This window comes from Sphaeramia orbicularis, chromosome 22, assembly GCF_902148855.1.
Source record: "Sphaeramia orbicularis chromosome 22, fSphaOr1.1, whole genome shotgun sequence".
Taxonomy (NCBI): Eukaryota; Metazoa; Chordata; class Actinopteri; order Kurtiformes; family Apogonidae; genus Sphaeramia; species Sphaeramia orbicularis.
Window position 1 is genome coordinate 36,512,842 of NC_043978.1, and position 72,089 is coordinate 36,584,930.

Sequence of the window (72,089 nt, forward strand, 5' to 3'; positions counted from 1 at the left end):
TTTTAATGCAAAAGGTTATATATTGTAGCTTTTAAAGTATGTCAAAGATTTACCACCTAATATGCTAAAATACTTTTTATAGCACCCTTTTTAGGAAGGGGTATGTACAGGTTGAGTTGCTGTAAATGTCTCCACACTGATACTTGGCACTGGCAGAAAGTACTGTATCACATCATGCCTTTCATCAAAGATGCTTAATTGCCAAATTCCAAGTATGATTTGACTTTTAATCTGATGCATCAAGCTTCGCAAAGATTCTTTATGTCTGGATCTTTTAAGCACTCTGTAAATATGCACTTTTGTCAGCACTTTGTTGTTAGAATGTAATAATGTATAATGAGGATGTTACAGAACTGCTGTAGTCTTTTAAGGGCTCGGTAGGAAATTTATAGCAAGGGTGCAAAAAAATATGTGTGAAGACTTGTCAAAGAGTCTTGAGTCATGTTGCCAATATGCCTGAGTGCTAATGATGAAAATTTCAAAGCCTATTCGCGTCATGTGTGCCAGTGCTGTCTAGGTGCTCAGGGATGTGCATTGCACAACTGACACACAGCAGAACAAATGCAAATACAAGCCTCCACAGGTTTGCTCACCCAGTTTCAACATCATCTCATGCCGTACCTGCATCCTCACAGATGTGAAAACGCTTCCTCATACTGCACCAGTACTGACAAGTTTCAATCTGTGTACGTTGCCATCCTTGTATGTGCCAAACTGGACATTTAATATGGAATTGGACTGTTGTAAGATACAGATTATATGTAACTAGTGTGAAAATGGTGATACCAAAGAAATAAAATGTTATGAATCAGAAAGTGTAGTGAGTATTTGTGTGGCCTTGACTTTTACATGTCTGTGTGCGGTGATTCTAAGAATACAGACGGTGTAAAGAAATGAGCAGAGAGCATTTATGAGCGCCCAGTCCAGTAAAGTATTTCGGTCTCTTCCATGTTTAGTAGGGCCCACAGTAAATTGGACAGGATTTGTGGTCAAGTTAGCTTTGAATCTACTGCCACCCGCTGGTAAAGAAGCAGTAATACAGGCTGAATTTGTGCCATATGATTACACTTCACTGTGAACATTTTAATTGCTGCTTTGTGGTTAAAATATGGTCAGTGTTTGGCCATAATGTTACCTCACATTCTTCATGCTGCTATTTTTTGCTGTTTGCAACTTTTATTATTTTTTTCAAGCTCAAACATGTCTAAGGCCAGTAGCAGGAGCTGTTCTGGAGAGTAACTTTTTTTTGTTTGTTTTCTTTGTATTTCTGAGGGAAAAAACATCAGTGTCTTTGTGTCTGCATCAGATTGTAATTGAAACACCAAGCCTGTTTATAGTATAGGTGGTCTATACGGGGTTCATACAGATCGAATGTTTAACCCTTTCATGCTTAGTGGTCACTACAGTGGACAGCTGTTCTCCAGCTGTTCTCTTGTATATTCATGGTTTTGTTGTTTTAGTTCTGTATCAGCCAACACAGTGGACACTTATGCACCATCCCAAACACTGCAATTCATACCATTATTGTAACTTTTCTGTTCTTGATAAACATGATCAGCAGTGACATGTTTGAGTTTTAATCAATTGCTTAATATTGTTATTAAACTACAATCAACATTTGTTTTTTTTAAGCAAAAAGTTGTTTTGGTTTTTTTTGCATTTTATCTTTATGAAGTGAGTAGTGACTATTAGAGTATGTTAAAATGTGAGAAAACAGCAGATTAGCAGCATTAAAAATGTTTTTATTTCATAATCTTCACACAATATGAGTAAATACATGCTATCAAGCTGAGTGGACATTTTTGGAAAATAGGTTCACAAATATTTTTTCAATCGTGTTGTTTTTTTCATGTCTAAAGAGAAATAAAAACACTCAGGAAATAAATCTTGATTAAAGTTCTCATAATTCATGCATGAAAGGGTTAAAAACACTGCTGATGTCAACTGCAGTCTTTTTGTTTCCTAGATTATGTAACAGAAATCAAAGTCCTAGTAGTTTTGTTTTGGATTTTAGATGCAGAGTTGTATTCTGTCTGACGTTACCAAATATTTTCCTCTAGTAAGAATACAATAACACCATAGTGCACCTATGGAGAGGACTGTGAATTGAAAAGGTTGTGAAAAGATAGCTGAGACTCATCCCCCTGGGCAAAGGCGTTGAAGTGTGTGAACACCTTTTTCTCCTCCCATTCCACTTGTGTTTTGTGTGTGACAAAGCGTCCACAGGTGATAATGTGTGCATGGTTCCCAATGTGCTCCTAAGTGTGTGAGTATGACCGTGAGGTATATTTTTGAGACAGGAGGTGGGGTTTTATCATATGCAGGTCCACGTTAGTTGAGGAGTCGGTAACAGTTCGAGGTGTGAAGCCAAAGAAAGTGCCGTGCGTATGTCGGAGCATCCAGCAGAACCATGGCTGAGATTTGGATTCTGGTTTTGTGTTTGGGAGTTGTGGGTCTTGCAGTGCCTGGTTCAACTCAACAATCATCAAGGTAAATACAGTTTGTGTGAGTATGATTACAGGTAAATAATACACATCTAAAGCTCCCTTCACTAATTATTAATAACCTTTTGTGCTTCTAGTGCGTTGTTTGTGATCTCGGGTCCAGAGGTTCTGTATGTCGGGACCCCCACTCCGCTGGCTGTGACCGTCCTGGCCAACTTCACTGTGAGGGTGACAGCCGAAGCAACGCAAGGCAACATCAAAGTATCCCAGACGGAGGACTTTGCAGGAGGTGATGCTGCATTTACATACTGTAGGTTAGATTTAGGGTTTATTTGGATGAAGTTTGACATTTTAAGTGATTTAAGCTGTCCTTTGTTTTTAAGGTCTCACTGGGATACTCACACTACCATCTGTGAGTATGACTTCTGTTCTCTTTTTCTGTCTTTATTTACACAGTTTCTGTTCTTTATTCTCAAGTACAGGTGTCCAGACTAGACAAAATGTCACGATATAATACTTTCTTGATTCACTTAACAAAAATTGACCATTTCATAACAATTCCTACTCAGAATTACCTCATTCTGTGTCACGGTGATAGTGATTTCATGCAAGTTTCCTGGACTATACCTATTATAGGTCACACACTGAGCTCGTTTACATGATACAAATCTGGTAACTGGGACTAATCAGATAACTGTAACAACTGGTTCTGGTGTGTTTACATGCACTTCAGAAATACAGTAATCGGAAAAACCCAGGGTTAGACGTTTTAATTCAGTGGATTTCTTTCAAAGTACATATGTGCACAGTGATAGTAGATTCAAACTTCCTATTATTGTCTTCCGCTTATATTCTCTATGATTTATTTATTTTAACACATGCACAGCTGTAAAAGAACAAAATAAATCAAAACAAGTCCATCCATCCATCCATCCATTCTCTTCCGCTTATCCGGGGCCGGGTCGCGGGGGTAACAGTCTAAGCAGGGATGCCCAGACTTCCCTCTCCCCAGACACCTCCTCCAGCTCTTCCGGGGGGATCCCGAGGCGTTCCCAGGCCAGCCGAGAGACATAGTCTCTCCAACGTGTCCTGGGTCTTCCCCGAGGTCTCCTCCCGGTGGGACATGCCCGGAACACCTCCCCAGGGAGGCGTCCAGGAGGCATCCGAAACAGATGCCCGAGCCACCTCAGCTGGCCCCTCTCGACGCGGAGGAGCAGCGGCTCTACTCCGAGCTCCTCCCTGGTGACTGAGCTCCTCACCCTATCCCTAAGGGTGCGCCCAGCCACCCGACGGAGGAAACTCATTTCGACCGCTTGTATCCGGGATCTTGTCCTTTCGGTCATGACCCAAAGCTCATGACCATAGGTGAGGGTAGGAACGTAGATTGACCGGTAAATCGAGAGCTTCGCCTCTCGGCTCAGCTCCTTCTTTACCACAACCGACCGGTACAGCGACTGCATCACTGCAGACGCTGCACCAATCCGTCTGTCAATCTCACGCTCCATCCTTCCCTCACTCGTGAACAAGACCCCGAGATACTTAAACTCCTCCACTTGGGGCAAAGACTCCCCACCGACCCGGAGAGGGCAAACCACCTTTTTCCGGTCGAGAACCATGGCCTCAGATTTGGAGGTGCTGATCCTCATCCCGCTCGCTTCACACTCGGCTGCAAACCGCCCCAGTGCACGCTGAAGGTCCAGGTTCGATGAGGCCAACAGGACAACATCATCTGCAAAAAGCAGAGATGAAATCCTGTGGTCCCCAAACCGGACCCCCTCCGGCAAAACAAGTATTTGAGAGAAATCCACAAGTGTTAATCTGATTTCTCATTATCAGATAGCTGCTGTTATCTGATAAAGCATGTCACATTATGCTGTTTACATGATCACTTGAATGATCTGATGACTCCAGAAATCAGATAATGATAGGAATAGTAGTGTACATATAAACAGGCTCAATGTACAGTTGCAGGAAAAAAATATTAGACCACCCTTGTTTTCTTCAATTTCTTGTTCATTTTAATGCCTGGTACAACTAAAGGTATATTTGTTTGGACAAATATAATGATAACAACAAAAATAGCTCATTGGGGTTTAATTTCAGAGCTGCTATCTATCCATTTTCCATGGTTTTCTTGATAATAACCAGAAGCACAGCTGTAAAAGAACAAAATAAATCAAAACAAGTATGTGAGAGAAATCCACAAGTGTTAATCTGATTTCTCATTATCAGATAGCTGCTGTTATCTGATAAAGCATGTCACATTATGCTGTTTACATGATCACTTGAATGATCTGATGACTCCAGAAATCAGATAATGATAGGAATAGTAGTGTACATATAAACAGGCTCAATGTACAGTTGCAGGAAAAAAATATTAGACCACCCTTGTTTTCTTCAATTTCTTGTTCATTTTAATGCCTGGTACAACTAAAGGTATATTTGTTTGGACAAATATAATGATAACAACCAAAATAGCTCATTGGGGTTTAATTTCAGAGCTGCTATCTATCCATTTTCCATGGTTTTCTTGATAATAACCAGAAGCACAGCTGTAAAAGAACAAAATAAATCAAAACAAGTATGTGAGAGAAATCCACAAGTGTTAATCTGATTTATCATTATCAGATAGCTGCTGTTATCTGATAAAGCATGTCACATTATGTTGTTTACATGATCACTTGAATGGTCTGATGACTCCAGAAATCAGATGATAGGAATAGTAGTGTACATATAAACAGGCTCAATATACAGTTGCGGGAAAAAAATATTAGACCACCCTTGTTTTCTTTGATTTCTTGTTCATTTTCATGCCTGGTACAACTAAAGGTGCATTTGTTTGGACAAATATAATAGTAGTAACAAAAATAGCTCATTGGGGTTTAATTTCAGAGCTGATATCTATCCATTTTTCATGGTTTTCTAGATAATAACCAGAAGTTCTTACATCAATAGCTATAGCGTTGTACTGCCAAAAACAGTGCTTTTAGGCATTCCATGTTTTCTTTTCTGTCTGTTTTAGTCACATGATACACACAGGAGTTAGTACTATTTTGCATAACCATTGTTTTTGATGGTCTAATAATTTTTTCCACGACTGTACATTGTTGTATTGAACGGCCCTTTTCTCAAAGATCCCTTTGTGGCAGGGATGTCAAATTCAGTTTAATTCAGGGGCCACACACAATCTAATATGATATAAAGTGGGCCGGACCAGGAAAATAATATAAATAATAGTATAGGAACTTATAAATAATGTCAATTCTAAAGTTTTCTCTGATTTTGAGGGAAAAAAAGTCAAATTCTGGAAGGAAAATGTTTACATCTATGAACTGTACTTGAACATAACACAAACAAATATGAACAACCTGAATATTATTTTTTAAAAATGAGTGCAATTTTAATAATATTGGGCCTAGTTTGTCATGTATACATTACAACTTACAGATCACAGTGGATCTACAAATACACAAAACATTTAATAACAGGCGGAATACTGGTAAAATTAGACACACAACTCTGAAGACATTTCAGGATGTTCATATTTGTTCATGTTATTCACATATTTTATAAAAGGCTAGTCTGTAAATGTAAACATTTTTGTGTAATTTTACTTTTTTTAAAACTAAAACAAAAAGAAAAGTTTTCATTAATTATAGGTTACTAGTGGTATTGTACCTGTGGTGCCATTGTACGATCGCATGAGTGGCTAAAATCTCCCAGCATACCTCAGAACATTTGAATACGGACATAAAATGGTCCCTAGTAGATAGTCAGGTAATGTTTCTATTCATTTGGTGAGTTTGGTGACGATCGGGCCTGTGAAGGCTGAGGAAAACCCGTACAAACGCCCTCCTGTGCTGCAACATCAACCGGACATCAGTCGGATGGACGGACACAGAACGTGCATTATATAGTAGGATAATGGTAGGATTTTACTGGTCTGACCCACTTTAGACTGAATTGACCTAATAGGATTTTAACGTCCTTGATTGCAAATATCTTCTGTGTAAATTTTGCATTTCACAAATTCACCAAATTCACCCCATGGGCCAGATTGGACACTTTGGCGGGCTGGTTTTGGCCCCCGGGCCGCATGTTTGACACCTGTGCTTTTTGGTATTTTGAATGTTTGCACAACAGGGACAATAGCCTGTTTTAACCTGTGCCATATTGTGTCTACAGGGTGGGGAAGCTAAATTTACAATGAACATTTAGTTGTTTTTTCTCAGCAGGCACTACATCAGTTGTTTTGAAACCAAACATATATTGATGTCATAATCATACCTAACACTATTATCCATACCTTTTCAGAAACTTTTGCCCATATGAGTAATCAGGAAAGCAAACGTCAAAGAGTGTGTGATTTGCTGAATGCACTCGTCACACCAAAGGAGATTTCAAAAATAGTTGGAGTGTCCATAAAGACTGTTTATAATGGAAAGAAGAGAATGACTATGAGCAAAACTATTACGAGAAAGTCTGGAAGATACTATTAAAGAAGAATGGGAGAAGTTGTCACCTGAATATTTGAGGAACACTTGCGCAAGTTTCAGGAAGCGTGTGAAGGCAGTTATTGAGAAAGAAGGACACATAGAATAAAAAACATTTTCTATTATGTAAATTTTCTTGTGGCAAATAAATTCTCATGACTTTCAATAAACTAATTGGTCATACACTGTCTTTCAATCCCTGCCTCAAAATATTGTAAATTTTGCTTCCCCACCCTGTAAATATGATGTGATTGTTCCAGATTGATGGATCTGTAACCCAGGGTTCTCCTGTGGACTTAACGGTGAAGGGTTATAAGGAGGATGAACTCATTTTTACCAACACCACCAGCCTCACATTCGACCTCAGGAATATCTCCACCTTCGTCCAAACTGATAAATCACACTACCAGCCAGAGGACACCGTCAAAGTCAGAGTTGTGGTGGTCCAACTGGATAATCATCCATACAAAGGCGAAGTGGATATCGTGATACAGGTGTGTGTCCATCAGAAAGAACAAAACCAGAGGGGCTGAAAGGATTCTCAGCAGGCATTGTGTGGTCGTGGGAAATTTGACTGACATTCTTTTGTTTCACACAGGATCCCAGTGGAAGAACTGTTGACAGCGGGTCGTCCACTGGGAATCATGGGATTGTGTTGCGGGAATTCAGATTATCGCAGACAGCTTCACTGGGACAGTGGAAAGTCACAGCCACAGTGAACGTACAGTGAATGTCTTTACTTCTGTGAAACTTGTTTTTTTTAAAGTTACTATTTAAAAAGAAAAATAATGCACCTTCCCATTTGATCTGTCATTCTTCCTACAGGGAGTGGAGGATGAAAAAACATTCATTGTGGAGAATAATGGTAACATAATTGTTATTTTTATTGTAGTGTTACAGTACATCATTTCCAGTCTGCACCTTTTAAATGTGAGGATGGGATGCTTTTATTTGATTTGATAGTAAACTTAACATATTCTGCTGTTTTGGTTATTAGTTGAGTAGAAAAATGTAACTATCAACATCAAATTTGGCCACAGAAAATGAATTCTAAAATTCTAACAAAGGTTTTACTTAATAGTCAAAGTTATTACCAGGTTGACTGTTACTGAGAATATTTTTTAAAGCATGATCAGAATGCTTTCTCTCCCATCTTTACCCACTGCTGTTGCAGAAGTTCCTCCTTTTGAAGTTTTGATCAAGACACTTTCCAATCTTCTCACTGGTGATAACATTTCAGGATCAGTCAGAGCGCTGTGAGTTAAATAAACCTCTGTAAAATAATATCATATTGTACATCTGTATGTAACGCACCTATAGCAAATTGTTTTCTTTCCACTCCTTCAGTTACCTCAGTGGACAGCCCGTACATGGAACATTAGCTGTGTCTGTTACTTCATCTTCTACAGATGATTCAGGCGCCCCATTCATGCGAACACAAACTAAAGAGGTTTGGTCTCATCCTTCATATAGACGCTTCAAGCAACATGGATATATGGTTTAGCCTCACAGCATAATTACCTCATATTTTGTGATACCTGTGGAAGTTTACTCTCCTAACACTGCTGATTCATTTTATACAGATATCACAATTTGGCCAAAAATATGATTTAGGCAATTATGCTGTGAGCCTAATGATATTTAAAACGAACAGGTTACTAAATACCGTCTGCCTCTTTATTGTGTTTACTTTTCAGATCTATGGGTCTGCACAGTTTTTCTTCAGTAAATATGAGCTTCAGGTCCTGAACACCATGTCAGACAGCGGACATGTTGTTGTGCATGTCACTGTCGTTGTTACTGACAACTCCACAAGTAAGATATAACACAATGAAGTAGTGTTGATTTAAAAAAAAAAAAAAGAAATGTATGGTTTAGTTTTATCACTGCATATTTTGTTTCATTTTCAGTCACCCAAGGACTTACAGTGAGCAAAACAGTTGAGGTCCATCTCAGGAAGAACAGTCATGAGCTATCATTTCATGGTTTTCCACAAACATTAAAGCCGTCCTTACATTTCTCCACACAGGTAACTACTGTTTTTTTTATATTATTATTTTTCAGTGAAACTGACTTTTAGTCACTAACATGCTGGTCTACATTTTTTTTTTTTTTTTTTGGCATCAGACATTAAATGTGCTAAGAAGACTAAAAGTGCTGGTTAGCTGATGTTTTCAATTTTTATGATAAAGTGCTATTATACATATATATTGGTTTATTTTCATTTATACAATAGATTTCGACATCTTCCATTAGACAGAACCTGTAAAGTCAATGTACTGTAATGTGCAGACAGTGTTTTGAAGTAGATCTGGGGGCTCTGAGGCAAACATTCCTTTTGAGTAAAATTCATTCTCCTATTAATTCTCAGAATTTCCCAATTTGACTCAAGACTGTATCTAGAAACTACAGCCAACCAGAATTTTAACCCATAAAGACCCAAACACACACCATCAACCAAAACAATCTACTGATCTAAACAGTTTAATACCTGTTGATCCATTAATCCTATTAATACATGTCAATAATTGGTGTAAAATGCAGTTTGTCATCTTTTCATGGTCATCAGATATGACCCATTTGGTCATTCAGAGGCTCCGTAGTGAACATGGAAACACCATCATCTTCTACAACATTGATTCACCAGTAAAACCCATGGAGTTGGATCAGTGGCACTGGATGGATACACTTGTTTTTATGTTCAGTTTATGATATCTTTGCTGAAACAGTCACTTTTTCTTCAGTTTTCTCTGTTTCTGATAGAACAACCTATGAATTTACTCTTGAGTTTTAATGAACATCTATATGATCAGTGGATTAAATACAGGAAAATACATAATTTACACTGAAAAAATATAAAATACTAATGATAATATTATAATAAATGGTGATAAATCATTTAAGAAAGGTTAAATATAGAGAAAAATTCATTTGGAAACTGACACAATAGTAGTTCTGGGTCTTAATGGGTTAAATTAATTTTTCTTTAATAGTGATTCAAACTTGGTAAAGTTTCACTACATTTTAGTTATTGACTAACATAACCTACATATCTTTCTTCTGTTTTAGTTGAAGATCTCTAGATCTGACACAAAAGCTCTGACCGCCACAGATTTAACACACTCTGCAGTGATTGAAATTACTCAGAGAACGTCCACGATCAGTGTTGAGCCCACATCCCTGACACTTCCAGTGCCTGAGGACGGGAACGTCCACATTAGGTTTCAATTACAGGCTCAAGTAGAGACCGTTTTTATCCATGTGAGTATTTTGATTTAATGGAATGTTGGTCCTGAGGGAAAAGCAGTTTCACTGTGTGTAAGATGAGTAGTTTCAGTACAGTAGGATTACACTCATTTACCAGTAAAAGAAATGTATTTTTCCAGTGAGTCACGTGTCCTGTCAGTTCTTTTAAAGTGATATATAAGTAAACATCCACAAGCATTTTCGGTGTAAGTTTCAATTTACAATTTCAACTAAAACTTTATTTATTTTTTTACTTTTATTCAGGCCAGATATCAATCTAATGAGGTGACTCTGCAGGTCCACAAAAACCAGTCCTCACCTAGTGGCTCATATATCCAGGTCTCCCCGATCAGTCCTGCCCTTGCACAGGTAACCCTCAGAATGTATTAAGCTGCATTAGGATTCACATGAAAATACACACCTACAGTAATGATGCTTCACTGAATCAGCTCATGTGTAATTTAACAACATGTTGAACTTCCAGATTGGATCACCTCTTCAGATTAATGTGGAGAGCACTTTCACAGTAACCCAGCTTCACTTTCTGGTATGATGGTCAAAAATATTGTATTTCTGTGTTTTTTTTTTTCTTTCAACTAAAATGTGTCTCTTGCAGAAACATTTAGTAGAGTTTGCATAATTCTGTACAGTATTTCCTCAGCTATATGTATATATCATATCATATCATATCACCCTGAGACCCAGTAATGCATTTTTGTTCTCTATAGTTGACAAGAGTTTCACATCTTTACTTAAAAAATGTTCATGGCAAAGGACATTCCATTAAATAAATACATAAATAAATACATACATACATACACACACATATATATACGCAAACATACATACACTAATACAAACATACACACACATACATACACATACCTACATACATACACACATATATATGCAAACATACATACACGTACATACACATACGTACATACACACACATATACATGCAAACATACATACACTAATACAAACATACACACAAACATACATACACATACCTACATACATACTCACATACACACACACATACATACATACATTCACACATACACACACATATATATATGCAAACATACATACATACACACACACACACACACACATATATATATGCAAACATACATACACTAATACAAACATACACACACATACATAAACACATACCTACATACATATACACATATATACATGCAAACATACATACACATGCAAACATACATACATACATACATACATACATACACTTATACATGCAAACAGACATACATACACACATACACATACATACATACACATATACACACACATATATATGCAAACATACATACACTAATACAAACATACACACACGCGCACACACATACATACACACATATACATGCAAACATACATACACACACAAACATACATACATACATATATACACATACATACATACACACGCACACACATACATGCTAACATACATACACATACATACATACATACACACATACATACATACACACATACATACATACACGCATACATGCATACATACATACATACATACACACATACATACAAATGTATCTGAAACCAACTTTTACTTACTAGGTCTCAGCAGGATGCCACAAAATATAATATTGCTATACTTTTTAGCTAAATGCAAGAACTTTCCCCTCATGTTAAAGTTTGAATGGTTGTATATTACTTTTCCTCTCTTTATCTCTTTATTTCTTATTCCCAGGTCATCTCTAGAGGTCAAGTGGTGGCTGCTGGGACAAAGACCTCCTCCTCTTTTTCTCTGACCCCAACACTGTCCTGGTCCCCTGAGGCCTGTGTCACCGTCTACCACATCCTTTCAGACGGGGAGGTCATCAGTGACACGGCAAACATACCCGTGAACCAACACACTAATGTACAGTGAATTACTCTATTTACGCTCTGCTCTGTATCATACACAGCTGTACGTTGTTTTCCCTGTGACCATCTGTGTGTTTGCTTTCTTCAGATATCTCTAAATTGGAGCAGTAACAAAGCCCAGCCTGGCGAACAGGTGACCCTTAGTGTAACTGTCCCAGAAATGCAGTCCCAGGTAGGAATCGTGATAATGAGGACACATGATGCCGCTGCAGATTTTTACCAGGAATTAACTGTGGAGCAGGTATGTGAACATTTCCCAAATGTTCTACACCTTTTCCTTTAAGCTTCAAAACACTTGCATAACATCTGGAATTATAAGCAATATGAGTAAAGACTAGAAGCTACTTTGTAAATCATTGTGTTCAGACAAAAGAACCAAGATATAATTTCTGAAACCTTAACTTGCGCAAAGCTCATCACAGACAAATGAACACGGCTGTTTAGATACTGTCAGATTTACTTGACTTCTCCTTTGTCCTCCGTACAGCATCATTACAAAGCACCAGTTTTCCCAAACCCGTAACGTGTCAAACAGCTTTATTTGATGGGCTTTTCCCTGTTAGATACTGTACAGGAATGTGATCAGTAAACCTGCTGGTCTGGTTGTAACTTATCTGTCTGCTTTGTTCTGAGGTGACTTTGCTGTTTCTAAGAGCCGGTAACTCTAGTGGTTGGGTGCAGGGTTTATGCAGGACCTGAGGCTTATTAATGGAGTAATGATGTAGGAAACAAAAGATAAACCGCAGAGGGATGGCTTAAGATGACCTTTTCTCTTTTCGACACCAGCAGCGGTGTGAGCATGAGAAAAGACAGTTTAGAAACTGAAATAACCTCTGGCACATATAGAGTTGAGAGAGACTTTTACACCTTACATCACCTGTTAAGACCTGACCTAAATATCAAGATTTATCATTATAATCATTCATTAGATTAGATTAGATTAGATTAGATTAGATTAGATTAGATTAGATAGAACTTTATCGATCCTTTGGGGAGAGTCCTGAGGTAATTGGGGTTCCAACAGCAGCACACACATCAAATATACACACAAGAAATACCACATAAAAAATAGCAAAACAATAATGCTAAAAAAACAATAGTGAAAAATGGGAGTTGCATATAGGAAAGTACTCGTAGAAATGACAAATAGCAAATAATAAAGTAGTTGTGGTAATAATAATAAATATTAATGAATAGCTTATTAATGTTATAATATTCTAATATTATCTATCTATCTATCTATCTATCTATCTATCTATCTATCTATCTATCTATCTATCTATCTATCTATCTATCTATCTATCTATCTATCTATCTATCTATCTATCTATCTATCTATCTATCTATCTATCTCTTCCTTCCTTCCTTCCTTCCTTCACTGGATAAAAGTTAGAATAAAGTGATAACTGTAATAGTAGTCATAACAATGATTAATTAGTAATAAAGTATGTAAATAATAATAATAATAATAATAATAATAATAATAATAATAATAATAATAATAACACTTATTATTAGTATTATTATTATTAATAGTGGACTTTTCATCAGTAAACTATAAAGCACTCTTTGCAGATTATTATCAACTGATTTAATGCTTTTAACATAACTTTGTGTGTCTCTCACCACAGGAATGTAACATTAGGATACTGACAAATACCAGATTGTATGACATAAAGCATCTTGATGGATCTCAACAAGGTAGAGGATGAAACATTCAGTCAGTTATGATCTTTTATGACAGATGAATGAGGATAATGTTTTGATTTTGCAATATAGTCCCTCTTGTGGCCATTTAGCCTATTCGACTTGTCCTGCATTTTCAATATTACTTGATTAAATAATCGTTTCTCACACAGAAATACAGTCTGTGCTTCATTAGATCATTTTTCTTCCTCTGTCAGTGAGAAATGCCTTAAGTATAGAGCGATACTGGAGCCTCTGGATGGACACCGCTGAGCCCCTGCTGTGGTTAGATGCCACCGTTAGGTCAGTGTACAGAGGTGTATGTACAACAAATACGATGAGTAAAATGAGTATTGTCAAAATGTTTTAGGATAATACAGCACTTGTGGATATTTAGCACCAAACCTTTTTGATGAATTCACTGTTTTTCTTTTTTTTTTTTGTTTTTCTTTTTTTCTCACTTTAATCAGTGGTAATGAATGGACGAGTGAAGAAATAACCGTGCCAGATGGTGTTCCATCTTTGAGAGCTGCTGCACTGGTAATGTCAGACAATCTGGGCTTGGGCTTCACTCCAATACCAAAACAAGTGAGTAAATACTGACTGTTTGCTACTATATGCCACTCATACCAGTGCTGCCTTTAGAAAACTAGCTGTTGTCCGGTGACTAAAGAGGTACCAGTCCTGTACAGTGATGATGATATCAGAAGAACTGGTATAGTGGTTGTAGTTTCCCATACCTGAAATGTTCGTCTCCTGTCATATAGTAGTGACTAAAACAGCTGTAATTGCTGAAAGAGAGTTACATGATTTTGTTTACTACTGTAAGTCTTATGGAACCTTGTGCAGAGTGTATTAGAAGGAAACCCCTATTAACTGTGTGTATCCTTCTTACGAAGCCTAATAACTTTATAACAGAGAAATGTATTACCTATAATAACAATAGTAACAATTCAACTACACAAGTACACTAGAGAACACAGCATTAAAGCTGATGGCATATCTGTACATGTGTAATATTAGGATGTGGTAAGTGGTGATGAATTGATCTTGATGAGATTAATGCCGGAGAACACTCAAAGTTTACTGTACAAACACACAAGAATAGAAAATAAAACATCCTACCTCCTGATTCCAATGTGACTTTATAGCCAATCACAAAAAACTACATATTCAATCAGGATCCAGAGAGACACACTGAGGGAAATGTGTGTGAAACACAGAAGCAGATTCAACAGATACAGTTAAAGCAGTTCCAAAGATTCTGTTGGAAATATGTCAATGATAACCATATGGATGCAAAGATTTACACGGTTCACAGTCAAATTAACTATATTATATAAATGAAATTCATATAAATAAAATGCATGAATTAGATTAACTCATAAAGACCTAGTGTTACTTTTGTGGCAGTCCCCAAGTGATTTTTTTCTCTCTATTTAACCTTTCTTAAGTGATTTATCACCATTTATTATAATATTATCCTCTGTATTTTGCATTTTTTGGTGTAAATCAGGTATTTTTCCCTATATTTAATTTACTGATCATGTAGATGTTCATGAAAACTCGGTAAATTCAAACGTTATTCTTTTACAACTGAAACTGAAGAAAAAGTTACTTTTTTCAGCATGGATATCAATGACTGAATATAAAAACAAGGATCTACAACTTCTGTCCATTATCAAACTCCATGGGTTTTACTGGTGAATCAATGTTGTAGAAGATGACGGTGTTTCCACGGTAACTATGGAGCCTCTGAATGTCCAAATGGGTCATATTTGATGACCATGAAAAGATGACTAACTGGGTTTTACAACAATTATTTACATGTACTAGCAGCATTGTACCTGTGGTACCGTTGTATGTGAAAAGTGCCTATACATTATTGTAAATGGACACAGCAAGGGCAGCAGCAATTTTGTAAAAAATTGTCATGATGTTATTTGTTCATTGTCTGGGAGTGGATATTTAAGGAATATTTTCAAGACACAATTATGCGTTTAGGCAGTTTGCTTATTTCAGCACCATCAGTTTATAGTATATGCAGTGAAATACTGCCTATTTGCATTCTTCAACAAAACTGAACGGCAGCATAACCACTTCCGAAAATGGAGTATGGCGGCAGGAATGAAGTATTCAAAGTAGAGAGAGGCTAAAATCGCCCAGCATACCTCACAACATTTGAATACGGACATAAAATTGTGCCTAGTAGATGGTCAGGTAATGTTTCTACTCATTTGGCAAGTTTGGCGGCAATCAGGCCTGTGAAGGCCGAGGAAAATCCATACAAACGCCCTCCTGTGCTGCAACATCGATCGATCGAACACAGAACGTGCATTATATAGTAGGATTAGTGGATCAACAGATATTAAACGGTTTAAATCAGTAGATGATTTTGGTCGCCGACAGCTGTTTGGGTCTTTATGGGTTAATTGACTTGACCTTTGAACCTTATAAATTCATATCCCCCAGTATATAATGACACAGTAGTTAGCATGTCTATCATCCATCTGGAGGGTAAAGAAAAACATGCGACATTTCTATTTTTTGCACAGCTTGTATTGTGTGTAGTTTATTAATTAACTTTATTGTTATAGTTGGAACAAGATAATTGCACATTTCATATTTTTATTTGCAAAAACTGGGCCTCAGGGAGCAGTTTTGTTGAGTTTATTTGTATTGTTCATGCAAAAATGTAACTTATTTTTAATTTGCACAACAAATTATTCACATTAAAGCAAAATAAACGGTTAAAATATGAAGTTATATATGAACTACTGTTACAGTTTTATTGGGGTTGAAGGGAGTCCTAGAATTTTCTCTCCCTCCAAAGGGAAGCTCTACAGAAGAAGTCTGAGAACCACTGAACTAAGTTAACATCAATAAAACATACTGCTTTTAGATGTTGCAGCCAAGGGGATATGCCCTCCACTCATCTTGTAAAATTCTGTTTCAAATAGGCTGCAGTTTGTTCCTTTAACTTTGACTTATTTTAGGAGCCAGTCAAACTCTGTCAAAGCTTTTGTTGTATGGGATGAAATTAAAATATTTATGTATTTGATGTCCTTCTCTCAGGCCAATGCATCTTGAGATTTTTGCGACACATATATTTCTTTATAGTAAAACAGTTTGTAAAGGCTGTAACCCTGCTGTTTTTCTTTATATGCTCTTATTCACAGCTGACTGTGTCCAAAGACTTTTCCTTGTCTTTGAATGTACCTTCATACGTCATCAGACAAGAGGAGACTGTGCTGGAGGTGAACATCATTAACCATCTAGAGCAGGATTTAGAGGTAAGGGAATCACAAACCCGCTATCAGGCAAAAATGGAACTGTTAGAGTGGGAAAAAATATTGACACTTTTAGATCCAAAAACTCCTTAAGTTATGTTTTATTTCTTGTCATAGTAAAAAATAGTGTTGCATCCTTTTTCTTTTTTTTTATCTCTATGGTTTTGTCTCCACAGGTCATTCTACTAATCGCACAAAGTGACGCCTTTGAGTTTGTTTTGGAAAACCGAGGAGATTTCTCTGTAGTAAATGCCCAAAAACTCACTTTAGGTAGCCATGCAGCTGGTTCGGCTCTGTTTCCTATAAAACCTGTAGCACTGGGTGAAATTGAAATATCTGTGGATGCTGTGTCTGCAGAGGCCTCAGAAAGTCTTGTTTGGAGAGTGTTGGTAAAGGTATGTCACTTTGCAAACATTAGAAATTCTACATGAAATTAGTGTTGGTGGTTGGTGGCAGGTTGCAGGTTCAAATTCCATTTTATTCTGACGGGGCATTAAAAAATGGGCATTTATACATGGCTGTGGTGAAAAGTAAGAAGACTGCAGTTTAAAATTACAGCCCCATATAAAAAAAGAATGGAAAATTACAAGTAAATTAAAAAATAATGTAGCACTATTATAATTTCCTTTGACTTGTTTCACTATTCAACATATTTGATGTTCTGTCTGATCACCTGTCTTTTCACCTTTAAATATTCCTCCATTCAAACCTGAAGCACATTGAAGAAAAAGTTGAGACAGAGTCAGTAATAATAATAATAATAATAATAATAATAATAATAATAATAATAATAATAATAATAATAATAATGAGTTAAAATAAATCTTCTTGGTAGTTCTTTTCGGTTCAGCTGGACTGGTTTAGCTCTTTTTTGAAAACGTTTCATCTCTCACCCATGAGACTTCCTTAGTAAGAAGACTGCAGTTGAAAATTACAGCCCAGTATAAGAAAAGAATGGAAAATTAAAAGTGAATTAAAATAATGTAGCAATATTATAATTTCCTTTGACTTGTTTCACTCTTCAACATAATTTATGTTCTATCTGATCACCTGTCTTTTCACCTTTAAATATTCCTCCATTCAAACCTGAAGCACATTGAAGAAAAAGTTGAGACAGGGTCAGTAATAATAATAATAACAACAACAACAACAACAACAGCAACAACAACAACAACAACAATAATAATGAGTTAAAATAAATCTTCTTGGTAGTTCTTTTCGGTTCAACTGGACTGGTTTAGCTCTTTTTTGAAAACGTTTCATCTCTCACCCATGAGACTTCTTCAGTAAGAAGACTGCAGTTTAAAATTACAGCCCCATATAAGAAAAGAATGGAAAATTAAAAGTAAATTAAAAAATAATGTAGCAATATTATAATTTCCTTTGACTTGTTTCACTATTTAACATATTTGATGTTCTGTCTGATCACCTGTCTTTTCACCTTTAAATATTCCTCCATTCAAACCTGAAGCACATTGAAGAAAAAGTTGAGACAGGGGCAGTAATAATAATAATAATAATAATAATAATAATAATAATAATGAGTTAAAATATATCTTCTTGGTAGTTCTTTTCGGTTTAACTGGACTGGTTTAGCTCTTTTTTTGAAAACGTTTCATCTCTCACCCATGAGACTTCTTCAGTTCTAATAACTGGTTGGGGAAACTGGATTTAAAAAACCTGCAGGGGGAGTGGTCTGTGTGGGTGTTAATCCCAATTTGAGTGTCATGGTTAAGGTTTATACGTCCAGTTTCCCCCACCAGTTATTACAACTGAAGAAGTCTCTTGGATGAGAGATGAAACATTTTCAAAAAAGAGCTAAACCAGTCCAGTTGAACCAAAAAGAACTACCAAGAAGAATGATGACCTGATAAAATGAGAACCTACGCAGACATCGAGTTAAAATAAAGAAACAATGTGATTTCTGAACATACAGTATATAGAACTGGATAAACAAACACATCTCTGAGCAATCTTGACATCCTTATTTGTCTAAATTCTGTTGAAGGGTTTTGGTTTTTGATGGAAGATTTTCATTTTTTTCTTTTAAGATAAACATGAACAGTACAATCATTAATAAAAACGTGTACCTGTGTGAGTTTGTAGGTGTTGGGGATGTAAAAATAAAGATGGAAGGGACAAACAAGATAAACAATGAATGATGAAAGAAACAAATGAATCCATTGGCATAGAGTTGTACTTGTATTAACTGTAAATGACTTATGTTCCTGCAGCCAGAGGGAGTTGAAGAGTCCTTTTCTCAGAGTCTGTTTCTGGAGGTGCCACCGTTTAACACCGACTTTTCCACATCCATCTCTTTCTCCCTTCCACCACATGTGGTACCCGACAGCCTGAAGGCCTATGTGGCATTAGGTGGTACGTCGACCATTTGTCCTTCCTGTTCTGCCAGTGGCGGTTCCATCTGAAGGCAGTTTCTGTTTATTTTTAGCCAATTAGGCATGTGTTGGCCATTTTCTTTTGTGTTTAGATGATGATCTTTGGTGCACGGTCATCAAACGCAGCACTGTCCTGAAAACATTTATGTGACTGTTGAAAATGGAAATGATGGACATCAAAAAGGAATGTTTATAGCAGGCAGATTCTCAACAGCTGTCAAACTGTTTGTTTGGCTCCATTCAGGTTAAAGGATGTTGGGTATTTGTCAGGGTATAAACGCAGGCCTCAGTATTTTCCTCACATGAAGCCAGATTTCTCATTTCTGTGCAGACTTGGTTCTATTTTCATTATTGAGGCTGTCGGTATTTATGTGGCATTAACCCTTTCATGCACGAATTATGAGAACCTTAATCAAAAATTTTTCCTGAGTGTTTTTATTCCTCTTTAGGCATGAAAAAAACAATGCAATTGAAAATTTTCTTCTGAAAAAAAAAAAAAAAAAGATAAATAAATAAAATAAAAATAATTTTAAAAATGTAAAAAATACATTAAAAAAAATAATAATAATGAAAACAATTTCTTATGAACTTATTTTTCATAAAGTGGCAAAAATGTGCACTCAGCTGGACACTACACGTTTAATTTTTGATGCACAGAAACATGTATTTACTGATAAATTGTGTGAAAACTATGGGGAGGATTTGTGATTCTGGGGGTTTATGCTCAGGAGAGATCTACATAATGAAACCAATTCATGTCAGAAAAGATATGGAGTGTCTTAAAACTTTAGTAAAGATATGCCAAAAAAAACCAAAAAAAGAAACAACAACAACGAAAAGAACATCAAAAATCCATGAATATACAAGAGAACAGCTGTAGAATAACTGTCCACTGGAGTGACCACTGTGCATGAAAGGGTTAAAGTTACACTAACTGATGACAGAAAATTAAAATGACGCATGACCCCAGACAGTTTAGAAACTCTTCTGTCTGCCTTAAATAAACTTGGTCTGAAATACCGCATGATAAACCCATACCTGTGATAATCAAGTGTTCATTCTTTACTTGTTGCACAAAGATTAAGCCTTTTTTGTTTTCTTATACATTGCTTTACACAGGTGATATACTGGCTTTGTCCATCAGCAAACTGGATTCACTGGTTCCAGTGCCTGTTGGTTGTGGGGAGCAAAACATGATCCACTTTGCTCCAAGTATTTATATTCTCCAATACCTGGACAAGACCAACGACGACGATATAGAGATCAGGAGTAAGGCTCTGAGCAGGATAACAGAAGGTAACAACGTTCCATGACTCATGCATTTCCTCATTTCTTTACTGTGTGTAATGTGGAGTAAAAGTTGCTGTTCATAAATAGTATTTTTTGTCAGTATACATATGAATTAATAATAGTACATCACTGAAATAACTTCATTCTAACATATTTCTCATGGATTTACTGTTTACTTTGGGAAGGGTATCAAAAACAACTGTCCTTCCGACGAAATGATGGTTCATTTAGTCCATTTGGAGCCAGCGACAGCTCTGGTAACATATGGTAGGTCTCCATTATAATAATTTATATATATAATCATTTTGTCATATACCAAAATTGCCTGTGTATGCAGGTTATATTTCATACAAAAGACTGAAATACATAGATTTTTTTTTTTTAAGATTTCCTTTGCTTTTTTTTTATCAGACAGATAAAAAAAGTTCATTTGTATCTTTACTTGTTGCGACCACGAACAGGAAATCTTTAAAAAAAAATCAATGTATTTCAGTCTTTTGCACCAAATATAACTTGCATAGACAGGTAATTTTGCTATATTTCCTTCTCTTTTTTGTCAGACAGATAAAAAAAAAAGTTAATCTGTACCTTTACATGTTTCGGCCAAAAAAGAAAAGGAAATCTTTAAAAAAAAATCAGTGTATTTCAGTCTTTTGCACCAAATATAACCTGCATAGACAGGCAATTTTGCTATATTTCCTTTTCTTTTTTGGTCAGACAGATTAAAAAAAAAAAGTTAATCTGTACCTTTACATGTTTAGGCCAAAAAAGCAAAGAAAATCTTTATATTTTCAGTGGACAGTATGAACCTGATCAGACTACACTGATGTCTGCTTTGTTTATAACTCTCCTCATTTTATTTTATGTTACATCTATATACATTAAGTGTTCCTCTACGGTGCACCTTCTCCTTTATCTGTGCAGGTTGACAGCCTTTGTGCTAAGATGCTTCATCCAGGCTCAAGCCTACATGCAGGTGGACCAGAGCGTCCTGACCCAGGCCATGACCTGGCTGTTGGAGCACCAGGGCCCAAATGGAGAGTTCAATGAAGTGGGTCAGCTTATGAACACAGAAATACAGGGAGGGCTGGATAATGGTCCTGTGGCACTGACCGCCTATGTCCTAATAGCACTACTGGAGGACCAGACATTAGCGGTGAGAGACCAGAATGTGTGTTTTTCCAGTTCAATGCTTTGGTAAAAAACTGTTGTTATTGTACAATGTCGAAAATTTAATTTATCCTTCTCTGAGTCATATTTGCCTCTAAATTTTACCACATACGGTTGAAATGAAACAACCAAGATGTGATTGAAGTGTGGACTTTTAGCTTTAATTTAAGGGGTTTGAGAGAAATACTGTGTCAACCGTTTAGGAATTACAACCATTTCTAACAGAGTAACTGCATATTCAGAGCAAGGTTATAATAGTTTTGGATTTTTCATTATAGTTTAGTTTTATTTAGTTTTGACTTTTTTTTTCTATAATTCACTTAGTTTTAATTAGATTTTAGAGCAGGTTTGCTAATTTTTATTAGTACTGGGTTTTTTTCTAAATGCTTAGTTTTAGTTTTTTCATATCTTTTATCTTCCTCGCTGTCGTATTCAAATAAATCCCATACAGGACTCTGCTGCTTTCTCCCAACGTTAGTCTCCATGTTGCCAGGTAGAGTGGGAACCAGAAGACGACTCTAAACCGCAGGTGACGGACCGTGAAGTGTCCTATGGTGCTGCCAGCTAAAATTGCTTGAGCGAAATAAATTGATTTCATATCAATCTGACATTGACAAACACGGAAACGAAGGGAATTTTATCCATCATTTTTATCAGTTTTAGTTAGTTTTGTATGTACACAATACAGTTTCAGTTAGTTATCATTTTTATTTATTTCAGTGAACGAAAATGCTTTTTCAGTTCTAGTTTTCATCCTTTCGTTAGTTTTCATCAATGATAATAATGTAGGTAGACAGGTAGGATGGATGGATGGATGGATGGATGGATGGCTGGATAGATAGATAGATAGATAGATAGATAGATAGATAGATAGATAGATAGATAGATAGATAGATAGATAGATAGATAGATAGATAGATAGATAGATAGATAGATAGATAGATAGATAGATAGAATCACCACTCCACAGGAACAGTCAAAACCACAGCAACAATAAATAAATAAAAACATAGTGTAAATAGGTAAAAATAAATTAGATTTTTTAAAAAAAGTAGAATTGAACATTGATTCAGAGGTTCAAAAGTAATTGGACAACTGACCGACAAGCAGTTTCGTGTCCAGGTATCATGTTCCCTGGTTATTCTATGACAAATGAAACGGGGAAAAAACAAATCTGGAGTTGATTGCTAATGTTGAATTTGCATTCAGTAACTGTTCACCAGAAGTGTCAATATGAGGACCAGTGCAAGAAAAGGGGGATGTGAGTCAGTCAGCTGGAAAAAACAAAATAAATCTATCAGTGAGAAAGCCACAACTTTAAGAGAAATCAACAATTTGGTCAATTCTTAAAAAGAAAGAATCCACTGCACTGTGTTTTATAACCCACCAGCAACAGCAAAAGACCAAACAAACCATGGAAGACAAAGTAAAGAACACACGCATTCATAAATGTAGAAACAGAGGGTTCATAAGAAAGAGCAAAACACTCAACAATGATAAGTAATGGTAAGTTAGGTTAAGTATTTACAAAAAATGTTCATACATTATGCTGATAGGAAGCTAAAAGATAGTCTGCTGTGTGGAGAAGGGGTGGGGTTAAATAAATGACACTTCCTCCCCTCCTTTTCGAATATGCAAATGAAGTCATGTTTTGTTTTCATGTATATGTAAAAGTTTTCCATGTTTTCTTGTAATCTCTTTTATTTCTGTGGATAAAAGTAGGATCACTTTGTTTTGTTGCATATTCAAAATAAACTGAAACTAACTAAAAACAGGAAGGACAGATTAGAATTTACCAGAAAACCTCTAAAAAACCTTTTTAAAAAAACTTGTCGAGTTCAAGAAAAAGATAATCTGGAGAGTTGTACCAGAATAAAGGAATGAAAGGAACAGGAGCATGATCCAGAGCAGACCACGTCCTGCTCCTCACATGATGGAGGCAGTGTTACATGTACACAGAAATGTCATGTGCATGTAGGTCTACAAATGGAACTGGGTCACTGGTGTTTAATGGTGATTGGATGCTGATAAAAGGAACAGGATGAACTCTGATACCCTATAGAGGCCGATCCTCTGCTCAGATTGAGACAAATGCTGCAAGATTGATAGGACAGCATTCCAAGACCCAAAACATCCTGCAAAAGCAACATGAGAGCTTTTGAAGGTAAAGAAATGAGATGGTCTTCAGCCGCCAAGTCAGTCACCTGATCTCAACCCTATAGAACAGCTTTTCAGTCACTGGCAGAAAAATCCACAAACAAGCACTGACGGAAGGCATCGTTATGGACTGCAGAGGAGTTTTATCCAAGTATTAAAAACTATCCTCGTATTTATAATGATCTTAGTTTGTCTGGTTATTTGTGAGCTGCAGAAAATGAGAGACTTTATTTGAAATGGTTGTAATTTCTAAAGGGTATTTTTGTTAAACCCACACTTTAATCACTCTTTGATGTGACTGTTTCATTTCAGATCCACTGTGGTGGTGTGCAGAGACAAAATTACAATATTTGTGTCACTGTCCAAATAAACAGGGTGTCCATAAAGTCTTTTTACAATTTAACAAATTTATTACAAAAGCAAATGAGTAGAAAAACCTGTGGAAATTGAAAAGTAGATTTTAAAGGTTTTCTTTGCCTCATTTAATCCATCTCTATATGAGCACCATTAGTTGCATGAGGCACATCCAGATGGTCCTGGGTTTCTTGTCATGCTGGCTGTATCATAGCCTCATCAGTGGTTTCAATGGCATCAGTGATCTTTACCTTCAGGTCGTTGATGTCAAGTATCTTTGTTCGATACACGATATCTTTAACATAACTCCATAGACATAAATCCAGGGCAGTGATATCTGGTGAATGAGGTAGTCAAAGAATTGGACCATCCCTTCCAACCCACTGGTCTGGAAATGTTTGATTTAGAAACCCACCAACATGCAGTCCCCAATGTGGGGGTGCACCATTTACCTGGAAAATTCTTGTGATCTGGCGCTATATAAATAAAATTTGATTGATTGAGTGATTTAATTGGTTTCCCCTGTAAGTCGCTTTGGAAAAAAGCGTCTGCCAAATGCGTAAACATAAACATAAACATAAACATAAAATGATGGTTGGTTGACGGTCATCCAGTTGTGATGACTTATATTCAGTCAAAAGGTCAAGGTGATAATTTGCAGTAATTTATCAATGTTTCCAATGCACATGATCCCACATTGTGATTAAAAACTTTGATAATACACAGTACATAGAACAAATCTGATCAACACATCTCATCAATTGCTTTTATGATATATTTTTTTAAATAGTAAAGAGACTTTGAGGACATCCTGTATATGGTCCTGACTGTATACAAGGAAAAACCAATCTGTTGTCTGGTTCTTCTGTGTAGGAAAGATATGAAGGCAATGTTTCCAAGGCCCAGCGCTACCTGGAGAATCAGGCGTCCACAGGAGTGGTCAGTAACTACAGCCTGTGTCTGATGGCATACGCTTTATCTCTGGCCTACAGTCCAGAAGCTCAGAATATCCTGGAGGAGCTCAAAACCAGAGCTGAGAAGAGAGGTGCATCTGTGCTGTTTTTCTAAAGATCATAACTAATGTATTTACTCTAAAGAGAATTTTTCTTGATAACTTAAACATCAGGTATTCTAGGGTCAGTATTTATGTGCACTTTCCAAGCCTTTCATATGTTTTTCAGATGTCTTTTATTGTGTTTGGGTATCAAAATACAAAACCTGCAGGGTGTACATCTCCGAAATTGTGGTTGTGTGGGTTATGATGTTATGAATGTCCTAAAGAAAGAGATTCTTTTTCATTGTGTAACACATTTCCGTTAACGACATTGTTATTTCATATTATAGATGGAGCCATGATGTGGCGTTCCTCCGCTGGCGTGGAGTCACATGGCTGGCAGCCCCGCTCGGCTCAGGTTGAGATGACATCCTATCTTATCTTGACTTTTTTTAAGCGTGGCAGCTTTTTGGATGGCATTGACCACTTGAAGTGGTTAAGTAAGCAGAGAAGTTTTCTTGGAGGCTATGGAACAACACAGGTAAACAACACAGGTTTTTTAAAGGAATGCCAAGCAAAAATCAAAATCTTACCAAGTGTATTTTTCTCATTTCAAGTCAAAATATCTCATCACATTTAAAATAAGACATAATCCCCTAAAGAGTAACTTTTCAGTGAGATATAACAACTTATTTTTAGACAATAGATCTTGAAAATCTTATTTCAAAAAATCTTACCAAGATAATTTTTATTTGTTCCATTGGCAGATTTTTTTATGCTTAATTCAAGATTTTTTTTTTTTTGCTCAATTCAAAAAAAGAACAAGTAAAATTGATCTTGGTGAGATTTCTTGAAATAAGATTTTCAAGATCTATTGTCTAAAAATAAGTTGTTATATCTCACTGAAAAGTTACTCTTTAGGTGATTAAGTCTTATTTTAAGTGTGATGAGATATTTTGACTAGAAATGAGAAAAATACACTTAATAAGATTTAGATTTTTTTTAGTGTATCTATAATATATTAAAACTGCAACACCACACTAATTATATGTATTCTCAACTTCAAAATGTGACCATTTGATGGCAGGAAGGAGAATTATTGGTGTGAGATATATAGTTTGGTGTTGATGTGGTTTGAGTTGTAGGAATATTGTATGGATTTGTTTTTTGGTTTTTTTTTCCATAGTATGACTGTGGATAAACTGATAAGCTCTGCATGCACTTCAAAAAAGCCAGAGTTCTAAATAATTAGTATGTTTGGTCCTTGTGAAAGTATTGATGTTTGTTTTTTTCCTCCTCAGGACACAGTGGTTGCTTTACAGGCTCTGGCTACCTACGCTGCCTTCAGTGGGGCCAAGGCCATTAACCTCAGCCTCAACATGTCTTCACAAAGTCCCTCATTTGCGTCACTTTTTCGTATTAATGGCACGTCTTATCGGACATATCAGAGCCAAGAGGTAATGAGTGGCTTGGTCTGGGTTGAATCCCATTCTAACTGCCTGATGCCAAAATCACTATGTTTTCTCTATGCACGGTACCACATGCACATTTAGCTTTAACCTTCTGGGCTTTCTTCTTTTTCTCCATCTTTGCGCCACTCTATTCTTTCTACTTTTTTCAGGTTAATCTCGACAAAGACGTAAACATAAGTATACACCTCGAAGGAAGAGGATTTGCTACATTTCAGGTATAGTTAAGTAGCGCTAATGTTACAAAGCTCCATGTTAGTTGTGTCTTCCAGTGCATTCATCGAATCACAATTACAGATCGAATGACAATTTGCATCTTTAACCCATAAAGACCCAAACATCCACTACTGAACAAAATCGTGTACTGATCAAAACTGTTTAATATTTGTTGTTCTATTAATTCTATCAATACATGTAAATAATTGGAGTAAAATACAGTTTGTCGTCTTTTCATGGTCATCAGATATGACCCATTTGGACATTCAGAGGCTCTGTAGTTGCCATGGAAACACAGTCATCTTCTACAACATTGATTCACCAGTAAAACCCATTGAGTTGGATCAATGGCAGTGGATGGACACACTGGGTTGATGTTCGGTTAATGAGACTGGACCAAAAAAGACACTTTTTCTTCAGTTTTCTCTGTTTCTGATATAGAACAAACATAAAAAGCCAGTGTATCTCTGTTAGAGGAGTACATCTGTGGAATAATCTGGAGCAAAACTTAAAAATGTCTTCTTCAATCTGTGCATTTCAAAGGATGTATAAATCCACTATAATAACAAAATATAGAACATTAGGAGTACGCATAAAATAAGATATTATAGTTAATTGGTTATCATGATAGGAAGATACTATCATATTTATTTATCATTGTATTTGGAGTAAATATTTGGGGTGGGTATGTATATTATAGTTTATATTGAAAATGGTTGATTATTGCAAATCTGATTGTGTATGAGGTGACTAAAAAAAAAGTGTATATGAATGGTTTTTATGGATGTTTTGTGTTATTGTAAAAAACATACAGAGGAAAATGTGTGTTAACAAAGCAAAGGAGGCGGATCTAGTTTGATTATTAGTTTGTAAAAAGGGGGTGGGAGTCAATAAGTTATACTTCTTCCCACTCCTTTTCGAGCGCAAAAAAAATTGTATTTATTTATTTGTTTTGACCATGTTGTATGATTCTTTGTTATCTGATGAGTCTATGTGCTCGAAATAAACTACTACTACTAATAACCCTCAACTTTAATCTGTGCTCCAATGAACATCTACAAGATCAGAGAATTAAAAATAGGAAAAAACATGATTTACACTGAAAAGAAAAATACAGAGGATAATATTATAATAAATGGTGATAAATCATTTAAGAAAAGTTAAATAGAGAGAAAAAAAAATCATTTGGGAACTATCATAAAAATAGCACTGGGTCTTTATGGGTTAATATGCATTGTGCTCTTCGTACTGCCTCTAACAAAGCATTAAATGCAGTTTAATAACTAGAGCATGAGCAGGATTAAATGGACACTGAACCTGTGTATTATACTTTCACCTAGCACAATGTGGTGCATTGTAGATAATGCAAAACAGTTAAATGCAAATGTAGCATGATACTGGGCTCCCTACAGTTAACATCTGGAACACATACTGCAGCTTCAGGTCTTCTCTGCAGTTATTGTGTCCAGATAATATCACTCAGAGAGGAGAATGGACAAAAAGGTTAATCTTCTCATTTGGAGGCTGTTGTCTTCTGTTCCAGACCTCTGCTACTCTATATCCTGTTTATTAACATCTCTGTAATTCACTAATTCTATGCTTATACAAATAAACAAACACAGAGATTTAATCTTTATTTTGATAATAGATTACATTAATGGTGAGTTTACCCAAAATTATAACAGATGCAGTTTTTGTGACCTTAAGCTATCTGCCCCTTGTTAATGTCAGGCTTGTTTCATCTCTGACTGTGGTATCAGAAGGTTTGGTAAACTGCTGACTTCAGCTCTTTACTTTATGTTTCTTTGCTTTTCACTTGCAGATCAATCTGTTTTATAATCTGGAGAGCCAAGCATTCACACAGAACCTCCGGCATATGAAGGACAATGAGGCTTTCTCACTAAATGTGGAGCTCATTAATAAAGAGCAGTACAACCACATGCTGTTATCGATATGCATGAAGTAAGTAGCACTGCAATGATGGATGTATATGTGAAGTTAAAGCTGCAGGAGTTGAAACGAGCAGAAAAAATGCCAGAATTGGAAAATACATACGTTGTTTGTGTAGCTGTCTCCTCTCGGTCCGAATCACAAGACTAAATATAAAACAGATAACCTTATGCTGTTTCATGCCACTATAGAATCACAAATTTAACCCTGCTACCTGTCTGAAAACACCTGGAATTAAGCAAAGTCGGCATCACAGGGTATATTTTCTGTAGCCTGAAAAGACTAGTTCACAGAGGTTGGTTTCCTGTCAAAACACTTTATTGCAAAATGCTAAAAGGTAGTTCGAGAATTTTTGGGGTACTGCAGCTTTAACCCTTTCCATGAATTATGAGAACCTTAATCAAGATTTTTATTCTTGAGTGTTTTTATTCCTCTAGGCATTAAAAAACAATGCGATTGAAATTGTTTTTATGAACCCATTTTTCACGAAGTTGCAAAAATGTCCACTCAACTGGAAACCATGGATTAAATTTTTGAAGCAAAGAAACGTATTTACTGATATACTGTGTGAAAACTATGAAATTAAATCATTTTTAATGCAGCTAATCTGATGTTTTCTCACATTTTAACAAACACAAAAACTAGTCATTAGTCACATCATGCATATAATATGCAAAAAAAATCCTGTTAATTACAGTTTAATAACAATAACAAACAATTGATTTCCACTCAAACATGTTAGTGCAGATCAGGTTTATCAAGAACAGTAAAGTTACGGTAATGGTATGAATTCCAGTATATGAGATGGTGCATGCACTGCAAAAATCTAAATCTTACCAAGTGTATTTTTTCTCATGTCTAGTCAAAATATCACATCACACTTGAAATAAGACATAATCACCTAAAGAGTAATTTTTTTTTATTTTTATTTTTTTGTTTAATTCAAGCAAAAAAAATCTGCCAATGGAACAAGTGAAAATTATCTTGGTAAGATTTCTTGAAATCAGATTTTCCAGATCTATTTTCTAAAAATCGGTTCTTATATCTCACTGTAAAGTTCCTCTTTAGGTGATTATGTCTTATTTTAAATGTGATGAGATATTTGGACTAGAAATGAGAAAAATACACTTGGTAAGATTTGGATTTTTGCAGTGTGAGTGTCCACTTATTTCACTGATATGGAACTAAAACAACAAAATCCATGAATATACAAGAGAACAGCTGTCCACTGTAGTGACCACTATGCATGAAAGGGTTAACTTAATTTTTTACATTTGTAGAATATCAACATTTGCTATGTGGGCATCACCATGATCCTTTTGCTCTAGGCTAAAGGACAGTGAGGCGATATCTCAGACGGGCATGGCTATACTGGATGTGGGCATGCTCAGTGGTATCGGTCTCTCCCCTGGAGCTGCAGCCCCATCGGATCTCATCCGAAAAGTGGAGAAACTGCCTGAGAAAATCATCCTCTACCTTGATTCAGTAAGTGTCTTGTTACCCCGTCAAGTGTATGAATTATGGGATGACTGTAATGGTTACGCAAACAATATAGAGCGACTGGAACAGAGGTGTTACACTTCCTTCAGCCTCGGGTCCTTTACCAGAGGCCTGGGAGTCTGAAGGTTCTGTGCAGGATCTTAGCTGTTCCTAGGACTGTACTATTTTGTACGGAGGTCTCAAATGTTCCTAGTATCTGTTGGATACATACCAGATCTGTAGTTTCTGGTATTTGATGGATCTCAGATGTTGTTTCCAGTATCTGTTGGAGCCAACCACTCAACTTGGGGGTAACTGCTGTTGCCTTCATACCCTAGCTCCTTTTTCAGCCCTTGGTATTCTCGAGCTTCACTTGGGATTTCTACATCTATCACTACCGCTGTCTTCTGATGTTTATTGACAACCACTATGTCAGGCTGATAGGGCATCACCGTTTTGTCACTCTGGATCTGGAAGTCCCACAGGATCTTGGCTTGTTTATTCTCTATCACCTTCAGGGGTGTCTTCCATCTTGACCCTGGGCCGTCCAGTCCATACTCGGCTCAGATGTTCCTGTACACAATGCCCACTACATGGTTATGTGTGTACGCACTGTCTCGGGCTTCTCTGCACAGTCTGCACCTGGGGTCTTGTCTGGTGTGATAGACCCCGGCCTCTATTAGTCATGTGTTCAGGGCCTGTTTTTGTGTAGCCATCAAGGTTATTATCGTTAACGAAAACTAACGAAATGACGAAAACTAGAATTGAAAAAACATTTTCGTTAACTGAAATAAATAAAAACTATAATTAAAAGAAAAACCGATAACTAACTGAAACTGTATTGTGTTCTTACAAAACTAACTAAAACGTATAGAAATTATGAATAAAATTCCATTCGTTTTCGTCTTTGTCAATGTCGGATTGATATGAAATCGATTTATTTCGCTCAAACGATTTTATCTGGCGGCACCAAACGGCACTTCACAGTGCAACACTTCTGGTCACTTGTGGTTTAGAGTCATCTTCTGGTCCCCACTCTACCTGGGAACATGGAGACTAAAGCAGCAGAGTCCTGTATGGAATTTATGTGAATACAACAGCGAAGAAGATAAAAAATATGAAAAAACTAAACTAAAACCAAGCATTTAGAAAAAAATAAAAACTAGCAAACCTGCTCTATAAACTAATTAAAACTAACTGAATTAGAGAAAAAAAAGTCAAAACTAAATAAAACTAAACTATAATGAAAAATCCAAAACTATTAGAACCTTGGTAGCCATGAGTAGTGATATCAGTCACTTCCTCAGTTTCTGGGGGTTAAAGGCCAGAGGCTTGAAGGCGATGTTACATCTAGTTCCCCAACACCTGATATGACATATAAATTTGCATGATGACAAAAAAAAAAAAAAAAGAAAAATAACATTGTCATTAAAAAAGGGACTGAAACCTAAGTGTATGTCAGAACTGAAATTTTATCTAGAGGTAAAAGATTCACTATCATCACCTATTGTTTGAGTGAAAACAGATGGTTTGGTTAAATTATGTTTGTATTTGGTCTAAAAAGGTTCACATAAATTATGAATATATCCTTGGCTTCTTTATTCATTTGACTGGTTTGAATCCTATAGTGGGTCATGACTTGACCATTGACCATATGTGTCCCAGTGTGAGACCAGTTGAGATTTTTCACCAGCCAGCTGGTCATCTGGTCAATTTTTCACTTCCCAGTGTATAAATGCTGTTTTTTATTTAAAATGGTTGACAGTAAAGAACATCAAAATCCATCTGTCAGCTTCCATGCGACTGTAACCATCCACTGTGGGTCATTAAAGGGGCTACATGTCATATCTGTACTTACCAAAAGATGCCGATGTGTTGGATTGTAGAGATATGCGCTGAATCCATTTACGTCGATGGTCTGGCCCATTTATGTGACCACTAGAGGGAGTAGTGAGTCTATCCTCCAGTCTCACATGGTGATGAAAACTAATGCCACAGGGCCATGGGACCAAAGTGACAAGATGGATGAGAACCACAAAGAAACAACTATAAGAGTGAAAGAGAGTGACAATGAGATAAAACTAGAAGCACTGTTGATGTTTTCACCACTGGACACAGGTCTAAATGAAAGGCATGAAGCTGGATGCTGAAATCACAGCATTTCTTCTACACTGATGAGTTTGATTGTGAGACTTATGAAGGTATAAAGTTATTATGTGACGATGTTATTATCTTTGTTACGTTTGTTGATGCAAGGTTCAAGCTAAACTGTAACAGCTCTGACTTTGGATGGTTCCAAACAAGGTCAGAACTGTCAGAGGTTTAGGTAAAGGTTTAGTGCAGCTGTTGACAACACAAACTGTACATTCAATGGAGGTGATTTATGGTTTTACTGTGGCTGTTTTCTGTCTAAAAACAGAGCCAAGCTAACAGAGCTGTAATGTAAAACAGCTTGTGAAGCTTATAAAGCACAGTGTTATTTTGACCATCAAAATAACCAACTGTAAGTATTATTTTGAAGAAGAAACCCTGATGATACCATAATAGAGATGTATGAAAACAACAAGCTTCAACCTTTATTCAGTGAGTGATACAGTAGTGGATACAGGGTTGATCTGTTGGTGGTTTTGGTAGTCCTAAGTGTGTTTTTGTACGTGACTTCCTCCTGCTGTTGAGAGGCTGGAATAGCAATATTACATATAACCCCTTTAAAACTCCACTGTTACACGAGAAAAATAAATTCTGAGTTTAACCCATAAAAACCCAAATGTCCACCTTTAACATAAACAATCTACTGATGGAACTGTTTAATCCCTGCTGATCCATTAATCCTATCAATCCATGTCAATAATTGGTGTAAAATACAGTTATTCCTCTTTTCATGGTCATCAGATATGACCCATTTGGAAATTCAGAAGCTCCGTAGTTGCCATGGAAACACCGTCATCTTCTACAACACTGATTTACCAGTAACAACCATGGAGTTGGATCAATGACAGTGGTTTAAGAGACTCGTTTTTCTGTTCAGTTATTGATATATTTGCTGAAAAAGGAACTTTTCTCTTTCTGATATAATAACCTGCAACTTTAATCTGAGATTTTATGAACATCTACATGATCAGTGAATTAAATATAAGAGAATACATGATGTTCATTGACAAAAGGCTAAAAAAAAATAGAAGATAATATTACAATAAATGGTGATAAATCATTTTAAGAAAGCTTAAATAAAGAGAAAAATTCATTTGGGAACTGACACAAAAGTAACACTGGGTCTTTATGGGTTAAATGTGTACACTTCATAGGTAAAGAGTGTGTATATTTGAGTGTGTGTGTGCTGGGGGGCTATGAGGTGCAGTAGCATTTTTTTCTGTTCACATAGTGTACAGTTGAATCCCTGGTCATTTTTTGTTCCATTTTCAGATTAACAAAACACAGGTTTGCATCAAACTCCCACTCGTCAGAGTTTATAAAGTGGCTCGTGTTCAAGATGCTTTGGTACACCTTTACGACTACTATGAACCCAGTAAGTACAACAGGCAACTGTTTTCTCTCAAAGAAGTACAGACTGTGGCAGTAAAAGTCACATTATAAATGTAAAATATTGCACACGGCTTATCATATGCGATTATGTTACTTTTCTCACAGCGAGAAGAACAAGAAGGACTTATAACTTAGATGTCCTGCACAACATGGACTCATGTGTCTTCTGTGGTGAAAACTGCGAACACTGTCGACCAGGAGTCAGCATCATGGTATCCCCGGCAACAGTTTCACGCTCCATAATCAGCGCCACCTACAGCTTAACTTGCCTGTTTGTTTCTGCTTTTCTTATTGTAGCCTAAATAGATGGGATTGTTTTGTATGATCATAACAGAAGTGAAGAATATATATATATATGAAGAACCATAATTTTTCTATGTCTTTAATATGCACTGAATGCAATTTCAACATATTGTTATTCAGAATCATTTTACATTTTTTGACAAATGATTGTAAAAATGATAAAACCAGGGTTATGCTGCTTTTGTAGTGCACATGTGCTTTCAACTGTTTATAATTTTTTAGTACAATATTGTATCTGAAGAGGAGTGAAAAGGGAATTGCTGTCTTTGGAAACTAGTAACAGTCATGTATTTACTCTACTCATCGCAGTTTTTATATGAAAATATTAAAACCATGCATTTTCTTTTTTACTTTATACACGTTCTCTGTTTGATTTAATATGTTGATAAAAGACTCATGAATCATGCGTGTGCAGCAGAACAAATGAAAAAGATTTATTTCTCACTTCCATGTGTGTCCTGTTGCAGTGTCTTGGCAGAAAATGCAGACATGTAAAGCTGCCTAAAGCCATAAAAAGGCTGAAATAAGATTTATTATTCAGGCCTAGTGTACTTGCTTGGCTGAAGTTTCGGTTTAATATCCTATGTTTTTACTACTGATATATAGCAGACCAGCTGAAGTGACCTCTTTAAGACATAGTGAGTATGTAAATATGGCTCCAAGGATGTTCAGTACTTACTGGGTATTCACTGTGAGATCAATTGGAATGCGATGGATCGTTCTACCACACCAGGTATTCCTCCTCCAAAGGAATGCAGACTGACCTGCAGAGGGAACACGCACATGAAAGCCATCAAAGTGAAGTAATTAGGTTTGACATCACTGACACATCATGAAAAATGAATATTATTTTTATGATTTCAGCCCACTGTGCTCAGTCACTGGCATAGTTCATTTTGAGTAACATAAACATATCCCACTATGCTCACCTGATGATCATTAATGTGTTTTACCTCCCTATCACTCTCACACACAGTGTTTTTCACTGAACAACAAAAGCTGGAAAGCAGGACTTAATTCTTTAAATAATAGTAGCATATTGAAGGCAGCAGTGTCAAATACACCAAAAATACATTTGAATGAAATTAGTGAATTCCCTACCGCAGGATATCGATAAACTAAACTAATTTGTCTTTTCTGGAGGGCATTCTGCATTGTACTGTCCATGTGTCTTTCATTTTAGGCAAGCTTTACACAGCTTTTTTCCATTCATAAGCAAAAGCAGAAGTGTAAGGAAAGAATTAGGTGTCAGTACAAAAAATAAGAAAAAAAGCAAAGACATGCTTTATATAAACACCTACTTTGTATTTCAATTGAATTTAGTAAATGGTTATGTCATATAAAATGATCTCAACCAAAATGATCAAATATTTTTTTTTATTTTACAAAATTAAGTAGTTTCTTGAAATAAAGTCTAGAATTACAGGATTAACTGAACGTATTTAGTTATCCTAAATTTCAACCATATGTGACAACATAGACACTTCTATGATCACATATGATGTTACCTTACATAAGTATGTTACATCACAGAAGTGTCTATGAAGTGAATCGAGAACCTTCAACAATGGAGATACACTGGAATTGTAGCCGGTAACTTGCATAATATGCACGGTACATTTCAACAGTTAAAATCACAGTTACTAGTAGTAAAAAGGAAAAGTTGATATATTTCAGATGACTGTACTTAAAAAAAGATGCAGTAGAGATTCTTAAACACTAGATGGCAGGCTTGATACCATGATGATGGTTCCAAGGCTGAGAAGGAGTTCATATATCCTGATATATGTGTATACATTCAGTCTCCACTCTATATAACATACTGGTCATGAAATAATAACCCTGCTGTTACAAATAAATACAGAGGTGCGTATCATGCTGGGATGTTATAATGTCAGTAATACTATTTTACTGTTCACAAAGTCCAAACGCCACTGTACTGACTTTTTTAGTGTGTGACCTTTTAAGGAATGGAAAAAAAAAATAAAATCCAGTTTCCTGTGTGCTGTCTGAAAACATTATAGTGTGTCATTAATATTGTTTTTTTTTAAAGTGTGCTGTGGCTTTAAATATGTATTCTTTGGGGACAATGCTACATTAAGGTCATGACAAATGACCCTTACGAAGAGAGCCATGACTCTGTGGGTCAGGCTAGCAAAACAAAGTCAATCTCGGGTCACGCTGGGGTCATGATGTCATGCATTTACTATGTCAAGGATTCTTTAGCTGGAGATCTGTCGGCTGTCTAATGCAGCGGTCTGTACTGACAGAGAGCTTAGCTTAAGGGGAGTTAAGTTCAAGGTTGATCAAAGAAGCACAAAAGATTTATGGCTTTACTGAGCATCTGTGTTTCCACGCTTGTTGTGAGGAGTGTTCGATTAAAAGGAATGAAATATCTCTTCTAAAGTCAAGCTTTTGCAAAACTCACTTTTCTCTGTTTTGGAGCTTGCGTGTGTGTCACATCATCACCAGAGAGACACAACGGTCTAAAATCATAAATCAAACCCATTGAGTTTGGTGGCATTTATTAATATTCACTCCTGTCAGTGTGGCTGTGAGAGAAATGATTTTGGCAACAGGCCTGTCACCAAGGAGATGCAGATGGGGTAAACAAAAGTGAAGCAGATGATTATTTATGAGTCTCATCTCCTGATGGGAGCCATTACAGGAACATGCAATATTGTTGTTGGACTCACTGTGACAGAAGGCAAGATGTAGTGCATATTTTTTTCAAGGCAATTCCAAATGACAGCAGGTTTAGCAGATGAATCTTTTATTGCTTTTCTTCTTCATACCTTGCGCTAAATTTGTTCAAACAAAATAATTTTAAAAAGAACCATTACCAGAGATATGTGTCTATTAAGGATAAAAACCTGGCTATTTGGTGCTAATATGATTCAGTAGAATATTACAATGATGAATTGTGTAACAATGGCCATACAGTTCACATTTCAAACCACATTTAAGGAAGTACTTCTGGCAAGTTTGATGTCTTTTTCAGTAAAACATTTCTTCCTTGAACAGATACCAAATTGCTCTCTGTGGCCCCGGTCCAGATGACATCAGTAGGAAAGAATTACTCCACAACAAAGACCCACATCATATGGAAACCCAATGTTGTTGGTGTCGTGACAGAAAAACGGGGGTGTAAGCGTCAACAAAGATGAATTGAAGGGAAAACCTCCAACTCCCCAGTGATGCTACCAAAATGACTCCCTGCGCCTGCGATTGGGAGAAGGATGATGCGTTTGTTTGGCAAGGCACGCTCCATTCACCGGACAAGTCATGGAAAATCCTTTTGAGCTTCTATCCCACCCAGAATGAGTGTGTATTTACTCAACCCCCAGGTGACCCTGCATAGGCAGGCCCAGACAGTCCATCCCAGACGGAGGGGACTCCAGGGGAACAAAGCAGGGCCGCTCAGTCATGATGCTTAAGGGAAGCCACTTCAGCCTGATTTACCGAATTCAGGGCATCTGGTTCATACTTTGTCACCACCAGAGACAGTGTTTGGGTGATTTACCTGCACAGGTGAACATTATCTACTTATGTGAGTCACTGTCTCTAACTGTAGACTCCACTACATGTGTTTACAGATGCAACATTATGAACCCTTTAACCCCTGAGACATTATTCCAGGTAAATGTTGTGCAGTGAATTTACATCTGTAGAAGCGTCCTAAAGGCTACTGTGAGTATGTGTTTGTGTTCCTTTTCTTCAATGGTTTTGCTTTACTGTGTGTTTTAGGGTCAAAACAGGGTGGAATAACAGAAGAAGACAAAGAGAAAAATAAAAGTTAGACAGGTTTTTACTAAATAAGGCACTCAGAATGTATGAGGGGGGGCTGAAAAGTTCATAGCCTGACTAAGAAGGAGTTATTCCACAGCAATGAAACTTGGCATACATTAAATTCAGCCTCCCCTGATACTAACTGCATGGTTTCCTTCCAGATAAACCCACACTGGATAAATAATTTAGGACTTTGAAAAGTAGTACCAGAGACATTTGGTGAACTGTCCGTGGCACCATGGTCTTATCAAATATCTGCAGAAAAAGGAGTTAGCCCCCAAGGACATTCATGCTAACATGGTTGCTATAGGAGATGATGCTCCAGCTTTATCAACGGTGCAAAACTGGGAAGCTGAATTCAAGAGGGGTAGGGAGAACGAGGGAGGGGTGAAAAGCAAGCATTTTCATAAAATGTCTGTAGTACTACCATTCAAAGTCCTAAATGCGGTTTTATCTGGAGGGAAACCATGCAGTTAGTATCAGGAAAGGTTGAATTTAATATATGCCAAGTTTCATTGTTGTGGAATAACTCCTTCTTAGTCAGGCTATGAACTTTTCAGCCCCCCCTCGTACATCAATAAGAGATTTAGCATGTTGAACATGAACTGTGAACTGGAACACACTGAACAACAAGTATTTGAATTTTGGCCCAGTAGTTTTTGTTTTGGGGCTCTTTTTTTTTTTCAAGTAACTCCAGCTGCCTTTTGGCACCTGGTTGAATGCAGAAAATGTCACAATCTGCTCCAATGTTTCCGCCAGCCCCTCCCTCTCTGCTTCCGTCCATCAAGAGACTCACCTGTTGCACGCTGCACGGCTGCGGAGCATCAGGATCAGCCTTATGTAAGGCCTCAGGTTCTGCAGCCGTGCAACGCGGAATCATTGTCGCTTTCATCCTCTCATCACCCTTCTACAGACTCCGAGTGACTTCACCAGGTTTTTCAGTTTGTTCCCCACTGTTTGTGTTAATAAATCTGTTTATCCCTTCAGCACCGAGCAATTTAGTTTGCTCATTCATCACCTTCATGACAGAAACGCAGTTACATGGTCAAAACACAGAAAAAAAAAAAAAAGGAAAAGCACCACAAGACTGGAAGCATCTGTAAAAACAAACAAAAAAAACTGTTAAAAAAGCCCAAAGCGAGTCGGTCTCACTCACTGCTCTGTGTTTTACCCCACCTTGCACAGCCAGCGGGGGTGTACTGAGCATGCTCAGATGTCTATGGAAAAAACAAGGTCTATTCTATCAGCATGTTTTGAAATTTTTCCTATTGAGCAAAAGGTTGAATTTTATGAATATTTAAAATAAATCATACATTCTGAATGCTCATCACAGACACGTCAGGAGTCAAAGGGTGAATCATCCAAGCATACACCGCTACAAATCCAGAAAGCTATATCACAGATCTTTTTGAGTCCTATTTTCCTTGCAGAATAACCCAGTTTTTAATACATGAGCATATCCATACTCTGAATGACCACTCTACAGCTCCGTCAACCTTTAGTTCAACAGAATATAGCTGTTTTCAATGTGGTGAAAGGGTCTCATTGGGAGAGTTTTCGACGGAACTACCTCTTGGAGTGTGATTGATTGAATTCGTCTGGCTCAGGACGGTCGCCTGACTCATCGCCTCTGAGCTCCATTTATCCAGACTCGTACACTTCGTTCCCCTTTATGAGTCAGGATCCGTATTCTGCTTCATAAAAGAGTGAGATAATGAATGATTCCCAGTAGGAGACAGACTAAACTTACCTGGTCATGCACAGACACTCTAATACGCTTGGTACTTTCCTAGTTTTCCACTCATTTTTCACCGGGGTCAGTTTTTCTAGCCTAGTTTCAGCTGTCACACATTTCCTCAAACTCACTGGCCAATTAGAGTAATCAGAAACAGGTGGAAATAGGTTTACAGCTCTGCTCCTGTGTGTATGTGCGAGGATGTTTGTACTGTACGCAGATATAAGAGAAAGTCCGAAAGATTAAAAAAAAGGACTGAAAATTTTAGAAAGATTGTTTACATGTGTGGAAGATAGTGAAAGCAGGGGCAGCCTTATGAAAGCAGCACATGTTTACACAGACAGATCTGAATGACATGAGATTATTATGTGTCCAAACCACAGAAAGTGTGGGAGTTCCTGCAGACTGATTAGGACCCAAACACTGTCTAAAGCGTCTGGATGTGTGTGATCAACTGCTTTGATTACTCTACGCAGAGGAAACGCACAGGCCATGCCTCCCTTTAGCTAAACACATGTGACATAAGGGTTCATGCAGTAGCAGGGATCATGGGATTGATGAATGGAGGGAGCTGTGCAAATAAACGTTTCTGCTGTGTTATTCCACTGACGTATGGTACGATGATAATTGAACCTTAAATGGTGGACCCGAATTCTGCTGGAAATACTTAAGTGCCTGTTGAGATATATGGCATTAACCCTTATAAGCTGAACTTGTCTGGAATGTGGTTCACAAATTATATCAAAGAAAATCCACATTTACAGTATATTATAAATTACTGATTTGACATTGGGGAGATATTATTTATAGACAATGGTCTTATTAACAGCAAGTTGTTGTTTTTCACCTACAAATAATAGATTTTTGCTGACCTCTTGGCCAGGTTGCAAATGAGATCTTGATCTCAATGTGTTTTACCTGATTAAATAAAAGTTTAAATAAATAAACTGCTTCATAAGTAGGGATGGGAATTGTTAAGAATTTAATGATTCCGATTTCATTATCAATATTGCTTATCGATCTGATTCCTTATCGATTCTCTTTTCGATTCTCATTGGATGAGGGAATAAAAGAGTACAAACGGGTGTGTTTGCATTAACTGTCTTTTATATTTCCATCTCTGCACAGAAAATATAACATGTACAGTATGTACAAATAATAATAACAGATGATTTGTGTCCAACTGTTTGTTCTGCATGAGACCATCAATAAAATCCTTAATCGTGAGCTTTCTCACAAATGTGTTACATGACATTTTCTCATTTTCTCTACATTCCTTGCCCCCTCTGATCATTTTCCCTTTGTCACTGCGGCCATATGACAAGCAGAACCACATGGGTCATTTTGCAGTGGTTTGGTCGGCTTATGCCTCTTTAGTCTAATATTACCATGAAATTAAATACAAACAGGTTTACATTTTATAGCCCTGATTCATAGTTATTACGTAGAAACTACCACAAGTGTTTCCAGTAAGTCAGTATGACAGTAAGTGTGTTGTTTAATCTAACATTCCCATGAAAATAAGTCACAGCATCATTTCTGTTTATAATACAAGTGAAGATAAATTTTAGCATTAAATCTGGTAATAATTTCCAGTTTTATTGCATTAATTATAATCATATGCTTACATCATTACCTGTGTTTTACCAAATCATTACATTATCCAGCTCCAATGGAACTAAACTTTGATTCACTAATCTGTGAAATCATTGGGTTCGCAAGTAACCATTTACAGGTAATGCCATTAAATAGATATTTTTGCAAAATGCATGTTACAATAACCTTAAAAAATATAGTTATGGATGATTACAGAGAGGTTGCTTCTCAATGCTTTTGTTTTGTTTTTTCAGTAAAAATTAAATTGCCATCAAAGTTATGAAATGCAGTGTAATGCAATAAAAAGAGATTAAAATATTTAAGATAAAATAAGACATACTTTATGTGTACAGCAGCACAAGACATTATGCATCAAATACAATAGGAAAAAAAAAAAAAATATATATATATATGAAAAATATAAACAAGTTTGTTAGAGTGACTAAAGTGGCAAAAAATGTATATTACATTTTTATTAGAGTAACTAGTGATCTATAACCTGTTTATTTCAAAAGGAGCCTTTTAAACACAATTTATGAGCAGTAAAGTCATATTAAATGGCCTGTTTTTGCACATCAAAATAGATATATTCAGCATGGACTACTACTACTTTTACTACTACTATGATGACTAGTATGAAACATTTCTACTGATGACATCACAGTTGTGTCTAACCTTTTGCCCACAGACTACAATATATAACAGAAAACATGAATCACAAACTGAGATGTGGAAAGATCTGAGTGTGTGCTCCATGGGAAAGATGTGATCATTTCCATCTAACAGGTTTATTTCAGAAAAAAACCACCACACATTTTGCAGACTAAGTTGGCTGATACCAAGGAAAACATTCTTATAGCATAAGTGTTCACTATTTTCTGTGCCATAGTTGGTGTATTTCTGTTTCTCTTTCCCTTTCTTCACGACTCAGTCTGGTCCCTTCTGTCCTGTGATTCTAACAGAGCTGATGTTGTTGTCTAAATATTTCCTGTCACAGTTTGAAGAGTTTTGCAGTAGGCCAGATGGTATAAAACTCAGAAGCATAATATTTCAGTTCTGCGGCTGTGCTCAGAGGTCCACCATATAGTGAGTGATAGACTTATAGGGAGGCACCCTGGGAAAACACACTGAAGATAACCAAAGCTATACTCTGTCTGGCGAAAAATGTTGCCACTCCATTAACATTAATGATGTTGAATGTGGGTATCTCAGTGTTATTAGGTTTCTTTTCTGAAGTGACCTTACAAAATGTGATGTTATGTCTGTAAATAATGACCATAACTGACACACAACCTTAAAAAGTCACTTTTACACACTGGATATTGATCTGTAAGTTAATTTACATTGACAGTCAAAGGCTCATAAATTTTACAGCTTGGTTCCTCTCATCACTTGCCAGTAAATCGCTGTTTATAACCTTAAATGAAACATGTAATGATTTCCTCAGTCCTTTTTCTGCTCAGAACTTTTACGTCGGATTTATTTATTGAAAAGTGTGACTGTTACTAAAAGTATTTCCTGTAGTCATTCTGAAGATGTGTTAATTTTTTTTACCAATAAGGCAATGTGAGAAATTCAGCATGCTCTCTTTGTGCGTATTCACAAAGAAACATGGTTCTTGGTTTACCATCTGCTGATCTAAAATGTTTAATAAATTTTAAATCAGTAATCCTATCAATATATGTAAATAATTGGTGTAAAATGCAGTTTGTCATCTTTTCATGGTCATCAGATATGACCCATGTGGATGTTCAGAGGCGCCACAGTGAACATGGAAACACCGTCATCTTCTACAACATTGATTCACCAGTAAAACCAATGGAGTTGGATCAGTGACAGTGGATGGAGACACTTAGTTTATGTTCAGTTAATGATGTATTTTGCTGAAAAAGTGACATTTTTCTTCAGTTTTGTCTGTTTTTGACATAATAATCATCAACTTTGATCTGAGCTTTTATGAACATCCACATGATTCTTAAATCAGTAATAGGAAAATACCTGATGTTCACTGAAAATGGCCATACAGGGTGGGGAAGCAAAATTTACAATATTTTGAGGCAGGGAGTGAAAGACAGTGTATGACCAATTAGTTTATTGAAAGTCATGAGAATTTATTTGCCACAAGAAAATTTACACAATAGAAAATGTTTTTATTCTATGTGTCCTCCTTCTTTCTCAATAACTGCCTTCACACGCTTCCTGAAACTTGTGCAAGTGTTCCTCAAATATTCGGGTGACAACTTCTCCCATTCTTCGTTAATAGTATCTTCCAGACTCTCTGGTAATAGTTTTGCTCATAGTCATTGTCTTCTTTACATTATAAACAGTCTTTATGGACACTCCAACTATTTTTGAAATCTCCTTTGGTGTGACGAGTGCATTCAGCAAATCACACACTCTTTGACGTTTGCTTTCCTGATTACTCATATGGGCAAAAGTTTCTGAAAAGGTATGGATAATAGTGTTAGGTATGATTATGACATCAATATCTGTTTGGTTTCAAAACAATTGACATAGTGCCTGCTGAGAAAAAACAACTAAATGTTCATTGTAAATTTTGCTTCCCCACCCTGTATACAGAAGATAATGTTATAATAAATGTCAATAACTCACTTAAAAGTTTAATATACAGAAAAAGATATTTTGGAACTGCTACAAAAGTAGTGCTGGGTCTTTATGGGTTAAGGTGTACGTCTGCCTCGTGACTATTCGTTTCTCGCAGACAGCATCTGTACGTACATGCAGTTAGCAGCGAACATGAACTCCACCCTTGTGGTGGAGGTTGCTCACACATCAAACACCTCAGGGAAACACACCCAATCTGCTCTTGATTTTTACACTTAACTGCAAATCCCCTTGTCAATCTGGTGGTGTTTGTAGACGAATTGAGCTCTTGCTGTGGCAGAGAAACAGAACAGGAATGTCAGTCAGGACGACATATGTGGCAGATTGGAAGGAAACCAAATGCAGGCTAATGGACTGCTATAAGCTGCACAGCCAGAGGAAGAACCTTTAAAAGTCTGTTTTGGCAGTAATGCTGTACTACACTTCATTGATTTCTACCTTAAGATGCAGACGTATGTACTTACAATAAGTTGACTTGTGTGTTGTGCTGTCTAAATCAGACATTGCTGGTTCCGTGAATGGACCACTGCAAATCAGTCGCATGCTAATGTGCATGTGTTTGCCATTGAAAGACCAAACTTTTAACCACAAATTACAATATAACGTGCATTTTTTCCTATCTGTTTTCAATTCATTTGCATGGTGTACAGATCTATAAATAAAAGGAGTTTTCCGTTAGTGCCTTTAACGTTGATATATTTCTATTTGAAATGTCTCTTAAATAACTGTTGAACATTGTTTGATGGGTGTCACATCTTTACATTGATTTCATGTAATTTTATTTTCATTCATCTCCTGAACTTGCTTTATCCTCACTAGGGTTGTGGGTGGTGCTGGAGCCTATCACAGCTACCTATGGGTGAAGGCGGGGTACACCCTGGACGAGTCGCCAGTTCATCGCAGGGCTGACATTTCGAGACGAACAACCAATCACTCTCACATTCACACCTATGGGCAATTTAGATTAACTAATTAACCTATCAGTGCATGTCTTTGGATGGTGGGAGGAAGGAGGAGTACCCAGAGAGAACCCACGCAGACATGGGGAGAACTTGCAAACTCTGCACAGAAAGGTCCCTGGTCCATTGGAACTGAACTCAGGACTTTCTTGCTGTAAGGCGACAGTGTTATCCACTACGCCCATGAACTTAATTTATTAAACTACCTCAAAACAAGTAGGTCCTGGGTTTGATTCCAACATCAGTCGATGGGGTAGGACCTTTCTATGTGGAGTTTGCATGTTCTCCCCATGTCTGTGTGGATTCTTTCTGGATACCCGGCTTCTTCCCACCATCCAAAGACATGCACTGATAGGTTAATTGGTTAATCTAAATTGCCCAAAGGTGTGAATGTGAGATTGATTGTTTGTCTCTATATGTCAGTCCCGCGATGAACTGCTGATATGTCCAGGGTGTACCCCATCTTCGCCCATAAGTAGCTGGGATAGGCTCCAGATACCCCCGTGACCCTAGTGAGGATAAAGCGGGTTCAGAAAATGAATGAATTAATTAATTAATTTAATGGATTGTCAAATGTGTCAAATATTGTCAGATGATAATAATGAATTACAAAAATAAAAGAAGATGACGTGCACCAAAGAAAGGGAGAACTGTTTCCTGTCATCACTAAGACTGTAATGCATGATGAATGGATTCTCTAAATCGGTTCTAGGTAAGTGTGGGCCGTGTCTTTTGAAGTTACAACGTTCTCAACTGATAATGTAAAGGCTTAATCTTCCTTATCTTGATTTTTGCTCTTTCATGCAGCTCTGTCCTTTTCCATCACTCTCATCATGTGCACATTTATGTCTGTTAAGTCGGAGTCATGCTGCACCAGTTAAAAGCCCTATGGTGTTGTCATGGAAGCCCAATACTTAAATCAAGGTCATTTATCTCTGTGCTCCAGGAGGATGGTCCCAAGGTTACAATAAGATGCTGACCTTCCTGCGCCCTCATCCTCCTCATCTGAAGTGTCGTGTCTGTTGAAGTCTTCACTCACAAAACTGTCAGCCGTGTTGTTTCTGCTCCTGATCAGTTCATACCATATCACACACTGCCAGGCTGCTGCTGTATGAATTATTATCCCCGCTCTGTGGAATTTGACTTTTTCTGTGCTCAGCTTGCTCAAAACATCTGAGGTCCACATGAGGCGGGTCTGTCATCTGCTGCCGTGGATGTTCTCCAGCATCGGTTTCGTGTAGATGCCTGTGTACCTGGAAACATGTCCAGTCCAGCACACCCTTGCACATTCAATGTAAATACACACATAAGCTTGCACAGAGAGCGGATATTTCACTTGGAATAAGTGAGATGGAAATCATTACAGTCCAGTGCTTAGGCACAAGGTATCCATGACGGTGTTCTAGTATTGCGGCAAATTACAGTAAGTGATGATCGCTATGTGATGCATTATAAACTCAGCTGTAAATTAAAATCAGTTGCCAGTAAAAGGCAGAAGCGGGCTGTATTATATCTGTGATGTAATTTCTTAATTTCCAGTCGAGTATCAAATTAAAAAATCTTTAAAGACCCGTAAATATGTTGTGCATATTTACAGGATTCCAACCCCATCAATCATTGTTAGGTTCCTTTTAGTCAAGTAGCTCATTGGTGACAGATCAGCAGACATTGTGGATGTGTGCAACCACACGAACATCAGGAAGGTGTTACTGAAAATGAACACTCATCCTGCGCCCATCTCACAAACAAAAAAGAAAAAAAACTTTCTGTTCTCTTCTCTGTGTTGTATCATAGTAAGCCCTGTCCTCCTTGTTTCCTGTAAACTGTGTACGATACATAAGGCAGAAACATTTGCCGGGTACAGACAAATGGAGTCGAAGCACCCTGAAACCCCTAAACTGCTGAGACAGGGAACAAGGGTTGAAACGTAATAGCTTTGACCTAAATAGATTTTACAGCCGCTGCTTCCACGCTGGGGGAGCTGACATATGCAGAAAACATCAAGCAGAGGTGAGCAGACATTATCTTCCTCGTTGTACTGTCTGGCATGATATATAGTCAGGTTTAGTTCAATGCCATGCGAGCCACAGCCTGACTTTGGGGAACAGGCAGGCGATGTGAGAGCCAGTCATGCCAAATCTTACATAACCCTGCCCAGACAGGCTGTATTCCATCTTACTTAAAGCTTAGAACCCGCCTTTTCTCATTAAGGTGGACCACGTTTCTTAGAGAGTTTACTTTTCTGGGCAAGACTGTAAATTACAGCCACGGAGAAAGACAGCAGGAAAGAAAAAAAAAAAAGGCAAGAGAGGAAGAAATAAACGTGCACCTAAGGACATATGGGAGAGAAACATGAGGCTGTAGGAGTTTGAAGATATGGAAGATGGATTGAGCACCGTTCAACAAAGCCCCCCCATTTCTCTTCAGCGTAGTAGGGGTTTTTTGTTGTCCAGAGCTTCTCTGATGTATGATGGCAGCCTTTACCACTGAACCTTCAGGGAGCAGGGGATGGACATCCATCTGCATCAAAAAACCACCATCTCCCTGTCTCAGGCCTCTTTCCAGGAGACGCTCCGGAGCCTCCATGGTGAACACCAGAAGCTGCTGAGGTTAAGTCATGGAAAATCTGGGCCCCAAAGCTTGTAATTGCTTAATTGGATAGCCTCACTCCCTCAACTATTTCTCTAGTCTTTCTTTTCCTATCGACATGCACACATTGATGAGAACATAAACCAGAAAGTTCTGTCTGAGAAGTATGTAAGCGTACGTGTGCCTGCACGTGCATACTAGTGATTTTTGGATCTGAGCTGGTCTGACTGTGATTTGTGGTTCTTTGATTTAGAAACAGTTTTTCCACTTCAAACCACAGGGCTCACATGCCAGTGAGATGGCCATGGAGGATACCGTTAGAAGAAGGCTGCTTATGTGTGTGTGTTTGTGTGTGTTTGTGTGTGTTTGTGTTATGGGCAGCCTTTTGTGTCTTGTCTCTGGTGAGTCAGACTCTCAGCTTCTCCGCCTCTCTACGAGCAGTAAAAGGGAGTCACTGGTCCTAATGAGAACATGTAAAAAAGAAACTGATCAGAGGTCGGTTTTGCTGAGCCATCATAGTAGTTCAAGTCGTACTTATCTCATAAACGCTGCTAATTATCCAGCATGCATTGATATGTTACTCACCTTTGCTGAAATAACAAGTGGAGCATATGCCTGTAAAACCTATAGGGTGGGGAAGCAAAATTTACAATGAACATTTAGTTGTTTTTTCTCAGCAGGCACTACGTCAATTGTTTTGAAACCAAACATATATTGATGTCATAATCATACCTAACACTATTATCCATACCTTTTCAGAAACTTTTGCCCATATGAGTAATAAGGAAAGCAAACGTCAAAGAGTGTGTGATTTGCTGAATGCACTCGTCACACCAAAGGAGATTTCAAAAATAGTTGGAGTGTCCATAAAGACTGTTTATAATGGAAAGAAGAGAATGACAATGAGCAAAACTATTACCAGAAAGTCTGGAAGATACTATTAACGAAGAATGGGAGAAGTTGTCACCCGAATATTTGAGGAACACTTGCGCAAGTTTCAGGAAGCGTGTGAAGGCAGTTATTGAGAAAGAAGGAGGACACATAGAATAAAAACATTTTCTATTATGTACATTTTCTTGTGGCAAATAAATTGTCATGACTTTCAATAAACTAACTGGTCAAACACTGTCTTTCAATCCCTGCCTCAAAATATTGTAAATTTTGCTTCCCCACCCTGTAACTATGTTCAGTTTTACAAATCCACAGAGACTGCTTGACCCAATATGAGCACACAGTATACAGTACCTTGCATAACAGAATAGGGGTTATTCACAGCTCTCAGGGGCCACACATTTACAGCATTTACTGTAATCTTAACATCAGCGCTTGCTTTTCTAGTGAACCACCCCGGTGAATGCCTCCCTGGCCAACTCGTTATGCCACTTGAGCGCTGAAAAGCTATGAAAGTCAGCAGACCCTACGGCCCCAGGGGGAAGAAGTGGGGCCAACCCGTTGTTACAGAAGAGTAAAGAACAAGAATAGAGGGGAACTGCGAGATTGTATCCTACAATATAAGATAACTTATTCTCAAGGACTGTTGCTTGCCAAGAGGTATGTTTTTCAGATCACTGTCTAGAGATCTAATGAATAAATCATTCTCTTTGTATATACAGTAAGTGGTGCAGTAGAATCAAAATATTGTGTTCTTCATATAGATAATCAAACTGCCAGTGCTTTTTTTTTTTAACCTGGTTTTGGTTGATCCCATGGTAATTTCAAAAGTCCTTGGCTATCTGATAACACAACAACATACTCATTCATCTATTCAACTTAGATTCTGAGCTGTTAAACAGATGCACAGTGAGTCAAAGGATTTCCTCTTGTACTAAATTTTTGCCATCCCTGTCAGTATGCAGAAGAGTTATGGCACTCTTTGGTGCTGATGTCATTATTGTGCACAGAGTTAAACAACAGACTGAAAAATATCTGCTACAGACAGAAAGCAGACCTTTCACCAGCAAGTATGACTTAATTTTATAGAAAAACATTTTGAATCTCCATCACTGTGGTCTCGACTGGATTGTAGCTTAAAAACAGTCTTAGCTCAATGTTTTTGTACAGATTTGAAAGCATTTTAACATATTTCAACACATGCACCGGCAAATTATATTACCTTTTCATTTAAAGCTCTGGACTGTGTAACTTGGGTGAGTCTTAATGGGCTCTATGAAGTTATAACTCGAACTGTAAAAACCAAATTACTTTCAAAGCTGCTCAAGCGGACAGTGATAATATGACTGAATATCAAATAAGTAATGACACATTTAAAGTAATCATGCTGGGGATTGTAAAATAGACAACTTTCCTCTCAGAAAAGCCAACATTATTCTTGGTGTAAAAGTGTCATAATGGATTTCCATCATTCCCAGAGTTAAATAATGTGGTCATTTTCAGAGCAGGCAAATTAACATCTCTTCTGGGAAGCAAGGTGACAAAACTATCAGCATCCACCGAGGCTGAGACATAAAATCACCACATGAAATCATTGGAAAAATATAAAGCTGGGGGAAACAGGGATTCTAGTTTCAATAAAAGAACAAAGTGAAGCATATTTGAACCAGAGTTCTGGTGTTTCAGTTGCAGTGTGGTCTGGTTTTCTAAGCATTTTAGGCATCTTATAGGCGCCAGACTAAACAACAAAAAGGCTTTGCAACTGCACACACAAACAGGAAGTTTGAGCCATCATATGTGTTTGTATTTGTGTGTATGTGAACAGCTCCAGTGCTTGAGAAATTCTCAAGGAGTGATAAATGGAAAGACAGATAAAAAGCAATAAATAACAGGATATGGACCCTTTTTTGCACTTTTGTCACCATTAAAGCAACATTTTATTGCTTCTTTGCTTGTTTCCGTGTCCATTTATCAATATGACTATGTTCTGTACAGCATTCATCTTCATTTGGCAGAGACAATGACTGTCTTATTCGTTGTATCTGGTAATAATCATCCTTTTTAGTCAGAACCACAAGCAGCAGCCAGGCTAACACATGAATAAACACATGAAAGCTCTGACTGATTATTGTAGTTCTGTTTATCTGTGGGTTTATTTATCCATCTACTCTACTGACTTCTTTTGTAATTGAGATGAAGATTAAGAAACACTTCATTGACCCAACAAGGAAACCCATGTTGGTCAATAGTGTAGTGCTGCAGCTGTGATGGTAAACCCAAATAATACTATTATAGTACGACACTGTGACCTCATGCCAAAGTCAGCAGGCAGTAAACACAGATGACAGCATAAAATCACATAAATATACAGAATAACATGGTATGTAAACAATATACAATCACATAAATATATATACCAAATCATATAAACATACATACCACAAAAGAGAATGTGATGACAAGAACCATGTTAGAATATGTAACAAGACCAATGCTGAATGTTTTAATAACCCATTGTCCACCCCTTTTAACAATGAGGTCTGCCCTGCACTTATACCCCTGTTGCTCCCTGTTCCCCTACCAGTATCACTATCCCCTCCCCTTATTTGTGCTTCTCCTATCTACCCTCATCACTATTACTCACCCTAGAAGACCTGAAAAATATAGGTCAACACTGCCCCCCAAATTTAACGTATGTTGGCACTGATGGATAGAAAGAGGGACACGGCAAGGTTCGACAATACCCCTATGTTCGATGAGTAAAAACTAGGACTGTCAAAAATGAATGCGTTAACACAGATGAATCCATCATCATGATTAATCTGATTAAAAATTTTAATGCAATTAACCCATCTGCGGTGCAAAATGACTCTGAATGTCTCTGGAAACACATTTTGGGTAGTTTGTCCAAGTAGAGTTAGCGTTGTGCATGTGCAAATGGGCAGTTGATCTGGTAGTGACAGGCAGCAAAACCAACCCATAAAGATGGAAGACACTAAACAGCACATCGGCCCTCTGGATGGAAATATGAGGACAAAAAAAAAAAAAAACGGAACAGCTGACCGCCATAAAGTATTATGCACACTCTGCAGGAAGGAGTTTTCTTTTCACCAAAGCACTTCCATCTTAAAATACCACATTAACGTGAAGTGTACGTCAGTCGGGGATTCTGCTCGCACTTCGGCAAACATGTGGCCCAGCTTGTGACAAACACATTAAGTGCATATATAAGTGCATATATATTCCCTTCTTTCTTGAGTATGTTTGTTCAAGCAAAATAAAATGCAATCAATATAGACTAAAATTAAATTATATTTAATCATAATGAATCAAAATTAATCCAGACTAAGTCTGTGATTAATCTGATTTAAAATTTTAATTGTTTGACAGCACTGGTAAAAACACTAAACACTTGACTACAAAATTATCAGTACCAACATAAGACTGGGACTACGAGCTACAACAGGAACAAACAAGTAAAAGACCAGTAAGGGGATACAACTGCCCCTTGTTTGTAAATCCTTAACCCCATCCCCAAAATTGTATCTAACTTGTGTTAAAAACAAAATACCACCATCCACATGCTTCTCAAAGCACCGCACCAACAATAAATTGACCAAAAGTGATTTAAAAAATATTTTATTCTTCTACTCCCAACATCTTGGCGGTAACTATCTTAAGTTTTTACATGGGAGAACTTTTACTTGTGGCGGAAGACTTTAATTTTGTCATTAATACTTTCACATTTCAAGATCAACACAGTTCTATTTTCTTTCAGCACTAGTTTTGTTCCTGTTGTGCATTAACCCATAAAGACCCAAACATCCACCAGCGACCAAAACCATCTACTGATGTCAACTGTTTAATACCTGTTGATCTACTAATCCTATTAATCCATGTAAATAATTGGTGTAAAATACAGTTTGTCATCTTTTCATGGCCATCAGTTATAACCCATTTGGACGTTCAGAGGCTCTTTAGTGAACGTGGAAACACTGTCATCTTTTACAACATTGATTCACCAGTAAAACCTATGGAGTTGGATCAATGACAGTGGGTGGAGACACTGAATTTATGTTCAGGTAATGATAGATTTGCTGAAAAAGTCACTTTATTCAGTTTTCTCTGTTTTGATATGATAACCTTCATATTTACTCTGAGTTTTTATGAACATCAATGAATTAAGTACAGGAAAATACATGATTTACGGTGAAAAATGCAAAACATCAAGGATAATTTTATGATAAATGGTGATAAATTGTTTAAAAAAGGTTAAATAGAGAGAAAAAAATCTTTTGGGAACTGCCACAAAAGTAGTTCTGGGTCTTTATGGGTTAAGGACATTTGGAAAGTATGTTGAGGGCATGATATAAAATTAAATTGTTTAAAAGTATCTGTGTGGATCAGAAGTCTTTTTTCCACCTTGTCAATTTTTCTTGATCCACCAATGGAAAGAAGGAAGTGCACAGAGCAAAAAACAGAAAACCAGGTGCCAAACATATATTCTACATTAACTAACGTATTATTTTATTTAGAAATTGTGAAATATAGTGCATTTACAAGTACTATTACAATGAATTTGAAGTAAAGTGTTCTGGCCCCTGTCTTGTTAGGGCATTAAAGGCCCTTCAGATACAAAAGAATTTACACTAATATGAAATAATGCATCTTGTTTTACCAATTCCCATTCCAGTGTAGTTGACAGAGACTAGGTCAACATCAAAACATTGTCCTCATGACATGATATTTGAATGAGGTCAGGTAAAAAAAAAAAAAAAAAAAACTATCATGTCAGCCAAGAATAAACTTATTTTTTAATACTTCTTCCAGTCATTTTGTGAAGTTTCCAAACCTCAAGATCAGACGATTAACTTTCCACATTTCTCAACAATGTGTGTAGTTTACCATCTGTCCATAATAGTTAAAGAAATAATCAAACTAAATCCAAATGCATTTTGCTCTGGTTTGTGTTTCCAAGATTGACCTGTAATGTTCAACATCAGGCCTCATCACCTTCCTCACATGATGCAGGGACAATTTGGCCCAATCAGTAGATGCACCAGCCATCCAAAGCTGGGCCAAAAGCTTTAACCCAGGGACCTGCTTCAGTGCCTTGCAGCTTATTTTACTGGTTTTAATTTTCTGTGAGTAATGTGCTGCTTATCTCCGAATGTTAATGGTTCTAATGTGATAATGACATTAACAGCCTGTCATTTTCTTATTTTCTCTTTGGCACAAAAAAAAAAAAAAGAAAGAAAACCCAGAAAAAAGTGAACTCATGACGTCAGTTTTGACACAGTCACCCCCATTAACAATCTTTGCTTCTGACACAATCCATCTGCTTAAAGACTGACCTCATGCAGTACTTAATTCAACACATGGGGAACGAAGTGGAAGGTGCTGATCGCAGTGATTGCCTAAGGATGTTTCCTAAAGTAAAATAATGAATATACACAGCTGAAATGAAGTCCTGTCACCATCCCCTTTCTGGATAAATATGCAAAACCGTTGTGAAAGTAGCTAATCTTGGGAATTTGAGCCTCTGACTACTATGGACAGCCCAGGGATTCTGTCTTTTCCAGTGCCCAGTGAGCTTCATGATTACTTTCCAAGCCTTTCATGCAAATTCAGCTCCCAGGCTTCACTTTCCGCTCATTAAAAGCAGGCCCTCAACTTCACTTCAGCTTGGCAAATCTCTGCGGTCATCACATTACTCCACTAAAACAATACAGCAGTGTGTCGACTCAGCACTTCCTCTTCTTCCCATGTTTGTTGCAGTGGTGCGCCTGGTTCTCAAGCTGGGTCGCTTTATTGACTGTTGGAGAAAAAGCTCAGAGGTGTGTGTGCTACAGGTGATGATTTACAAACATATACCACACACACAGTTAAATGTGCATTACATCACTGTGGTGGTGGGAGCTTATGCCGTTGACCACTGTGGTTGAATATATCAGCTGTAGTTCTCATAAAGGTGTAGGAAAAAAAACAAAAACAAACGCCTGGCCACTTCTGATTGCATGAGTAGAAATTATCACCTTCAAATAGGAAATGGAGTCACCTGAAGAGGGTCTGATCATTAGCCAAAAGTATGACCTCATTTGGCTGAGGCTGTCCAGCCGATGTATAAGAACCTCACTGGAATAAGCTCATAACTGTAGTTATGAGCTCATGAAACTAGAAATAGGCCTCTAGAAATTTCCTGACCCACAGGCACTTCACCCACTGCCCCACTTCTCAGCACTCCGACATGACAAAGAATGGGGTTGGTATGAGTCACCTTTACATTAAATTCACGCAGAAAAAGGTTTTTAAACACAAAGGAACGGTACTTATATTGAGTTGAATGTTTGTTTGTTTGTTCTTTATTTCCAACCTCATGTATTTCATTTTATTTGTTTGTTTATTTCGAGCATTTACAGAATACATGCAAATTCAAAATTCCAAAATCATTCATCTACACTCAAAAAGGGGTGAGAAGAAGAAAAACTTATTTAATCCCACCCCCATTCACATCATCAAATAACTTAACATAATGTTTTAAATAGTCACTCCTGTCCTTTGACTTCAAGCCAGAACACTGAACAAATTAGGCCTGCACCAAATAGAATGAACTCATTTGACAGTATTTACATTATGTAACCAAAATGTGTGTGAAAAATAGAAACAAAGCGCATTCCTGGTGGTGTAACAGTTAACCATTAACTTACATTATAATAATTACATATCGATATCTTTGTTTGATGATATGTGTATCCGAAATCCTGATATGTTCTGGAGCACTGATGATGACAAGATGAAATGGTTGTTTAGTTCTAATGTATATAAATTAGCATTATTTGTTTGTAAAGCCTGGAAAAAGCGGTAGATGTGTTTGTTTAAATAGGTCAGTATTTTGTTTTGTTCATATCTGTTGTGCCTATTATCTGGTGTTTGATTTTTGGTGTGTATTTTTGGTGTCTTGTAAGCCCATGTAAGGGCTGGGCATGTTCTTTATGCAAGACACAATAATAAAAACATTCATTCATTCATTCATATCAACAATGGTAAAAACAACAACAACAACAAAAAAACACTAGAATACCACAAGTGGTAAAGAACAGCAATAATTACATACCAACAATGGTAAGAAAAAACAAAAACAACAAACTACAAAACCACTAATGATAACTGTATTAATTATTTGTTTAGTGCAGGGGTGTCCAATCCTGGTCCTCGAGGGCTGCTATCCTGCACGTTTTAGAGGTTTCCCTCTTCCAACACACCTGAAGGTCATTATTAGTCTTCTGCAGAGCTTGATGATAGGCTTATCATTTGAATCAGGTGTGTAGGGATACATCTAAAACATGCAGGATAGTGGTCCTTGAGGACCAGATTTGGACACCCCTGGTTTAGTGGGGGAAAAAAAAGTATGTATCTGCATTTTTTCTACATGAATTGGTCATAAAATGTGATCTGATCTGCATCTACGTACAGACAAATATAATGTTCTTAACCTAAACCAAACAAACGACTGTAATATTTCTGTAATATCTTTATTGAACATAAACATTCATCGGTAAGTGGTAAGGTAAGTGAACCAAAAAGAGCTAACTGAGGACATAGGAGTCCATTCAACAAAATGAAATAAGGTGTGGTGTTACTTTAACTTCCAAAAATACTCAAACTTTTTGAGTTTCGCAACAACCATCTGATAATGTGAACCATGCCTCGTGAAAAAGAGAGAAAATGTATTCCCAAGTTTATCAGTGCATCCCAGAGGCTGGCTGTCAACCAACTGAAGCTCAGTAAAAGATGGACACTGCAGGAAGACAATGAGCCTAAAAATCCAAATAAATCTGCAACAGAATGGATTCAGAAAAATAAAATCCACATTTTGGAGTGACCCAGACCTGACATCAATAGAGATACTGAGGAACATCCTCAAGAGGGCTATTCACACCAGAAGAATGTGGTCACATAGTTTTTCCTGCCATTGTTTTTGTGCTATTTAGTAAACTGAAATCAGCAACCAATCAGTCAGTGATAGAGGTATATCTCCTATGAAATGTTGTTGCAGGTTTATTTATTTATCGAGACCAAACCTCAAGAGTTAAGAGTTAGTCATGTGTTTATAATTCAGAAACCACTGCTACAGTCAGCCAAAAGTGTTTGTACAGATGGAGGAGAGAAAGACAGTCAACAAAAACTGACTAATTTATAAATGCATCCAGTTTCCACACAGTCTGGTGGTTTACTAAATTCTGTTCTTTTCTGTTTTTCTACTCTATTTGGATCATGGTATAAGGATTCTTGTTTGGGTATTTAGTATCTTTTATTATAAATATCTCAGTAATTGAAAGTGAATAAATGATTTGATAAAGCATCGTATGAAATAGTCTAATGTTGTCTGCTTTTGGATTCGTTTATTTGTTTTTCCTTACATGTATTGGGTCAAACACGCATTATATATGATATAATATAATAAAGCACATTACAGTTTATTGTTGCACCTTACCGTTTTTCTACCATTTCAATTTTTTTATACTTCTAATTTATTTTGTACAGTGTGTTTGCATATTCTATGCTGATGTTATGTTGTATTTTTGCTGTCATGCTGCTGCTGCAGTACAATTTCCCAGTTTGGAATCAATAAAGTCTGTCTGTCTGTCTGTCCGTCCGTCCGTCCGTCCGTCTGTCTATCTATCTATCTACATAGTGTCAGGAAAGAAGGTCTCGATAACACATTTATTCCACATACAAGAAACAAGTGATGCCAGACACAACAAACCCCGCCCCTCGCACGTATTGTAGCTTTTTTTAGCATCGATGCGGTTGATGTCACCGTGTCTATGCGTGTGCTGATGTCACCATATCAATTGCCTCTATACAGTATATGTGCCAAGTTTGAAGTAAATTGAAACAAAATTGATGTTTTTATAGACATTTGAAATGTTGCCCATTATAAGTAAATGGGGGGAAAAACTGATTTTAAAAATTCATTAAAAATTTGAACTTTGACCTACTTTTCCCAAAATGTAATCAGATCTATTCTGGGTCACAGGCAATTTATGACCCCAATTAGGTATGAGTTCAACAAATAGTTTTGTTGCTAGAGTGTTAAACAAAGAAACAGACTGAACCAAAAATAATATTCCTTGCCTCCCCTTCGGGGGGCGGGGTAATTAGTGTTAAGTTTATCTATTGTTAAATTATAAGAAATGTGTAAGGCTAAGGTTTAAGAGAAAGACAGACAAAAAACACTGTCTAATTTATAAATGCATCCAGTTTCCACACAGTCTGGTGGTTTATTAAATTGTATTGGTTTCTGTTTTTCTACTTTTTGGATTGTGGGATAAGGATTCTTGTTGGGATATTTAGTGTATTTTATTATAAAATATCTCAGTTTGAGCTTATCAATAACTCATTTCGATAAGAATCTCAAAAAGACTTTCCTGCCTCTGGATGTGTAGTTTGCTGTGGTATGAATTGGTCTTTAACGTACATAAAGTCGATAATTCTTTAACTAAACTATACATTTTGATGCAGTTTTCCATGCACAAAACAGCATCACTGAGTCAGATTAAAATTTCAGATGTGGAGGCTTATATGTAAGCCGTTACCAGAGGCCGTGTGCAGTCAGTCTGCCTGCCTCCATGCAGAGACTGTAGCGGCTAATCCTTTCTTCTCTCTTAAGACAGGATGTCAATAAACTTACTGAAGCTTTTGGTGAAGCCAGACAGAGGAACTGCTCTGAGGCATTTTATGGAGGATCTTGTAAGTTCAACACACAGATGCTGGGTATGTTCTGTGGGTGGAGGGAGAGCAGGGATTGGAGATGAAATCTATAAAAAATGTGCATTAGTCTTATAGGGTCAGCGCAGAGGAGCTAAAGCTGTTTCCTGAGATGCAGTTAATAAAAGCGCCACGATGTGTACAGTGGATCCAGCCAAATGAGCACAGACTCCATCTGAATGTGTCCATATGTGGGCTTACGCTGCTACTAAAAAGCAAGACGCCACAGTGAGTAATGCACTACTCAACCGGCCTTTTATTTGTTATTCTTTCCTTCTTAAACCTTTAACGGGGTCAGGGGTCAACGAGGCTGCCTGGGGAGAGATGTAGCCAGTTGATTAAGTAAACAACATAGTGGCAATATCAGCTGAGCGTAAAGGAACAGGGAGACATCGCAGACTCCTTCAGGGAGGAGGAGAGGACCAAGGTCTGGTAACAGGATCCAGAGTGGTGAGGGATGATGTCATGAGGAAAGACAGGCAGGCGGCCAGGCAAGTTAGTGTGAGGATAGATATAGAGTATGGAATGACAAAAGTGAAGACAGATCGCAGATGCATCACCGACGATGACAACATTTGATCATGTTCAATTTGGATGGTACCACTTTAATATGAGGCCAGGATTTATAAGATGTTATTAACGGCTTTATTAAGGGTTAGTATATTATTTACGGAGCATTATAGCATTAATTTGGGTCTGCCAGGGATTGCACTGGAGTTGTGTTTAGAAATATGGTGATTTATACAGGTTTCGGGTTCACACTTTCTAATGTCATAAATCCAGCATTTTTGAAGTCATCAGCTTTGAGTTCATTTTCATGATGTTCTGACCAGAGGGCTGGTGGCATAACAGTGGAGACACTAGTCGCTTTTCCATTGACCCTCAAATTGCAGACTGATCTCGTGAAATTGTGTTGTGTATCACGCCAGTTCTTATGGCATTTGGCGTGCTATACGTATGCATTTTCATCCTTTCGCATGTTATTCAACGCCATTTGATCGCGTGTCAGTGTACACCAAGATCTCCAGTTTAAGTATCTGTAACTGCTAACCCTAACCCTAATCCCTACCTGCTAATCGTGTAGTATTTGAAGCAGCGTGAACATACATGTGGAAAGCTTAAATGCGTACAGATAATACGCCAATTAAAAGTGGCGTGTTATCTGAACGTAATTCATGACACCACGTTGCAAAGTGGGCAAATATAACTTGCGCATAAAAATTTGCCTAATGGAAAAACAACAATTTCACCAATACTCTCATTTTCCGATGAAAAGTTTTTGTGCTGGCAAGAAGTGGTTTTTCAGGCATAGCAAAATTGGTACATTGCACAAAACTGCAATAGAAAGACCTTTTTTCCACAACTACAGTCACGTGAACGAAAAAAAAAACAGATGTTGACAGATGCTACAACATGTGAAGAAGAAGAGTTTTAAAAGAAACATGGCACAGTATATGTGGACACACCAGGAAACTGAATCATTTTTGAATTTAGTGCAGGATAGAGGGGTAATATATAATAATAATCAATATATCTGTAAATCAACATGATATTTATGTTTATGGAATGACTTCTCGTGTCATCTCATGATAATAAATAAACAAATCATCACATTTGTGATTTAAAAACCCATATTAAGCACTTCTGTTTTTTCAACATTTAGTAAATATCGGTAAAGTTTTGCGCAGCTGTCCAATTGAAAAACTACTATTGATAAATTAAATGCTATTGTGGCTGTGAATAGAGTGATTTTCCAAACATGGCATTATATTAGGTTATAAATGTATGTATATCGTGTATATTTACCTCCATTTTCCTGTTTGTACATGTGTAAATCTTGTATTTTTTCTGCTTTATTAGTGTACTCTATTTATATTATTTATTGCTTTTATCTCTTCACACTTACTTTCCTTTTTCACTAGTGTTCTTTCAAGACTGCTTTTGTATGTAACTGAGCTACTGTAACCAAATAATTTCCCTTGTGGATCAATAAAGTTCGTTTAAGTCTAAATGAGTAAATGACTTGATGAAGCGGTTGACATCTTATGAGATATTCTAATGCTGTCTTCTTTTGGATTAGTTTTAATTGTCTTTCCATACATGCGCTGGGTCAAAAATGCATCAAATATGATATTAGAATTTGAGAATGCATCTCTTAGTTTCTTTAGTTAATCAATGGACAGAAAGCTTGGAAACCATAACAGTATTCATTGTGTTACTGCAATGGTTTATTGACATAGTGTCAGGAAAGAAGGTCTTGATTACATAATTATTCTACATACAAGAAACAATAAGTGTTAACTTTACCGTTTGATAAATTATAGCAAACATCTGATCTCAATTACAAGTACAAATAGATTTGGATCCGGATCCGTTGACCCAGTCTCATGTTCTGAACTGTTGAAATGAGTGACATTCAGGATAACACTGGTGTTCTGACCAGACTAAAGCAAACCAAAGGCCCTGTTCTCTGCTTACATCAGCATCTTTCCGACATCTTTCCTGACAGACCAGACACTATTCAAGGATGTTCAAAAAGGACTGTCAGCTCCGATGATGACTTTCAAACTGTATTTTGCATTGAACTCAAAACCACCGAAGCAGAACGGATCCAAAAGTTTGGCATTTTACATAATTTCATCCAAGCTAACAGACCCGATCCCCAATTTGAGTACATTCAGTCTAGTATTGCTTTTAGCTACAGAACACATGTGGTGTATTTTTACATTGTTTAAGTGTACAATAGAAGATCCAATTTCAGGGTTTGGAGAGAATTTGCTCAAACCATTTATACATGTGAACTTTTCTTCCAGACATGTATGGTACACCTCAAAATATGTTTAACCCACCCCCAACACTTTCAGCGCATTCTTGTTATAGTTAAAGACATATGTTTGCTAAGACACATGATAAGTGTTTTCATCATCAGCCTGAAGTGTAAAAATTGAGGGGGGGGGGGGGGGGGGTTGTGCTTTCAACCAGCAGGTGTCACTGTTCATCTGGGAGTAAATAACTTTAGATGCTGAGGGCTGCACTTAGATACCATCAAAGCCTCTGATAACATCATTTAAATCCGTGGTTACAGTGTGAAATGAACCGTGGTCTGAAAAAGTGGGGTGACCCTGCCAATGACTCAGGGGTCTCCAATAGTATAGTATGTGAGGTTATGCTGTTGGAAAAGAGGTAACATGCTGGTTTGGTTCGAATGCTTTGTAGTGACGGGTGCACAGGGTGAAAAAACAGAACGAATAGACTCTCATGCTGTATGATGAGGTGTTTGACTTTATCTTGGCAGGCCATCTTGCATTTGTGTTTTCCTTTTTTTTTTTTTTTTTTTTGGTCTTATTCCTGACAGACTCACGTAAATGCATTCATACTTATGTGTTACATGTATTTTTTACTGAGAATAAATGAATAAAAATGCCTCCCTTTTGTGTGGGGTTTCTGTGGGTGCTGTAGCTTCCTCCCACAGTCCACAGACGTACAGGTTAATTAGTAACTGATGTAACTGATGCTGTGAATGCGAATGTGAGTGTGAATAGTTTGTCTTTATGTGTGAGCTCTGTAATAAACTGCCTGTCAGTATGTTTTCCATTTTCACCCAGTGTCAGCTCAGATCATCTCCATTTGGAACTGTGGTTAGGTTAAGCAAGTATAAATAATATCTGGATGAAAATACAGTATGAGATCTTACTTTTATCACATCATCATCATTTAGGACAATAATTTAAGTCAGTTGTAACGCATTTAAAAAGCCTGTTTTTCAGAGGTAAGACAAAGTTTGCCATTTTCGTCACTTTTCTCGCAGTTTTGAACACGACCTCGGATTCACAGATGTCGATAAGTGGGAGCAGCTTGTTGGATTCTGTATGCCTTTGCACATTTATTCCTTTTAATAATAGCGAATTACTGGAAATACTAGCCTGTAAACACTTTTACATTAACTGATTCAATCTTCCCAGCATTTTTAGGTAGCTATGTCATTTGGTTTCATTTGTATTTAATTTGGCTGCATTTTTATTAGTCTCAGTAAAATTAAATGCTGCTAAAGCACAGCTTTACCTCCAGCTGCTGCAACAACGCTTTAAATCTCCCTCATAAAAATTACAATGAAATACAAATCTAAATTCTTGTCAGGTGACATGCATGAATAGCAGACTTCAAAAATGAGTCTTCGGTGTTAATAGATGTGAAAATTGTCTCTCTCTAAAAATCAAAAGTGATATCAACATAGGCCTTTATAATACTCGAGGTCAATGTTTATTTATATACAGTTACGGAAAAAATTATTAGACTATCAAAAGTCATAAAAAACAATGGTTATGCAATCAAGTACTAACTCCTGTGTGTATCATGTGACTAAAACAGACAGAAAAGAAAACATGGATTGCCTAAAAGCACTGTTTTTGTCAGTACAATGCCATAGATATTGATGTAAGAACTGAAGTGATTTTGGTTATTATCAAGAAAACCATGGAAAATGGCTAGATATCAGCTCTGAAATTAAACCCTTATGAGCTATTTTTGTTGTTATCATTATATTTGTCCAAACAAATGTACCTTTAGTTGTACCAGGCATTAAAATGAACAAGAAATTGAAAAAAACGAGAGTGAGCTAATAATTTTTTCCACAACTGTACATACATACATTTACAAGCTAATATGAGGTGGTCATGTTTGGAAAACTACTCTATTCACAGCCACAATAACATTTAATTTATCAATAGTTGCTTTTCCATTGGACATCTGTGTAAAACTTTACCGATATTTATTAAATGTTGAAAAGACAGAAGTGCGTAATGTCGGTTTTTCTATTAAATCACAAATGCGATGACTTGTTTATTTATTATCACGAGATGACATGAGAAGTCATCCCATAAACAAAGCGACAAACATAAATATCACATTGAAGAAATTGAATTGGAGAAATTGAAGAAAACAAGGGTGGTCTAATAATTTCTTCCACAACTGTATCATACTTAAAAACAGACACTACTGTACTGCCCCAAAGTGCTGTACATAACCATGAAACAGAATACAAGTAAAAGACAATAATACTGATGCTATTCTTTTTTTACTATTATTCTTTTTTTTTTTTTTGAACTGTGCGCTGAAGTTGCTCGTGATCAGGGTAAATATTTTTATCAAACTGATAGATGACTGCACAGCCAGAGGATGCCTCTCTAATGGTTAACTGCTGACACACAGTTCACACAAACACTGTAGGACGTTTTTGTGCATTATGAAGCCATTAGATCCCAAATGATGATTGTGGGCTAATTTGGAGAGACTGTTGTTCTGGAAGAGACTTGCTTCCAGATGTGATCACCTGGCATTTGGATGAATCATTTTCACCATTAGTCGGACCCCCGGCGGGAGCATTTTGAACTATGTTTATATGCAATAAGTTCCAGTCACAGTCTTTTGATCCCATATTGATGCCATACAGTCAGTCATTGTTTTCTGTCACAACCTCTCACATCTCTCCTGGGATAATTAGCCTTTTATCATTTCTTTGGAGTGTGGAAAGAGGGTTTTTATCATCTTTTTTTTCCCCTTCACCCTTCAGTCTGGTGTGTTTGGGGGTTTCGGTGTGTAAGGTCATGTCATGCTGCTTTCTGTGTTGTGTAAAGATGGGTGGACAGATGAGTGGCTCTCTCATCTTCATCCTTACAAGCCTAAGCCACAGGCCACATGAAGCTCTGTGCTTTTAGAGAAACATCTGTTTCATCTGGAAGTTGCACTGCACAAACACACATACCCACCCCTACAAATGTCTGAGCACAGAAATACACGTACATGAAAACACACAAACAACCAGAGCCTTACACACTGCCATAATATGTACTATTTATGGGTCATTCCAATAAAATATCTACTTTTGTAAACATTTTGTCATCTTTCTGCACTTACAGGAAATGTGAATGTTTCCCCATGAGTGTTTGATATTGACATAAATAACTTGTATGCTTCACAAGTTTTTCAGTAGATAACCCTTGGGATGCCGTCTCCTTTAACGCTGCTGAGGGAAACTCTAAGATTCCCAACATGTCTAGAAGATCATTGTGACTAATGTTGGGATACCCGCCCCCCAAAAGATCCCTGTGATAAGTTTAAAGACCCATAAAGACTTAATTGGACAGCTCTTTGAGGAGAAGGCATGCCAGAGGGCTTACCTACATGCCGCCGGGTTTCAAAACAACATGCCTGAACACGGATGGCAAATGGTGAGTTGTTTTTTAATTAAACTCAGCTACAATGGTCAATTCATTACGGCCAGTTGTACTTTATGGTGCATGTTCTAAATCTGTTTACTGCATGGTGAACAAGAGGAAAACTAATTAAACTCTGAATAACGGAGGCAACAATAAAGCTGTTAGAATGCAATTAAGTACTCAGGTTTGATGTAATAAATTCCATCAGGCTTTAATTACATATCTACAGTGTTGTACGAGTTACGTCCAATCTGTAATACATTACAAATTACTTGTTACTATTATTTACAAGTAATTCCTTACCTTACAATATTACTGTCTCAGAAATGTAATGCGTTACATGACTCCTGTATTACTGTTGAGTTCCATACAGACTCTCGTTAAAAATGGCATGTGCAGATAAATCCATAATCGATTATGAATTCTATTTAGTCATAGAAATGTTAGCTTACCGTGTCATTGCTGATCACAGGGATCATGCTAACTAGCTTCTTAAAAGCAGGGTTAGGGTTAATAATGAACATACGTCAATGTGGCCAATGTGCTGTCTACTGCCATCTTCACCCATTGGCTGAAGACCAACAGGAAATAGAACTTTCCTGCTGCATTTTTGATTCCTTAAGGTCTCACAGTCTTGCTGTTTTTTTTGTTTTTTTTTCCATTTGAGCAATTAAAGGAGTGATATTTTTGCTTTTTTTAAATGGAATTATGCAGTTTGAAACATTTCCCTGTTGTTTACATAAACTGTAAATGCTATGTTTGGGTCTGAATTCTTCATTAATTGAATTCCACAGGTCCATTTTCAACAATATTTTTGAGTAATGACACAAGAAAGCTTGTTTTGAGCACTGGCCCTTTAAATGCAACTGACCCCACCCCCTTCAGGTTGTTGACCGTCCTGCTTAGACACTTGAGTTCATTAATCCAACCAACAACTGAACATTTTAGGTAATCGGTTCGAAGTTTGGACATATTTTCAGTTCTTTCTACAACCGCTGTTGCTGACAAACAATTATGTCGTACTCGGAGAAATGTTCATCAGAGGATATTTGCACCTTATATGTGCAAATATCGTGACATAACTAATTATAAAATGTAACAAATTAAGCAGGAATTGAAACTCGTTGTAGAAATCCACTTGATTTTTGCCGATATGAATATAAAGATAGCTTTGCGGCACCTGGAGGGTTCAAATTCAAACTTTATGAACTATTAGGGTCCACAAATACACAAATAAATGTACCACAGACTAATAAAAGTGGGTTTAGCAAAATATGACCCCTTTAAATTGAAAAATGTGTTGTAATGCAAGCGCTATTGAACAGGACTAAGTAAAATATTACTGAAGTTAATTAGTAAAACCTTATGTAATCCATTACTGTAATGCATTACTTTTGTAACATGTTACTCCCAACACTGCATATCTAATATGTGCAAGTAAATAATTTCACCATTTTACAGTGCAAGTGAGGTGCAACTTACTATTGAATGAACAACCAAAAAAAACAAAAAAAAACACCCAAGATAAAGATTTAGATGTAAAAGAATTCAATGAGTAATGTCCGTGGTCATTTGCCAAACATTTCCCATGGCAGCCTGTCACTGTTTAGTCATATGGGACAATTTTCTTGCCACAACACCCTCTCAGTGTTGAGTTATGATACCAGTAACCAAACACCCATGATATGGCATTCTGTTCAAACGCCTACTATTTACTAAACTCTATAATGATGGCCAAAGGAAACCCCTCCTCCAGACGTTACTGGTTTCTATATAGGGGACATCAATCCATACGGCAACCAACCCAAATGAGATCTGTAGCCATCCAGCTCTCAGTTGTGGCAGTGGAAGGAGTTTTAGTGGATCTCATGGGGAGAGGACAAACCCTGAAATTTGCACTGTGTATGCCTCTCTGTTCTGTCTGCCCAGCAATTTTGTCCACAGTTGCAGATGCTTAGAGGGCAACACACCAGATCTGTATGTTCTGGAAAGTTGTTCCTATAAACAGATTTTTGCACATTCATTCATCAGAATTTGGGTTTGGCTTGAGGGCATGTGAGCTGATCCTGTCTATCTAAGGGAGACGGCTTCACATTGGAGTCAGGGAAGCCGGGCCATACATGAGGTTTGGCTTGTCAGAAGACATTTTCCGTTTTTCTGGACATGGCACGTTCAGCTGCTCTTTAGCGGGCTTCGTATAGGCAGCACCTACCCACATAAAAGTAGAGCTCATTTTCACAGAATCGTGCAGCCCCTGGGGTTTAACAGTCACAATCAAATGTTTTTATTTGGCTTCATTATATACGATGCCAACAGAAACCTCAACATCTAAATTTAGCGTGCTCCTCTATTTAAAGATAATTAGGTGTTTAGTAGAACAATAGATGCTGTATACACTTATCTCACCACCTATTTTTATCTAAACTTTAGCTATTTTGTGATAGTTTTCGATAAATTACAATCAAATAAAGGAACATTACAGCTGTTTTTGCGTTGAATTGTTCCTCTAATGAAACGAGCAAACAGAAAAAAAACTTCCATCCGGTTCTGTGGAAAATTATACGACATTGTGCATGAGAACACGACGGACTAGATGCTGCCTTGTATCAACATGCAACACGGCTTTTGATGTCAGGAAGCTTTACACTACTGATGATCTTTCACATGTTCACAATCCAGCAACACCACACATTAGTCGCTCTCCAAATGGGGTTATAATCAAGCCATAATCATCCAAAGTGCTCCCCATGTTCGCTTAATCATTCAGGAGCTACGACGTAAATATTTAAGATTTACTACGCCCTGTCTCGCAGCTTTCCACTTCCTCCTCTTCGTTCAAAGATGAGACTTTCCTGGCTGTAAATACTCACACAATGGAGCTTATATAGCAACTGAGGATACCCGCAGATATGAGTTTAACAGCTACGCAGATTGGTCTCCTGCTGCTGGCAAGTATTTCTCAAGGTCTGCAGGAATATTTTAACACGACAAAGAGAGGATTTATAACATGCTATAGAAAATAAGCTATGTTGTGGTTGTGGCTCTCTATGTCAATAACAGGGGCATGCGCCTTCAAGGTCTTGGACTGTTCAGTTTCAATCATTTATTGTTTCCCAATGAATAGATATATTGTTGATATCGGACTTGAAGCACAGTGTGTTGTTATGCTCATATTGTTGTGGTTTTGATTAATATTAGTGTTCACTGAACCCTTGGGAACTATATGTGTTTGTTCACAGCTCATGACAGCGACATGGGAATACCTTGTTTATAGCAAATAAAAGACAATGAAAGTCAGTCCACTATAGGGACAAACAACTCCAAGTGCACACTCTTAAGAACAATAAACAGTATTTTATTGTAATTGGTCACATCTGGCCATAGGGCTGAACAAAGCCTGCTGTGGAAATAAAAGCAAAACGAGTGGATTAGGTGCAATCATTCAGTAAATAATACAGCTGTCGTGCTGTAACCTAAGATATTGTGAAGTTAGATTTTTGTTTTTGAGCTCCGGATCTGAAACGTACCAAGTGTATGGAGCTGATGTGGTCAAACCTGCCACTCAAAGCTGTGGTGTTCCTTCATGGTGGGAGTAGCTCTTCATCTTCTGTCTTTTTTGGAACATGTGAATGGGAGAAGAGACGTATTGACAGCAGGAAAAAAAAAGTCGTTTGATGAGCGCTTGTAAGTCTGTCATACTGCCCAGTGATGGGAAAAAAAAAGTGTAATTCTAATCCTGATGGAGCTCAAGATTTTATTTCAAATACAGCTTTAAAGCCAGAGAAAACTTATGATTGCTATTTAGTTTTTAATGATAAACAGAAGAGCATAAATGATGACTGATGGTTCCCTTCTGCACTTCCAATGCAGATCTACTTTAGTAAGAGTTTAAACCAGATGTGAAGCACCTGCAAAGCCGCCATTGTGTGACTAGAACATTTGGGTCCCACTGAAGAAAGTCCCCAAAGAAGAATCTTTGCGGGAGGATGATAATAACTGTCACATCAAATATGTTTTGTGCTGTTTCAGCCCCAACTTGTTGTATATTCAGATGTTCATGAAGACGAGCAGACTGCGAGGTCGCTGGAGGATAACGCTGTCTTTAAAACTTGTAGTCAAACACAGAACCTGAGGGAAAACTCTCTGTTCGGAGCTGGGTTGCATAAAAGCTAACATCAGAGAGCTTCCAAAGACATATGTCACATTAAAGAAAAATAATTCCGGTAGAGTGGTGGGACTGGGTTTAACATGCATTTAATCTGGTGTGTCAAAACACTTCCATTTCTGCTGTAGTAGGCTGTTTTGTTCATTTACACACTACGCTTCAATAAGTTTTCCCAACATCAATTCATCCTCTATTTGACATGGAGAGTGAGAATATAAAATAACGCTCATTAGCTCTGTTTGCTATAAGAGCAGCAACATATAACATGGTACGTTCAGGTCGTTAAAATTACATTTTCTATAACTCACCAGCCAAATGTGTAGTCTTAAAAGTCTTAATGTATGTTTTTATAGGAGGAAGTCAGAAAGCTAAGACTGATTGTAATCAAAGAACTACAATTATCAGGAATGAAACTATAGATTGTATATAAATAGTGGATGAACACGCCATGATGGGTTTTTTGTGAACTGTAATTTTGAAGCTTCCATAGGCATATATTTGTGTTGCCAGATTAGTTCTATGGAAATAAACATGGAGAGTTGGAGAAGAGTGAGGGATGAAACGTCTTACTACTTACAGTATAATAATAAAGAAGAGGCTATACAGTACTGTGGGACTAACATTCTTATGTGTCTATTATCACGGAGCCAATCAGAGCCCTCATTCTACCTGTCACCCTGCTGCCACAGTACTGTGGCAATAAGCATCTGGTTACAGGAAAAGGCTAGGGTACCAGTTACTGGATCTTTTGCGGATTCTAAAAGTTTTGTGTCCAAAGTTTTGGCGTTGAATAATCCACAGAGGTGATGTATATAAAATTTTACTGTGGTACTATTATCACAGAGGGGGAGATGAACCATAGAGCCCAAAACCAGGCTGTACACATTCATTCTCTTCTCTTTTATGTTGTTCAACCTTGCCCACGGGCTGGATTTTAAACTACCCATTGTTAATACTGATCTTAATACTGACCATAAGTCTTCTATTAGTTTATAAGACACCTGTGATAGCTCTTCAGTTTTCATTCTCTTTCTAACCACAGGCCTAGATAGGAATGTTTGCTCTCAGTCAGTTTCTCAATTCTGCATGTTTTGTAAGCTACTTTGTCTTTAATGATATCACAAGATACAGCATAACCCAACTCTCTAAACTTCCCAGGAAGACTCCAAGGTCTTGCATTCTTTCTGTTTGTATCTTATTTTCTTTCTTCTGCTTAGGGACAGCGTCATACATCATATTAACCAATCACATTTAAGCTTAGCGCAGGCTACTATAAGTTAGACTGACTTCCTGGACAGGTCAGAACTGACTTCTGACAGAGGGCGAAGCTTCGTTTGTCAGTTTCTCCCTTGTGCACAATAAAGGAAGGCCTGACTGACAACCAATCCATTTTCCACGAATTTCTTTGTCGTTTACGCCTCCACGACACCATGTTCTTACTATTCATGTTTTTATTCTGGATTTTATTTTTATTCCTATTACTACTATCATGCATTAATTACAACGCATATTAACCTTATAACTACTTGATTTTTTCTATCCTTGACACGGATAATGAAGGAAATCTTTTTTTTAAGCATAGAATTTCTCTTATCTTTTTAAAATAATATGTTGTATTAATTAATTGTATTTATTCTATTTATTTTACCTTAGAGAGGAAGGTGCAATACGCATTATAGGTGGATTACATAATTGTGATTTTTTTGACTCCAACGTGTCCGAATGTGAATGCAGCAATGTGTTGCACTGTTCAAAACAAATGTCCCTGATCCTGATTTCAGTTGTTTAGTTGGCCATTTTAACACTCCTGTAAGGAATTACGCTGTTTTGGAGCCAGTCCCGGTGGGTATCCAAGTAACTGCAGATTTTGACACTTATGCACTGGTTTCGAGTTTCAGAGGGTTGAAAGAAAGTGTCAACTTGTAAAAATAGTTGTATGATGATAATATCGGTATCTATTACAGTAAACCACATTCATGCCTGTGCCCATCAGATTGTTTATTTCTACTTTATAAACACATACTTACAATTACACACAATATTTTTCCACACTTATTTATGTATATTTCTTTCAATTATCATTTGATAACAACGTCTACTACACATTATACAAACTGCTGTTCTTTTCCAACTAGTTTTTGTTATACCTGAATGGAACAACTGTAACACACAATTTCCCTCTGGGATTAATAAAGTATTCTGCTTCTGATTCCTCAGACCAGTCTACTGGGATAGTGGTTGCCACTTCAGGGAAATACCATCATAAACAGTATCTCCAAAACATGCCAGCTTGGACTCCAAACCCCACTGTGTGATATATCAGTTCTTCCACACCACTGTTACCCGACATGAGATGGATGACGTGAGAATGTAATAAGGAAAACATGGTTCCACTTCATCCTCTTTGGTGGGCTCTGAGATTGCCCCATCCCTCATCCTTTAATTTGTTTGGATCAGGATTTCTCTCATCTACAAGAGTCAGACAGAGGAGATTTTAACAGTGGAGAACGCCTTGACTGAATGCACATTCGGTCATACCTCTCACCAGAACACCTGAATTTTGTTGTTTCAGCTGCATGTATCCCCTCACTTGTATTATGTTTGGTTGCTTTCTGATGTGATCCGTGGCTGTTTGCATGTTTGTCAGTGGGACAGAGAGGAGCGGACACTTTGCATTGATGCAGAACATGTTTATAATAAGTCAACATGAGAAGCAAAATTTCAAAGTGGACTCATCAGCTTTTCCACATTACACCTCTAACCTCAGCTTTTAAGCCTGTTGTAAGTTATAAATTTAAAATAGGTTGTCGTTGACAGAAGAAACGCAAACTCTGAAATCCTGCAATGTTTTGCTTGGGCTCCGTGGGATCATGACTGTCCGGTGTCGTTATAGAGAGCCTGACGATCATAAATCCCTTGAGCTGGTGAAAGATGAAGCACAGATTGTTTCATCTGCTTTTAATTACTCAGAAAGAGGAGACGTTTATGTTTCCGAAATTCAGAACTAGTTGCTTCATGGTGGAAATAGTAAGCAGAATTTACAACAAGCAATCTTTAACATTTGTTAGCGTAAACATTTTAGAAACTGTTTAGACATGAATACGAGAGAAATTTGTTCATTATTCCACAGTTCTCACAACACCATCCTCTTTAATCACCGGTATTATAAAACTGTAAGTGTACATGTTTGTAATCAGTTCCATCTCACTGTGCAAATGTTACAGTAATTGGTGTTGCATGTCTCCCTTCCTCTGTTTGCTACAGCTGTAGGGATGTAGAGGACGGTGTATTTTTAAACATCCAGATGTGAGTATTCAACAAACCATCTGGACGGAGGTCCGCGTCGGCTTGTCC

General features: G+C 37.2%; 1 protein-coding gene across 1 annotated transcript; it reads left to right on the forward strand.

Moving 5' to 3' along the window:
* The first annotated feature begins 2,410 nt into the window (after positions 1-2,410).
* Positions 2,411-34,755, forward strand: LOC115413133 (CD109 antigen-like). Its single transcript, XM_030125870.1, has 32 exons — positions 2,411-2,490; positions 2,582-2,733; positions 2,828-2,856; positions 7,198-7,431; positions 7,536-7,658; positions 7,763-7,802; positions 8,112-8,193; positions 8,285-8,387; positions 8,635-8,752; positions 8,848-8,966; positions 10,007-10,198; positions 10,448-10,552; positions 10,668-10,730; positions 11,928-12,098; positions 12,192-12,344; positions 13,735-13,804; positions 14,008-14,092; positions 14,260-14,377; positions 16,969-17,082; positions 17,256-17,474; positions 19,314-19,455; positions 20,595-20,771; positions 20,951-21,032; positions 21,690-21,921; positions 25,320-25,491; positions 25,791-25,981; positions 26,742-26,897; positions 27,062-27,127; positions 28,948-29,087; positions 30,404-30,560; positions 33,978-34,080; positions 34,203-34,755. The coding sequence occupies exons 1-32, from the start codon at positions 2,411-2,413 to the stop codon at positions 34,397-34,399; spliced, it is 4,185 nt and encodes a 1,394-aa protein (XP_029981730.1). The 3' UTR covers positions 34,400-34,755.
* The last annotated feature ends 37,334 nt before the right edge of the window (positions 34,756-72,089 follow it).

Excerpts from the sequence above, each read along its gene's own strand:
- LOC115413133 (XM_030125870.1), top strand. The coding sequence starts at position 2,411 with ATGGCTGAGATTTGGATTCTGGTTTTGTGTTTGGGAGTTGTGGGTCTT. Across the intron at positions 7,432-7,535 it reads AAGTGGATATCGTGATACAG|GATCCCAGTGGAAGAACTGT; the intron begins GTGTGTGTCCAT and ends TGTTTCACACAG. Across the intron at positions 19,456-20,594 it reads GGCCTATGTGGCATTAGGTG|GTGATATACTGGCTTTGTCC; the intron begins GTACGTCGACCA and ends TGCTTTACACAG.